The sequence below is a fragment of the Bos javanicus genome, chromosome 27 (genome assembly GCF_032452875.1).
Source record: "Bos javanicus breed banteng chromosome 27, ARS-OSU_banteng_1.0, whole genome shotgun sequence".
In the NCBI taxonomy this organism is placed as follows: domain Eukaryota; kingdom Metazoa; phylum Chordata; class Mammalia; order Artiodactyla; family Bovidae; genus Bos; species Bos javanicus.
In genome coordinates, this window is record NC_083894.1 from 36,110,466 (window position 1) to 36,180,881 (window position 70,416).

A 70,416-nucleotide genomic window follows, 5' to 3' on the forward strand; every position below is an offset into this window, starting at 1 on the left:
CAGGGCCACACAGGTGAGCTGTGAGCTTCTCATTGAAGCCCAAGGCAGTCTGATTCCTATCTCTTCCCAGAACAAGTCCTGGAGGCCCAGGGGGCGCGTTCAGGGCTCCACCCTAGTCCAGCCAGGGTGCTGAGAAATGGTGTCATCTCGCACAGGACAGGGCATCTGCTGAAGCTAGCTGGGAAGTACGTGCAGTGTGTGTGTGAGAGTGTGTATGTGTGTGTGTGTGAGTGTGCATGCACGTGTGTGGGGAGGGACGGATGAGGAGGAGCTCAACTGCCCGGGTTGGAAAATCTTGCCCCCTGAGAATTCTGCTCACTTTCACTTTGGGCGGAGCTGTTTTCCTCTTGTAATCCCCAGTGCAGTGAGCAGAGGGGGTGGAAAAAGCACCCCGGGAGACTTTCTTCCATGAAAGAGGCCACGAAAATGTGCAAGGAATTCAGAAATATGGGGCGGCTGCACCCGTAGCTTCCAACTCACGTCTTCCTGGGCTCTGGAAGCCCCCCTTTGTCCTAGAAACGCTCAGGAGAGATGGAACAGTAGTTTTTTTAAACTATTTTTAAATGTGGTAAATATACATACCAAAACTGACCATCTTTTTTTTTAAATTTTTTATAGAAGTATAGTTGATGTCCAACATTGCATTCATTTCTGCTGTCCAGCAATGTGACTCAGTTATACACATATATACATTCTTTTCCAAATCCTTTTCCATTAGAGTTTATTACAGGATACTGTATATAGTTCCCTATGCGATACCACCGGACTTTGTCGTTCATCCATCCTGTATATAACAGTTTGCGTCTGCAAATCCCAGACTCCCACCCTATCCCTCCCCTCCCCTCATCCTCCTTGGCAACCACCAGTCTATTCCCAAAGTTTACCATCTTAACTATTTTTAAGTGTAGAGTTCAGGCGGGTTGAGTACACTCACTTTGTTCCCTTTTCATCTGACAAACTTAAAACTCTGTACCTGTGAAACAACTCTCCACTTTCCTGGCCCCTGGCCCCCAGCAGCCACCATTCTGCTTTCTGTCTCTGTGAACTTGACTAATCTACAGATCTCCTCTAAATGGAATCACACGGCACTTGTTATTTTGTGGTTAGTTTGTGGCTCAGACAGTAAAGCATCTGCCTACAATGCAGGAGACCTGGGTTCCAACCCTGGGTTGGGAAGATCCCCTGGAGAAGGAAGTGGCAACCCACTCCAGTATTCGCGCCTGGAAAATTCCATGGACCAAGGAGCCTGGGGGGCTACAGTCCTGGGGTTGCAAAGAGTCGGACACAAGTGAATGACTCACACTCTGTTCCTCTGTTATTTCACTTCACATAATATCCTCAAGTTTCATTGATGTTGGAGCATGTGTCAGAATTTCCTTCCTTTTAAAGGCTGAAAATATTCCATTGTATGGATACACCATGCTTTGTTTATCCACTTATCTCCCTTTTGGCTTTTGTGGATAACGCTGCTGTGAGCATGAGTGCACCAATATCTGTTCAAGACCTTACCTTCTGCTCTTTTGAGTGTACACCCGCAAATGGAATTGCATGAATCACATGGCAATTTACTTTTCATTTTTTGAGAAACTGCCATATTATTTTCCACAACCACCACCCCCCCACCCCCGCTTGTAGTTTTGATTTGCATTTTCCTAATGATAATGGTGATGTTGAGAATCTTTGCATGTGCTTATTTGAATATCTCTTTGGAGAGAGAAATGACTATTCAATCCCTTGCACATTTCTTACTAAGGTTCTTTGTTTTGTTGTTGAGTTGTCAGAGTTCTGTATATACTCTAGGTCTTAACCTCTTACCCTGTGTATGATTTGCAAACTCTTCCATTCCATGGGCTGCCTTTTCACTCTGCTATGTCCTTTGGTGCACAGAAGTTTAAAATTTTGACGTAATCCAACTCATTCATTTTTCTCCCTTTGGTTTCCTATAAGAAGAGGATTTTAGCCAATTGCAATACCATGGCTCTTCTCAAGATGTCTTTCAGGGAGAGAACAAGATAATACCCTGTGCTGACATGTGTCCCAGATCTCAGAGCAGCCCCAACAAGCAGACGCGGACCAGGACAGGAGCGGACCTTCTCTTTCCGTTGTTTCCCACGTCAGAATTTGCATGAAGTTCTAAGATATCCTTCTTTTCTTTTTCTTTTTTGCAGACCTGTGTTAAACTTAGGAGTTTGGTTTTGGGCTTCTTTGTTTTGTTGTTGCTGGTTGGGTTTTGTTTTGATGCTGGGGTTTTTTGTTTTTTTTTTGTGTGTGTGCCTTATGAGTATGCATTTTCAAGTTGTACAGCATGAAATTCTAAAGAATTAACTTCACATGTAAGATCCAAAACAAGCCACTTACTTAGGAGAAAACATCCCAGGCTTTCTGGCTGGTTCAGATCTCTATTACTTGTATCATCAGATGGGATCCTTCTAAAAAATCAATAAAGGGTTCCCAGGGGAGTGAGCCAAATGCGGACATTTAATGGCTCTGAAAGATAAGCAGCTGAAAGCATCTTTGAAGAAAGAGCTCAGCGTGAATGTCCTGGCTCTGCGCTTTATGAGTCCTAACTCTGTTCGGTGTCAGTTGCTGGGTCCTCTGCCAAAGAAACACTGGAAAGCCAGCTTTCCCCTAATTTCCTTGGTATGTCAGCAACTGATGGACACTTTCTGTGAAGCCAGACCAACCTTTAATACATTCCAATCTACTGGCATGAATTCACCACTTTCCTCTCATAATGGAAAAAAAGCAAAGCTAGTTTAATAGAACTAGCTTCAAGCCAATGGTGCCCCAGGAGGTGAAGAAGCACTCCCTCTGAGTAACTCTCCTTTCTTCTGGGGGACCCCATATAGGGTCCCATCTGCTGATTCAGAAGTCCAGCTGTTCCACCCATTCTCTTTCTAAACCATGAACACAAGTTGCCCGAGTACTGGCAATACTGTGGAGGGGTTGACCCAGAACTACCATCATGCAGGTATCTTATGTATTATAACGTGTAATATAAGGTACAATGTATATTACATGAGCACACCTCACATGCCTACAAACATGCTAAAGGGTTTAAAAGACATTCCAGTAACAAGAGGGACTCATATGAGACAGGCTTGGCACTGCACAATTTAACACCCCATTATACATCAGGTATGGCAGACACTAGCAGAAGAGGGGTCTGTGAGGGGGGACCCGCCCCCAGGCCTGATAGTGTAACCACCTCACACACACAGACACCAACACCAGTGCAAGCACACACATCCCAACACCAACTCCTGCACACTCTGACACTACACACACACACACACACCCCATCCATACACACCCTGAAAAGAGATGTGTTCTCCACACACCAGCTCAGGGCTTATTATGTTCAAGTTCTTCCACTGAAGGAAATAAGAAGCAGACAAAAGCCCATGGCTTCCTAAAGAGGTTTGGTGGCCCGAGAAGGCACGCCTGGCTGATTTCATTTTGATCAAATTATTGTTGATTTATAATGTTGTGTTAGATTCTGCGAAGTTATTCAGTTATGTGCTGTGCTGTGCTTAGCTGCTCAGTCACGTCCGACTGTTTGCGACCCCATGAACTGCAATTCACCAGGCTCCTCTGTCCATGGGATTCTCCAGGCAAGAATACTGGAGCAGGTTGCCATGCCCTCCTCCAGGGGATTTTCCCGACCCAGGGATTGAACCAAGGTCTCCCTCATTGCATGCAGATTCTTTACCGTTGAGCCACTAGGGAAGTCCTGTACAGCAAAATGATTCAGTTATCCATACATACATTATTTTTTCCTATTACTTTCCACTATGATTTATTACAGTATGTTGAATGTAGTTCCCTGTGCTATACAGTAGAATCTGGTTGTTTATCTAGTCTGCATATACTTGTATCTGTTAATCTCAAACTCTTAATTTATCCCTCCCCTACCTCCTTACCCCTTCTGTAACCACAAGTTTGTTCTCTATGTCTGGGAGTCTGTTTCTGTTTTATAAACAAGTTCATTTGTATCATACTTTAGATTCCACTATAAATGATATCATACGGTATTTGTCTTTCTCTTTCTGACTTACTTCACTTAGTGTGATAATCTCTAGGTCTGTCCATGTTATTGCAAATGGCAATATTTCCTTCCTTCATGGTTGAGTAGTATTCCATTGTATGTATTATCACATTTTCTTTATTCACTCATTTGCTGATAGACATCTAGGTTGCTTCCATGTTCCAACTATTGTAAATAGCACTGCTATGAACACTGGGATACATGTGTCCTTTTGAATTAGAGTTTTCTCTGAATATATGTCCAGGAGTAGGATTGCTGGGTCATTTGTTAGTTCTATTTTTACTTTTTTAAGGAACCTTTATACTGTAATCCATAGTGGCTGCACCAATTTACATTCCCACCAAGTGTAGGAGGGTTCCTTTTTCTCCAAACCCTCTCCATCGGCTAAATTTATAATAAGTCATCATCTTTTTGCCTTATTCCACATATGTTGTATGTGTAACCCATAAGAAAATGCACTCTAAACTCCTGGAACGGTTGGGCTTCTTGGAGGAGTAAATCAGTGTCCGTGGGAAGTGGTCTCCGGAGTTTCAGATGAAGGAGGGAAGAGACAAGCATGAAATGTCCATCCCAGAGTTCTGAGTGTTCTTGTGGATAAGTGTTTATTCCTGTGAACAGATGCTGGCCTCTCTTTTCATGGACTCTGGCTTGTTTCCAGCATAGGTCAAGTTCAAATGTTTCGTGCTGCCTGGACAGTGACTGGGCCATAAGAAAATCCAGGTGGTTCTGATCAGGTCTGGAAACACAAGGCTTGTCCAATAGAGACCTGGTCAATTCCAAAAGGAGGAATTCTTTGCCTCTGATCCAAGTTTCATTCCTGATGGCACGCCGCTTCCCGATTCAAAGTCAAGACCTTCCATTCCTTCTTCCCACCTACCCTCCTCACAAAAGGTCATATGAAAAAAAAAAAAAAAATGGCTGGCTTTGAATAGAGGCCCTGAGGTTTGTACATCACCTATCCCTCGTAAATCAACATTTTAATGAGTTAAGTACACAGTAAGAAACACAGGCGTCACATTCCTCTGAAATACTTGGGGTGGGGGTGCATTTAGCTTAATCCCAAATCAGGAAATAAGCCAGGCCTTGGTCACGTCTCCTTGGTCCCCACGTTTGGCCCAGCATCTGGGACCCCAGGTGGGCAAGACAGAGCAGGAGCTCACAGCCCTACATCCTGTAGCTGGTGGGTGAGAGCCGCCTGACAGCCTGCCTGGGCGGGGGGCAGGGAGGGGGACACCCGGCTGCATAATCGATACCAACAATACCAACTACCAACAATACCAGCAGCACCCAGACGGCCTCCCTGGCAGGCGGGCAGGCAGAATAGGAGGCAAGCGATAACGAGAACAATGAAAGGGTCTGACATGGAAATTTCAGTAGGAAACAAGCAATTACATGAGAACAAACATTCCCAACGCCACTCACAATCATCCCAACACATCACAGTGATTACAGAAACAAGAACAACAAATTGAGACCCGGAGCTGTTTGCACTTTGAAAAAACCGTCCTCCTGGGATGGAGCTGTGACCCTCCCCGGGCACATGTGTGACTCTGTGTGTGTAGAGGGGGTGGGGCCGGGGTGCTTTTGAAACACATGAATTTCATTTGACTTGACTTCAAGCTGGATCTCTTTCCCCTGCAGCTGAAATCTCTCTCTCGAAAAAAATTACATTTCTATCTACCAGGCAGGGAGGAGACAGTGAGTCAGAAAAGAAGGAGGATTTCTCTGGGCCTGCTGTAGGTTCAGTGGAATCCTGATAGCAAATGTTCAGACCCAGAGAAGAATGATCCCCAAGGCAGAGCTGGGCTCTCTGGCTCAAGACTGGAGGTAGGATCACAGGGGAGGAGGGTCTAAGTTGCAATTATTGAATATTTTGCTAGAGGCCTGACAAAAGCCACCGCTGTCCTACTTTTCAAGATTCACAACACAGTGAAGCTAGTTCCTAGGGTTTTAAAGGTGAGTTCTTTCCTTCCAATGCATTAAAGGGAAGTAAAAGCAAGTGTTTGGGTCTTGCTGTCTACCTCAACTGTCCCTGTGTGTTCTCCATCGGGGGATGCCTTCATCATCCCTCTCCACCTCCACATCTTAAACAGCCTGCAGAGAGGCGGCATCTGAAAGGATGGAGGGAGCACGAGGGAGTTACGGGAGGGCACTGAGAGATTACATGTGGCAGGGGTCCGTGAGCCAATGGCAGAGCTGGGAAGCTCTAGGAAGCTAGGGGTGCCCCTGGCGGCTCAGACAGCAAAGAATCTGCCTGCAATGCTGAGACCTGGGTTCAATCCCTGGGTCAGGAAGATGCCCTGGAGCAGAGAATGGCTACCCACTCCAGTATTCTTGCCTGGAGAATTCCACGGACAGAGGAGCCTGGTGGGCTACAGTCAGTGGGGTCGCAAAGAGTCGGACTTAACTGAGCATCACAGGCTGGGGTTCAATTTTCCTCTAACCATCTCCAAGTTGCCTCTTTCTCCTCCACTTCCCCTTCTGCAGGGGCCTTGGGGGTCTCCCCCAAGCCTGGCCCAGCCCAGGGTCTGATTTGCTGTGCAGGGGCGGGGTCGGGGGGGGGGGACATACTGCTGCTAGATCTCACTGAGTAACCTGCCAGGATGGGCAGCCAGCGCTGGATTCCCAGTGGCCTCTGCTGCCATCCTTGGGAGGGAGTGATGACCCCCAAGGAATCCAGTTAATTCTGGGGAACCCACGCCTGGCTGTCTCTGGGCCACACTGTGAAATACACACTTGAGTTCTGGCATACGATGCCTTTATTCCTTCAGACAATGGGCTCAATCTTCTAAGCAAAGAGGCTAAATTACCCAGATCTGCACAAACTCTCTGGGGGACTCGAGGGCAAAAATGGAAACTGAGACCCTTAAACTACCTTCTACTCCCAATCTTTTCCCAGGTACAAAGAGTGATGGTGACGGTTGGTGTGAATTGTTAAAAGGTACAACAGAGGTGGGACTGTGTTCAAGATGGGGTATCCTCTTCTTTCTAATTCTCACCCTCTCTCTTTTTAAGGAAATCTAGTATGCAGTTCTCGGAGAAGGCAATGGCACCACACTCCAGTACTCTTGCCTGGAAAATCCCATGGATGGAGGAGCCTGGTAGGCTGCAGTCCATGGGGTCGAGAAGAGTCGGACACGACTGAGCGACTTCACTTTTACTTTTCACTTTCCTGCATTGGAGAAGGAAATGGCAACCCACTCCAGTGTTCTTGCCTGGAGAACCCCAGGGATGGGGGAGCCTGGTGGGCTGCCGTCTATGGGGTCCCACAGAGTCAGACATGACTGAAGTGACTTAGCAGCAGCAGTATGCCGTTCTGAGGTTTGATGACTTTATTTAAGTCCTGACTTCCAGGGAATCTCAGAGCAGCCTCCAGCCCAGGATTCCACCTGGCTGGCTGATGGACTGCTAGGCTCCTGGAGCGTGCTGTTTCAGAGCTCGGGACTCGGGAAATCCAGGGAAGAGAGATGGTAAAACCAGTCCTTGTAGCTCATGGATGCCTACAGCAGAGCTCTGCTGAAATGCCGGAGGGCAGGGCCATGAGATTTCAGAATCCTTCACCCCTGCCCCATCCACCAGCTCAGGTGATGGGAAGGTCATCCTAATTTAAACCACGTGGTGGGGTTTCAGCTGTGGAAAAATTGCTGGATCCTGTCTCCTACCTCCCACCTCCTCCTTCCCTCCCCTTAAACGCACACATGCAACTTTCCCTCCCTTTATTTAAGCAAACAACTTTCTCAGTGATTAAGTACAGCCTCCACTTATCTAAATAGTCCACAGATGTATAAAGACACAGGCGCTCTGGGCTTCTATTTGCAGCCTGTTCTGGTACCCATCTTCCCCAAACCTACAAAGAGCAGCCTTCCTGGGCCTTCACTGACAGAAATTCCTCACGCCTGGTCCCCCACTAAATCAGCCCTGTTGGGCAGGCTGGCCTCAATTTATCAAAGAGGTGGGATTTCCCCTCCAAACACTTCATCCCCCCACCTCCACCCCTCTTTTCGTGGCCTCTTCCATAACCTGAGCTTGAAGCTGCGCAGATGTGAGCATCCCAACATGGAAGGTTCCCGTTCTGTTCTCAAATCCTGATACTGTTGGGCAATGGAGGGGAACACCAGCTGGAGGTGAACTCCAAGGCCCCCGCACTGGGCCGGGCCTGGTGGGGGATGAGGAGTGGGGGAAGGTTGGTTAAAGAGCAGAGGCAGGATGGCTTATAGTTTGCTGAGCAATTTTTTTTTTTTAAAGGAAAGGACTTTGGGGGAAAAGAATCACCCCCTAGAAAGCTAAGACAAAAGTGAACTCTGAGTGGACGGAGAGAATGGGCTCGTAGCTTTGAGCTTCTAACTGCGACTCCTGCAGTTTTTCTTTCCATCCCAAAGTTTGGTTAATAGTTTGAGTCCTGACCCAAAAGATGGCATTAGTACCGCTGGAAGCCAGGACTCTGCTGAGCGGGCGGCCCTTCTCCGTGTAGCTTGGAGCCTCCCAGGACCAGCAGCGTCAGCTCCGCCCCTCACTCTGGAGCCAATCAGAAATGCAGAACTCCAACCGGCTTCATATCTGTCCAATCAGAACCTACATTTTAACGCAGTCTCCAGGTGATTCACATGCACAGTAGAGTTTTGAGAAGCCCTCTTGGAGAGCCTGATGTACCCGCAGTAAAGGAAAGAGTTAGGACTGAAACGACTTAGCAGCAGCAGCAGCAGCAGGTTCATCCCCTCCCTGATGTACCTCTTTTGATTAATACCTAATAAGAAAAGAACTTCAGACTGTGCCGAAGCAATCCGAAGCGTGTGAGTAGGAAAAAGGAGGGATGCCGTGTGCGTTCAGTCCCCTTGAACACTTTGCAACTGTAGCCTACTAGGCTCCTCTGTCCATGGAGTTTTCCAGGCAAGAATACTGGAGCGGGTTGCCGTTTCCTACTCCAGGGCATCTTCCTGACCCAGGGATTAAACTCCTGTCTCCTGCCTTTACCATTGCCCCACCTGGGAAGCCCTGTAGGTAGGGAAAGGAGATGCCACAATAACTGTCCACCTCTCAACCCCAAGCCACTTATGTCCTACAGGATGTTATGGAAAGAACGATCCCGTGGACTGCTGGCGTCTGGTAAACCTGGATCACGAGTTCAAAGCTGAGATCCTAAGGCCTCAGGGAAAACCTCCCGAATCTAAATTTCTGGGACTGGACAGCAGAAATCACACGTTAGCAAGCTCCCCTCGGTGACACACGCTAAGACTTAAGAATGAGTCTCCTTATTTCCTCTGAGTACTGTAGGATGGTTGGTACAGATTTCTCTTTCTCAGGAGAGAAACTGAATTGCTAGCACTTCTGGCTTCATCATTGCCTTAGATGACCCACCTACCTTGGATAACATGTTGATCCTTGATCTCTTTCAGCCCAAGTTGAAAAGCACCTGTATGATCCTTCAAGAGGTGTGAGTGCTATGCACCCTGAGGGCAAAGCTGCTCTTCTTGGTGTTAGAGCATCTTTTAGACATGAGGCTCAAGCAGTCCTGACCCTTATACACCCCAAACTCCAGGACAACACCAGCTGCTGAAGCTAGAATGCCTTTGTACACACACTTCACCATCTTTCTGGTGATCTGATTTTTAAATATTCACAAGAGCAATGAGAATGTATGGATCATAGTGGTGGGGTTCCACTGGGATGACATTGACACCCACACCCAGCTTAAGAGATTTTCTGTATCAGCCAGAGGGGAACAAAAAGGAAATGTCAGTCTTTTCCTTGGTCAGACTGGCGTACGTATGGGAAAATCTTTGCTACTAGAGCACAACTCAATGGAATTTTTTGAGTCTTCATACCAAGCCTTAAAGATGTGTCTCTGTGCTTAGGTGTGGCCTGGGGGTCACTTGGGAGAATTTGTTCACTTCTGGACAAAACTGCCAGTTGTCTGAGGTTTGGAAGTGCCTTGTTAACCAGGAAACAATTTGAAGTTATCACTGTCATTGCTCACAGAATACAAAGTCACACCAAAGAACTCCTTAGGCAAGAAACCTGTAGCCTAGAGGAGACAAGCTGGGCTTTGTCAAGTGCACCGCCTGGGTCCAGAGGGAGAACCCAGACCTTCTGATTCAGACCTCGTTCCCCCAGGACTGGGTCTGGTTCCAGCAACACCAGTGACCTGGAAGCCCCAAACTCTCTGAGAAAACTTAGCCATCTCCCATCTGAGCGTCTCATCTGTTAACAGGGAAGATATGGTTTCCTCTAAGGCTCACTCCAGATACCAAAGAGTTTTCAAATCTTAGTTGGAATTTTAACATCGAATTTCTGGAGGGGAAAGAGCATCTGAAACCAAAAACATAGAAAAGAAACTCAGGCAGGGTTGAAAAACACATTCTTGGAGAGCAAGTATTTAACCTTCTCTCTGATCTGGAGCACACAGCCGGGAGAAACTTCTGGAAGTGATTCAGGGGAGCAGGTGGTTGGTATACATGGGATGGGGTGCTGGTGCCTTGGGGCCCCCAGGTACTCTGCCATCCCACCATGCCCCATTACCGTTTGAAAAGTATTGAGTGGGGGCCAGAAAACATCCCTGGAAAAACTGAAGAGAAGGGATATGTGTGTGGCGGAGGAGGGCGGAGGGCAAACGGTGTGCCATCGCGGCGGGGAAGAAGTCACCATGCACGTTACCACTGATTAATTGAGTGATTTTAGTCAAGTGAATATTGATACATGGCAGGAAAAGCATGAAAATAAAATGAACACATATGGGAATTACTATTAACATAAGTGATAACATCAAAACATCTGGTAAAATGCAGTTTAAAAAAACACACACAAATGAAATGGAATGTAAAACATTTTCACAGTATTCAAAGCATTTATAAGAGATTTAGGTTCTATAAGAGGGGTGCTACACGGAGGAACTAGAGGAAATAGGAATCTCGTCTGTGTCCTATGTATCTGCTGGTGACAGGTCAGGGGACCAGCACGTTGTTCCAGGGGAACCTTTTCTAAAACAGAGCTCCTAAGCCCAAGACATCCACACACTTACGGCACAGCAACTGGGTACTTGGAGTCTGCTGAAAAAGACAGATTCTAGGTTTGCACAATGGTCTCTGTCATTTACAGACGAGATGCCTTAGGGAGCCCTTGGTGCTAATTCACAGCCACCCAAAGCCAAGGGTGACACAGGATGCTCTACAAATAAAATATTCTTGGAATTCTCACCTCACTTTCTGTCTTATTTTAGATTTAGCTGAGTTTTGCCCATGACCTCACTGGATTCCACCCAAGATGATGATGTTAAATCACCCTGATGATTTATGAAGACAATCGTTGCACTAGCAATGATTACCAAGTCACCTACATTGCTCTTCTGGAAAGGAGTGAGCAAGCCCACGAATCTCCAAGTTGGTTCCAGCATATCCTTTGTTGAGAAAAACAATGGTTTGTGATCCACTGCAGCTCTGGACCCAGAGCCTCCCTTCACCCTAAACTGGCTGACGGGTCACAGCCCAGGCTGTCCCATGTCCACAGGGAACCTCAGGCCTGGGGCTCTGTGGCCAGGGTAAAACCTGCAGCTGCAATTCACATTTCCAATGTATTCTGAACTCTCATCTGAAAACACCACTTCCTACCTGAGAATTCCCATTTAGAGTCTACCTATTCACTGATAACCTTTCTAGAGTAACCGCTGTGCCCCACGCGAAGCTTTCCTAAGGCCCCCACCCTGAAGAGGCCCTGTGACATGACACCCTCTGTCCAAACAAGCAGATACATAAGAACACTGAGCTTTTGGGTTAATTAATCAAAACTAAGACCCAGATCTAGGCTTTCATGAATTGCTCTGAATTTCAGTTGACAATAGGAAAGGAGGATATTTCTAATTCACTAATATATATATACACACATTTTTTTTTTAAATCATCCAAAATTACAGGCAAATCACATACAATCCCCAACACTTTATGATTAAAGGTCAGAGAGAATAAAAAAATGTATTAAACAATGGATCACTAATTGCCAGGGGTTCATTAGGTCAGGATAACCCTCAAGTAGGTAACAAGGTTGGCAGGCTGGTTTTCAGACTGTACTTTAGGAAGTTAACAGAAGGAGCCACGGGGTTGATGAGTCCAAGTTCCACTGCAGCATCAGATTCACCCAGAGGGACAATCACGAAAGTCCTCAAGGTGTTACAGAGAATTAAGAATCCAACGTGAGGAAGAAATTAACATTAATTTTTTTTTGGGGGGGGGAATTACTTCCTATACATTGAACAAGAGGAGTCAAGTTGCTTCCATGAATGGGTTTATGTACATCCCTTATTAACACAACGGCTGTGAGAATTATCTTAGGGCCCTCGGGGAAAAACCGCAGTTGCTTTGCTTTCTAAATTCCCTCCTTGGAATGGGGACCTTTGTAGCTTAACTTTCCCTCTGCAGAAATGAAAACAAAATATTTTGTTAAGTGCAGGAGGACAGGCAGCCAGGCTATTCTGACTGTCTCTGATCTCTAGGCAATCAAGTTCAAAGGAATCCATTCGTCACAAGAAAGATGGGAGTGGGGCACACTGTGAGTTTAAATTAGCGTGGTGTTGGGCCCAGGGTGACCCAGAACCCCTCAGGAAGGAGAACCACAGCTATGCTTAGGAGAATCCACCTCCCACAGAAAATACCCAGAAAGACAGCTGCTCAGCTAGAAAGTGACCTCAAAGGCATGCAGAGTCCCCCATCTTGCCACACCTTTCCAAATGCTCCATGGAGACTTTTTTAAACAAACAAACAAAAAAACCTTGAAGAGTCAGTGGGTCTGTTGGTTGCTTTAAAACAATGTGAAATAAACAAGGGAATTAGATCAACAAGCTCTTCACCCAATGACAGTTCGCCCTAGACTAGCAATTTGCTGGACTGTTCTAAATTTTCTTTTTTCTGTTTTTCTTCTTTAACTGTTTTTTTTTTTTTTGAAAACCACTAACAATTGCCTTCCCAGTCTATGAGTCACCACCTCTGTCACCCAAGGCAGGCCTGTGCTGCCCTCCACGTGTCAGGAGGCGAGATCATGGCAGGGTCTGATGGTAACCACCTCCAGGGCATCCGAGACAGGCTGGTCCGTCTCAAGGACCACACGGAGCGGGGGACCAGGCACTGCACTCCCTTGGGCTATTTCTCAAGCTCCCCCTCCCCGCACCGGTCACTCTCTGGAGCTGATCTTCATGGCGAGTGTGGTGGTGTGTTTGTTTCTGTCTGAACAATGGACAGAAAGAGAAAATTCCTCTGGAACGGAAAGCATTTTGCCAAGAGTTAGAATCTTCTAGTTCCAAAGGCACAGACTAGCTGGTAGGTCCATAAACGGTGTGCAGTGACACGGAGAGCGTGGCGGAAGCTGGCGCTGCTGCCCTCGCCAGCTCTGGCCGCCAGCCCCCTTCTGGGCCGGCAGCGTTGCCTTTTTTAGTGACTCTGTCGCCGGTGGACCCGGCAAGCCTGTATCTCCCTTTCCCCCCCGGGGATGTGCTGCTCCACGTGTGGGTCTTGAGAAGCTTCCTAATCTAAGTGGGTTTCTCACCTGGGCGTGCGGCTTTAAATATCGGCTCTACCTGTGGAGGGGCTGGAGCCTGGGGAAGGCAGGAGGGTCATGGATGCTGCAAAACAACTGGGTTACGCCGCCCTCCACCGCGAAGGAGCAAAGGGGGTGGAGGGGGAACCACCGGGGGTCCAGGGGCGTCCGCTCAGCCCTCACCCCTCCCCTCACCCCAGGCTCCCTCCCCAACCCGCCCCCACCTCCCAAGAATCACTTGAAGACCGACTGGAAAGTGGGACACTCGTGATTCTTCATCTTCTTCATGAAGGTCTTGAACTCCTTGTTTTTCTTGTCCCACTTGTGGATGGCGGTCAGCAGGTACTGGCTCTTGACCTTGCGGCCCATGATGAGGAAGTGGTGGCTGAGGTTGTCCAGCTGGTGGCAGGGGCAGTCGGCCCCGTTCTTCAGGTATAGGACCAGCTTCTTCAGCTCCTTCTTCTTGATGGGCCCCAGCTTCAGGGGCTTCTTCTTCTTGGGGACAATCTTCTTGTCGCCGTTTTCCTTTTTCACTTCTTTGATTTTCATCCTCAGGGCTAGAGGGGCGAGGGCAGGGAGGGGAAGAGGAGAGAGTTTTAGAACACGGCTTTTCAAAAAGCTAGTGGGGAGCTGCTGGATAGCACGGGGGGCTCAGCTCAGGGCTCTGAGATGACCTCCAGGGGTGGGATGGGGCTGGGGGGAGGGAGGTCCCAGAGGGAGGGGATACATGTACACATATAGCCGATTCACTTGGTCGTACAGCAGAAACTAACATGACATTGTAAAGCAATTATCCTCCAATTAAAAAAAAAAACACACACGGCTTTTTATCCGCAACCACAACCCACCTGGGGGCTGAAGAGCAGGAGAAATAAAAAGCAAAGAGCACCTCAAAGAGGGAGGCTGTATGTATCTATTCTACAGATAAGGACCAAGGTCTCAGGTGACCTTCACACACAGATTCTGCCCCTTATTTTTGGTGTATTTGATGGTATCTTAATAGTTGCCACAGGATGTCATGAGTGGCTTAAACAGATGTTCAAAACCAAATCATGTGTTTCTTTTTAAAAACTCTGGGACTCAGACGGTCATATAATGCTTCAAGAGAAGGGGACCCTCTAAACCAATCAAGGCCATATAATCTAATGGTTCAGACCTCAGCACTCAAAGGAAAAACTTACCCCAAGTTTGTTGTTTTGTTTTTTTTAGGAGCAAGTTATTGGTTTAGTTTTGTTTGTTTTTTTTAACATCCAAAGGACCTAAAATTCAGGCTCTGGAAATAACACAGACAAGACCTATGTGTGTGCTGACAGCAAGGGAAAGCTAACCGCATCAAACATCAGTGTCCGACTTCAGCATCAGGACTGTCGTCCCAACCACGGTGCCTCCAGGAAGTTCAGACGCAGGTACCACGGACAGGCTGTCCACCACTCATCAACCACTAGATGGCGCCACTAATGGGCTATCCTATCCACAGTGTAGACCCACAGAACCAAACTCGACCTGGACCTTTCAACCCACTGGAGAGAGTCCTGGTGGGGTCTGATGGATAAATCCAGGTGGCGGTTCCTCAGTTCCAACATGGTACCTGGCCTTCTTCCATTCTCAGCCTGGCTCCCTGCAGAGAGGGAAAGCCAATCCTTTGGCCAAGTCCACCTTCTCATCTTTCTGTCTCTATGGAGCCCAAGCCGACAGTGCTTGGGTGTTACCGTGTGGACAACACACTCCCGTGCTGGCTACACAGGGTTAACTGGGGAGGGTAAATTAGCGTGGAGACGTCCTGTAATTGGAAATGCACCAAGAACACGAACATCATCCCCATAACAATCAGCTCCTCTCAGAAACTGGCCGGCCAGGGATCGCCCCAAAGGAGCTGGAAAACATTTCTAGATCCTGGTCACCAGATGCTATGTCCATCCTCCAAACTCCTCTGAATTCCAAATCACCAAGCCCTCTCTTTTAAATAGCTCCAAGCTTCCACCCACACTCCATGAGGAAAGACTTGAATCTGAGCTACAGAACAGTAGCTAGTGATTAGGAAAGCATCTGGATGTCAGCAAGTGTGTTGAGTATTCTCCAGGCACCTCTTCCATGAAACCTAATAACTCCACACAGAAGGCGCAATTATTCCCCCCATTTAACAGATGAGAAAACTGAGGTGTCAGGGTTACCTTTACTTGCCCAGAGTCATTGATCCTAAACTTAAACTCATGGACTGACTGTCCACTTGTAATTACCGTGCTGTGCAGGCTGAATTCCAACATTCTTTATAATGAAGCTGACATTTCAAGCATTGATTAAATGGACCAAGAAAATAAGGGAAAACAGTTAGGGCTCTCTTCCCAGGTTCAGCCACATTTCAAAATGGCTTTTACTTAATGAAATGGTAAGAGTTCCTCCCGGTTGAAAGGAGCTATTCCAGCCAAGGTAACACTGCATGCGTGATGGCTTTATTATTTAATGTTTAGTTGAGTAAAAGCACATTCTTGGCCAACCCAAGAATTAGGAGGAGGGAGAAATCCTAGAACAAATCTTCAGGGGATGTGTCAAAGTCAGGAAATTAAATGTGCTCCCATCACCTTCCCTTACGGAAAGGGTTCTAGATCTCCAGCCTCTGGGCCCCATGTAACACCCCAGGCCCTCAGCCTGGATGAGACTTCAGTCCCAAGGGCAGCATAAGTTTTGGGGACTAGTCCAAGCAGCAGAGGGCTAGCTCTCACCCCGGAGGCTGGACAGACCTGCGTACACAGGATTGTGCTGAGCACAGTCTCCCAAGGAGCTCCTGGCTTTACCCTTCACCATCCCCCGCCGAACCAGTCACTGCCCAGCCCTTCTGATTCCACTTGACTCCCCTACCCACCCGGACCCTGAGGACGAGGCAGGAGGACCCGCAGGTGGGAGAGCATCAAATAGGAAGCAGCACAGATCACCGTCTGGGACCTCTGCCCGCTCACTCGTGTCCAACACTTTGCGATCCCGTGGACTGTATAGCCTACCAGGCTCCTCTGTTCATGGGGATTCTCCAGGCAAGAATACCACAGTGGGTAGCCTTTCCATCCTCCAGGGGGATCTTCCCAACCCAGGGACCAAACCCAGGTCCCCCGCATTGCAGGCGGATTCTTTACTGACTCAGCCATCAGGGAAGGCCAAGAATACTGGAGTGGGTAGCCTATCCTTTCTCCAGGGGATCTTCCTGAGGCAAGAATCACACCAGGGTCTCCTGCATTGCAGGCGGATTCTTTACCAGCTGAGCTACCAGGGAAGCCCCGATGTCTGCCCAAACAGGCCCACCCGGCTCGCTCCCCTGGTTGGTTTATAATCCTTGTACCTGGTGGGTCACCTAAGAAAAGACTTCACCTGTGTGAGTCAGTAGCTCACTGAACAAGAAAGTTCTCCTGGGGACGAGCCCAAGAGACTCCCTGCCAGGCTTGGCGAGTCCGGCTCCATTTCTGCCCACCCACTGCACTGCAAGGACCCACTGACCCGAGGAAAGCAACCAGGACTTCAGGGAGGCGAGGCGATGGGGACGCATGTCAGATGACCCTGGACTACTTCCCAAGGTCTAAAGCCACGATCCCAGTGTTGCTGTAGGAGTGATCAATGACATCACTGCAGGAGTCGGCGGGAGGGGGCGGGGGGGCAAGGAATGAGTGCATTTCCGGGGCCAGCTGGGCACCTCTTTATCTGCAGAGAAGCGAGCCATCATCTGGGGGAAAGAACCCCCAGGACAGTCACTCTCTATGTGGCTCCGACATCATGCACATCAACCATCGTTCTTACTGATGACAATCAAGACGAAGGACTCAGGGGGACAACCGAGGCCAGGCTCTGTAAGAAGAGACTTGGGACTCGAACCCACACCTGACCCCGAAGAGCACGCTGGTTCCCACTACACCATGACGGGGTTTCAAATGCTAGTGCTCCAGTGGAAACTATTTCCTTCTTTTGATTGTGTTGCTTTTAATCACAACTCAAATCAAAAAATTAATGTTCCTTTGCCATGACCGTGTCAAGGAATTTGGTTTACATAGGTGGGGAGAGGGGAGGGAGAGGCCAGTGATGGAAATGTGTTTTGCATTAGACTCTCCGCTTCTTGCTGTTTGGCTCACTTTCTTTTTTTGAGGTGGGAAAGAGGAGGCACATGTGGCCAGAAATTACTACCATCTTTTCCATCTTCCAGGGGTTTATTTTAGCGATGCAGATTACCAACGATGTTTGGATAGGTGATTAGCCGTCCCAGGTTGATTTCCCCCTGCCTTGTGGCTATGGGTGCAGCCCCCCACCATGCCACAACCGGGGGCTGCTGGGTTGGGGGCCAGGGGGTGGGGGACAGACCCTCACCCCTTCTCCTCCCCCTACCCTGCCTCCACGGCGGGTACAGCCTGGAGCCCCAGGGACTTCGCCCGTGGACTGTGTTTGCGTCACATACGGTGCTGGTGCGCAGGTAGAAGCCCGAGGATGGAGCGGCTGGGCTTACAGCTGGGGCACCGCTGGAGTCCCCGGTCCTGGGTTCAAACTGCGTTCCATGTTCAACCACAGAAGCTGGTTTCGAGCTCCCAGGGTCTGCATTTTCCATCTGCCCGCGGGCCCGGCAGGGTGACCATCCGGAAGGCTGTGCTGGGTGGTCCTGGGCTGCCAGCGACACCCACCCCCGGCACCACAGCCCCCACCCCGTCCCTGTGCTTCTCTGTCTCCTCCCAGGGCTGTCTCCCCTGGTGATGAGTCCACATCTGCCTCGGGCCCTTGATCTCAGCTTCCCTGAGCTAAAGCGAAACAAACAAAAACAAAACCCTTCTTTGGGTTTTTTTTTTTTTTTTAGCAACAACTTAATATCCTCGGACAGTAGAATAGGACTCCTGCCTCTCACCTTGCTGGTCACTGCCAGCAAGAATTCAGAGACCAGATACTATGAAAACCCTAAACTTAAGGTTACAATTAGGGCCCTCTTTCTCCACAGCCTTAAAATTAAATAACCCCTTCCAACAGGGAGCTCAGTGCGCGATGCTCTGTGATGACCTAGAGGGGTGGAATGGGCGTGGGGGGACGGGAGGGAGACTCGAGAAGGCGGGGTTATATGTGTACATACAGCTGATTCACGCTGTTGTACAGCCAAATCGAACACAACATTGGAAAGCAGTTATACTCCAATAAAAAAAAATTAAAAACAAACACAATCCCCTTCTATTCAGATAGACTTTGAAAGCTTCATTCCATGTGCAGTCACCAAAACCATATTTTTTTGCTCACAACTGATCCCCTCTCGGTAGCCTCCCCACAAGGCCTGGACATTTTCTGAGGCTGAAATGAGCAATGGAAGTTCATTACACTCATCCCAAACCCACACTGGCTTCAAAGCCGTCTCTTGCTCCTGACCTGCTTATGCTAATGAGGCCGCCATCCTTCCAATCACCCGGACAGGAAGCCTGGATGAGAGGCCACAGTTGGCCAAGGGCCAGGCATTTACAGGATCCACTGTGAGGAACTGCAGCAGGAATGCAAGAAAGGGCCCCGAGGAGGTAGGTGGGGAGGGGGCTGAGTCAGTCCCTAGCTTTATGACTCATCTGATCACTGATGATAATCATTGCAGTGAAGAGTGAAGTACAGAGAACAGGAGAGACGGAGGGACCTTCCCTGGGAAGTTCCTGCAAAGTCATTGGAAGCATGGATGGAAAACCAGGCAGCCCGGTGTCTCTTGGAGAAGGTGCTTTTCACATGGAAGCAACGCTCCTTGATCACCCGTGCTGCTCAGTTTAAAGATGAGTGTGGGACCGGAGCACTGGCCTTGGCAATGGCGGGGGTGCGTGGGGCTGGGTGCTGCTGATGACCTGTGGGAGCCAGAACCAGAGGGGTCGAGGGAGAATCCCAGAGAGCTTAAAACCAATGGGACGGAAAGACAGAAGGTTCTGCATCCTCAACCACCAAGCATCCGGAATGTTTGTGAGGCGTTACCCCTGGCCACTTCTTGCCAAACATCTTGCCAAAGATTGGGCATCCGATCATTTCCACTTCTCTAAAATTACAGTTTAAAAAAAGTTATAAACATATGCAAGAAAATAGTACAGAAACGAGGACATCACATCTAGTGTAACAGAAAGCAAATGGACGGTGGGTCCCGCCTTGACGAAGAGAAGTAGAAACCCAGCTGCTGACAGAGGGGGCTGAGAGCAAGAAAGCCACCGATTCACATGGCAGGACCCAGAAATGCCCGCGAGCTAGGGGCCACTGGGTGCTTCTGAATGGGGTTATGGAGACTCTATTAAATATAGGAATTGATAAGCCTGCATCGACGAACCCAGATCCACGAGCCGGGCCGTGAATCCAGATGACCACCCCTCACCCACTCCAGAAGCAGCCAAGAGGTTTATTCTGTACAGAAAGTTCTATCCAGACAGACTGGGCTTGGGTACGCCTGACACACAGGAAGATGGGGTGGAAAGGAACAGCAGCCCTGACGGCTAAGGGTTCAGTGAGAGGCTGCAGCGAAGAGTGAGACTCTGAGCGACAGCCCCAATCAGAGGATCACGGAGGGTTCTATCTGAAAAAACTAGCAACCCCAAAGAGAAGACCCACAGCTCCCTCCAATGAAATTCCAAAATGAGGCTCAAAACTCACAGGACACGCATACACACAGAGTTCCAACTTAGTGATTTACTCTTAAACTCAAAAGGATCAGCAGGCATTTAAAGGCAAGCCTCTAAATGTGAACAAGAGACTAAAACATACAAAACACACAGAAAAAAAAAAGAAATCAGAGATGACAGAAACATGGTAGGCTGCAGAAGAAACTTTTTTACAAAGATAACAGGATACTGTATTCACGAAATGAGAACAGAATTCTGTGGAGAGGAATGTTCAGAGAACCCGAAAAGTATTTGAAATTTCAAAAGGTAAGAGCAGAAATAAAGAATGAAATGCATGTGCTTTAAGATAAGGGTGGAAACATTTCCTGGAAAGCTGAACAAAATGACAAAGAGATGGAAACAAGAGAAAGAAAGATAAAAGAAAGGCTCAGTCCAGGAGGCCCAATGTCTGAATCAAGAAAACAAATAACAGAGAACCAAGAAAATACCAAAGAAATAATACAAGAAAAATTTCCAGGAAGGAAGAATACAAGCTCTCAGATTAAACAGTGCCCACATCAGGAAGATCCCCTGGAGGAAGGCATGGCAATCCACTCCAGTATTCTTGCCTGGAGAATCCCCATGGACAGAGGAGCCTGGTGGGCTACAGTCCGTAGGGTCACACAGAATCAGAAATGACTGAATCAACTTAGTACGCACGCATAGGTCAATGAATGGGTTTTCCCAAGAAGCTTAGCGGTAAAGAATCCACCTGCAAAGCAGGAAACTCAAGAGACATAAGTTCGATACCCTGGAGAAGGAAATGGCAACCTGCTCCAGTATTCTTGCCTGGAGAATCCCATGAACAGAGGAGCCTAGCGGCTACAGTCCCTTGGATCAAAAAGAGATAAGACTGAGTGACTGAGCACACACAGGTCAATGAATCATGACATCTAGAAACACCAGGGATAAAGAGAATATACAAGAATCCTCCAGAGAAAAAGACAGGATACATCTACTGCAAAGCGCCAGGCATCAGAATAGCACAGGATTCATCCACAGCAACACTAGAAGCGGAAAGACAATGGAGCCGTGCTTTTAAAATTCCCAAATTCAGGGAAGAAAAAATAGTTAGGATGTTTGGGATCAACAGGTACACACTGCTATACTTAAAATGGATAATCAACAAATATCTACTGTGTAGCACAGGGAACTCTGCCCAATGTTACATGGCAGCCTGGGTGGGAGGGAAGTTTGGGGGAGAATGGATACATGTATATGTACGGCAGAGTCCCTTTGCCATTTACCTGACGCTATCACAATATTGTTAATTGTCTATACTCCAATATAAAATAAATGGTTTTTAAAAAAATTCAGTACTGAGCCAAACTCAGTGGGGGTGAGGAGAAGAAAGACAACTTCAGACATTCAATGATATAAATAAAAAGTCTTCCGGATATCTCTTCTTGGGAAACTGCTCTAAAAATGCAGAATACAACCCAGGATCAGGAAACTAAAAGTCTAACGTAAGATAAAAGCAATGGAAGCCTTAGAATGGTTTTCCAGGACAACTGTGTGATGAGCTTAAGTCTCAACCAGTGCAGATAGAAACAAGAGGAAAGAAGGGCCAGGCAGATTGGATGAAAACCTGCAGGAACGTTTGGGGCTGAATTCATAAGGAACCAGGTAAATAAAATGAGGCAACTACCATCTCAGGGAAACAGTGCATAAGAAAGGAAATATAAATGCAGTACACACACGGCTCAACTCTTAATTATACTTACATAATTACAACAAATTAAACAGTGAATATCAATTTAACCAAAAATGTTAAATTGAAAAGAATGGGAAGAAGAGGGAATAGACTATAAGATAGACATTATCAATAACAGAAAATCAATAGTGTCTAAAAATTAAGAATTTGATTAAAAACTAAAAATTGTTTAAAAATGAAAATTAAGCAAAAGATAAATCTTTGTCTTCAATCGTAGAGCATCAATAAGTAATGTCTAAAAATTAAGTTAAAATTAAATATGGTTTGCAAATGAAACAACTGACAAAGGATTCATCTCCAAAATTTACAAGCAGCTCATGCAGCTGAATAACAAAAAAAAAACCAAACAACCCAAATCAAAAAGTGGGCGGAAGACCGAAAAAGATATTTCTTCAAATAAGACATACAGATGACCAACAAACACATGAAAAGATGCTAAACACTCATTATTAGAGAAATGCAAGTCAAAACCTCAATGAGGTATCACCTCATACCTGTCAGAATGGCCCTCATCAAAAAAATCTGCAAACAATAAATACTACAGAAGACGCGGGGAAGAGGGAACCCCCTTGCACTGTCGGTGGGAACGTACATGGATACAGCTACTATGGAGAACAGTATGGAGATTTCTTAAAAACCAGGAATAAAACTGCCATATGACCCAGCAATCCCACTCCTGGGCATATACCCTGAGAAAAACATAATTGAAAAAAACACATGTACCCCAATGTTTCCGCTATGTTGCTCAGTCATGTCTGACTCTTTGCGACCCCATGGACTGTAGGCCACCAGGATCCTCTGTCCACGGGATTCTCCAGGCTAGAATACTGGAGTGGGTAGCCATTCCCTCCTCCAGGGAATCCTCCCAACCCAGGGATTGAACCCGAGTCCCCTGGATTCTTTACCATCTGAGCCACCAGGAAAGCCCACTATTTACAATAACCAGGGCATGGAAGCAACCTAGATGTCCACAGACTGATGACTGGATAGGAAGTTGTACATACATTACAATGGAATATTACTCAGCCATAAAAGCAATGCAACTGAGTCAGTTCTAGTGAGGTGGATGAACCTAGAGCCTGTTATAGAGTGAAGAAAGTCAGAAACAGGAAAACAAATATAGCACACTAACACATGTATATGGAATCTAGAAGAACGGTACTGACGAACCTATTTGCAGGGAAGGAATAAAGGCGCAGACGTAGAGAACAGACTTTGGACACAGCAGGGGAGGAGAGGGTGGGACAGTGTGAGAGAGCAGCACTGAAACATATACATTACCATGTGTAAACAGACAGCCAATGGGAGGCTGCTGTATAACACAAGGAGCTCAAACCTGGTGCTCTGTGACCACCTGGCAGGGTGGGATGCAGTGGGAGGTTGGGGGGAAGTTCAAGAGGGAGGGGACATGTGTACTTATAGCTGATATCCGTTGTATGGTAGAAGCCAGCATAATACTGTAAAGCATTTATCCTCCAATTAAAAATAAATTAAAAAAAATTAAGTATGGTCTTTATTTACTCCATTTTGCTAACTATCAAAAAAAAAAAAACAACCAGCTAAAATAGCTGAAAATTACTTCCTCTGGGTTGTGGGAATCAGTGGTTGGAAGGCATTGGGCAGAGGCCTGCAGTTTTTTGTTAAAAGCCTTTTAATACTATTTGACATTTTAAATTGCATTTATTCTGAAGTAAAAAAACTTAGATTTAAAAAAAAAAGCTTGCTGTCTAGTAAAGAGCTGAAATGTATATAAAATGTCAATGAATCACAAAATGGGAGCTTTTAAAAGAAACACAAAGATTACAATTCCAGGCCCTTCAATCCCTATTCAACTAGAGCAGTTTAGCTTCACTCGGGGCTTCTCAGGAAGGGTTTTGTTTGAGTAGGAATTCTACTTTTTCCACCATTCATCTGAGAGGAGGAGGTAGCCTACAGGATTTGTCAACCGATCATTTTTCAGATAAAAAAAAAAAAAACCAGTTACGTTAGCATTTGGATTTACTTTGAACAGGACGGGATATTCAACCTGGTTCAGCTGAATTGCCTGCCCAAGGCTGAAGGTACTCACAAGCTCTGCTGGGAACCCTGTTCCCTGCATCTCAGTCAGACCTCGTTACTTGAGGTCACAGGGCCTCCCAGCAAGGAGGAGGACGGCGTGGGGGCCCTGCAGATTCTGGGGACCACTGGCAAAGCCATCAGATACACTGTCTCCAAGAGATGCTAATAAAAAACTCCTGGGCAAGTAACCCCTGACATCACCCGACTCCTAGTGACTTGCTCTCCTCAATTCCTTTCTCTGGCAGACAGGGCTGAAGTTCCCAAACAGACGCTCTGAGCAGCTGGGGTGGGGATGACAAGACCGACTAGCTCTTCCCCAGTGTCCTGTTCGTTCCCCGCCCCCAGGACCAGGAAGGGACCACAGTTCACATCCCCCATCCCACCCAGCCTCCCGGTGCGGGGAGAAAAAAAACCTGTTCAGAGAGAGGACCTCGCTGTGCAGTAAGACAGAGACGACCTGATTTTCTACATTCTGGGCCTTCACGAGTCTCTTGGGTGGGTAACCCTGAGGCAGCAAGTGCCATCCCCAAAGCCGACTGTGCAAATGAGGTTCGGTCACCCGCTGGGTAAGGGTGGGGCCCCGAGAAGCTGAGGCTCCTTCCAACCCTCAGCAGAGGGTCCGGGCTGCAGCAACGGGTCCAAATGAGTCCTGCTGAAAAAGCCCTGCAAAGGCTGCTCCACAGACCTCCGTTCCCAGCAGGGGCCAGGGTTTGCATCATTAATTCCTTGAGCAAAGCAAAGGGGCTTGTGCTTGGTCACAGTAACGCAGACTCTCTCCCCGACCACAAACCACACGTGGCAGATTTACATGCATCTCCTGACTACAGGACAGATGCTACAAAAAAAAGAAAGAAAAACCCAAAGAAAACAAACAAAAAAATTATTGAAAGCAGATTTTCTTTTTCTCTCATTTACAAAAAAAAACCAGCAGACGTAGAAAATGTTCCTGAGCAATTTATTTGGGGCAAATTATTTCACTGAAATTGTCCTGTTTTCTGGATCCCAGATACCTTGGGGAGTTGGTGGGGGGGAGTAAGTTAAGGCAGGAGAGTGGATTTCGGAACTTTATACCCTCAGCGCCGACACACTCACAAAGCCCTCACACACACAGCCGGGCGTGCAGCGTCCATGTCAGCCATCCAGAATCCCACTGCCTAATTGCTTGATTTCATGGATTGTGTTAAATCCCCACTGATTGAAGCTAATGGTGCAAAATGCAAGCCCCACTATGAGAGCAAAGGGCTGCCTGGCGTGGTTTTATTTGGGACAGCGTGTGCCCTGGCGGCCCAGGCAGCAGGGGCCCGGGCCCCTCGCCTTCCCAGGAGGACTGCGTCCCCAAGCAGGAGGCAGAGGAGAATAGGAGACTCGCTTAAATAAAGTCAATCATGAGGATTGATGGAATCTTGGCTCCAAGTTCGGGCCAACTGGCCAAGGCAAACAGTCCTCCTCCCAGAGGGGTCACTGGTTTTTCCTTCCCCTGCATTCCACCCCCCAGGGTTCGCCCACATGGCATGCTGGAGTGTGCAATGGTCTCTTGGACAGAAAAAGATGGGGACTGGGTTTCAGAAACAGGACAAGGAAAATGTGAGCCAGTCCAGACTCTGAAAGATGGTCCAGAGAGGGGTCCTCAGGATCTTCAGGGGGAGGGCTGGTTAAAATGCAGATTTCCCAGAAGCCCCCACAGCGGCACTGGGATGGGGCCCGAGAACCTGCAGTTCTAACCTGTTCCCAGGCGATGCTGATGTTGCTGGTCTTGGGACCACACTTGAGAACCACCGGTTCAAAGGGTGGGAGGGTGGGGATTGGGCGGGCTGTTTGGTCGATCACCTTGGTTATTCATACTGTTGCACTCTGAGGACTCTTTTTTGGATGGTGTCTGAACTTTCTGGAGGCCCAGGACAGCCCTCCAAACGCATTAAAGCTCAGGCTGAAGTCCGCATGGGCATGTCCAAGACCGGGCTGACCTCAAGCAAGCGGGTCTAGTGCCATTTTCAGAATCACTGAGGTCTCGGGGGCTGCTACCCTGCAGGAGTGGAATCTTGCAAAGTCAGGAAAACCAAGGCTTTGACAGCAAGAGGCAGCACATTTCAGAGGAAAGGACTCTAAGCCCAGAATCGGCCGACTCCAGCCTCTGGTTGGGACTCCATCACTAACCTCTGTATCAATCACTTCTCTGGGTCTTCATGGAGCCACTTGGACCAGTTCCTATCGATTTCCATTCCAGCACTGGCCATCTGTCTAAACCTTCACGTCTCCTTTCTCTGTCTTGAAATCCAGCATAGATCCTCCGAGGAAAAGAACCCTCCGTCTCGGGTGGGACGAGCTGCTCTAGCTTGCTCAGTGTCCGGGGACCCCGCTGACAGTGGTCACAGGTCAGCCCACAGGGAACACAATGGCTCAAGAGTCCAGCGATGGCTATGGCATGGTCTAAACTCAAGAGACAGCCCCAGCAGAGCATGTCCCAGCTTGGTGGCAGGCAGGGCTTCACAGAATCCCATCTCACGGATATGAGGAGAGGCCCTGACCCCTCAGCTGGGAGATCCCTGGATGGGCTATGACTTTCACCACTGAGAGCCCGTGAGAGGCATACCTCAGCCCTTCATCATTTTCCTAGCTGATCCCTCTGCAGGCAGAGGGTGTGCTCCAGGGAAAACTGCTTTTCCTAGGCATCCTTCCAGGCAAGCTCCAGGCCATCTTCTTCCAGAAGCCTCCCCGACCCGGTCCAGCCTTGACCTTCGCGCCCGCCCCCCACCGTCTGCACGGTGACCCAGCTCAGGTAGGCGTGGCCATGAGCGTGCCTTCCCGCACCCCGACGTGAGCTCACGCAGACCCATCCATCGACTAGGGGGTGCCCCACACGCCCCAGAGCTCGGCTAACACTGACGGGATACACCGATGAACCAAGATGTAAACAGCACAGGCTGTCCCGAAGGTCACAGCCTCACTGGTGAGACTGGTGTTAATCACAGAAACCCCGGCTTCAGCGGCAAAAACATCGACCAACAGATATACTCGGCAGGCCAGGCCCTGGTCTAAGCTCTTTCACACGTTAACTCGCCGAACCCTCAGCCCCCGCATGGGGCAGACGCTTCTGATCTTACTAACCGGGAGGGATCAGTGAAGGGGGATGACTTGAGAAGCTGGCCGAGGTCCCACGGGCCAATGGCAGAGCTGGGGTTTGATTCCTGGGAGTCCAACTCATAAATAATCTCAAGGGGAAACTAACTATGCCAGGAGGAGTGGGGCCTTGGCCGGCACCGTTCCCCACCTGAAGCACAGATGGTGCTCAGCTAAGGTCCAGGTGAACCAACCTTGTGTGCAGGCTGGGCAGGCGGCCACTGCATCTTGTGCGTGTGTGTGCACGTGCACATGCGCGCTTGGTCATTCAGTCACGTCCGACTCTTTGTGACCCTATGGACTGTAGCCTACCAGGTTCCTCTGTCCATGGGATTCTCCAGGCAAGATTACTGGAGTGGGTTGCCATGCCCTCCTCCAGGGGATCTTCCCAACCCAAGTACTGAATCATTATCTCTTATGTCTCCTGCATTGGCAGATGGATTCTTTACCTCTGAGCCACCTGGGAAATCATTTCTTACTTTGAGCAAATACAATGCTCACAGCCTACAGTTCATGACTCCTCCTGTGGGTGTTCAGAGGCTGCTTTCTGTCCTTTAAGAGGTGCTGCTGCCTCAGGAGCATAAGCAAGGCTCCACAGCGAGCCCACAAGACACTAAATTAAACATCAATCAACCCAGGGTGCATTCAACCAGATTTTCCATCCAAAAAAAATTTTTGATTCCCTGTCATCCCGTGAAATTTGCTGGGGTGTCCAGCAGGGGAAAGCCCAGGTCATGGGGTGGGGAGGCGAGAGCTCTACAATGGAGCCTACAAAACAGAACACTTCAGAGACAGAAAGAGACGCTGCGACAACAGGAATAAACTGGGATGGTCCTGGGCAAGGAGGATAAGTGGCCGCCCTAACAAAGAGGTAGCCCATGTGTGAAGGGGAGATGCACGTTTCACAGATGTGGCTGGAGTGGAGGCGGTGGGGACAGGCCTGGTGGGAAGGAAAGGATGGAGTCCCTTCTCCTTCTCCTGGCTCCCAGAGCTGCCAGGCAGGTGCAGAGGTGCAGCCACTGTGCAGAACAGCATGGAGGTTTCTCCAAAAACTAAAGACAGAACTACCATGACACACCACTCCCACTCCTGGGCATATATCCCTCCAAAACCCAAAAACACTAATTCAAAAAGATATGTGCCCACCCCCCTCCCAGGGTTCATAGAAGCATTGTTTATGATAGCCAAGACATGGAAGCAACCTAAATCTCCACCCATGGATGAATGGATAAAGGTGCTGTACATATATACAATGGAATATTACTCGGCCAAGAAAAAGAACGAGATTTTGCCATTTGTAGCAGCATGGATGGATGTGAAGGCCGTTACGCTAACTGAAGTAGGTCAGACAGAGGAAGACAAATACCATATGATATCACTTATACGTGATCCTTAAAGTCTAAAAAATGCAACTGGTGAACATAACAGAAAAAATAGAGCATACTCACAGATACAGGAACAAACTAGAGGTAACCAGTGGTGGGTGCATGATAAGCGTTGAGGAGTGGGTGTTATAAACAACTGGGGTAAGACAGGCTCAAGGATGTAGGTACAACACGGGGAATATAGCCAAGAATTTTTAGTAACTATAAGTTGTATAAAGCAATAGATAAAATATAGAGAGCTGGCCTCTTCTCCACTGTCGAGGGTCCCAGCTCCTGCCGAGCTCAGAGGGTGGGCACTCCCAGTGGCTGGTGGAATCAGCCCCGAGCTGGGTATAGACTGGCTCCTGCTTCCAGATCCTCTAATCCTTCACTGAGTCTCTCTTCTTTCTCTCCACCCACCGGGAGCCTCACACACAGGTAAGGGGGGCAGATCTGGGTCCTGAGAGCCTGGGGGGAACATGTGCGAGGGGAAAAGAGCAACAGGATGGGGAGCCCCACTCAGGGCTCCTTTCTGCGTCTCCAGGAAAGCCACTTCTTAAAAAGAGCATGCGTGCTAAGTCACGTCAGTCCTGTCCGGCTCTTTGCGACCCTGTGGACAGTAGCCCACCAGGCTTTTCTGTCCATGCGATTCTCCAGGCAAGATTACTGGAGTGGGTTGTCGTGCCCTCCTCCAGGGGATCTTTCCAACCCAGGGATCGAACCCCCATCTCCTGGGTCTCCTGCATCGCAGGCGGATTCTTTACCACTAGAGCCACTTAGGAAGCCCTTATCAAAGAGATTTTAAAAAAAATAAATAAATACATCATCACCAGACTTGCCTGTGGATGTGGAAACTGCTGCCCTCAGGGTCAAGTGGGCCCAGAGGGACCCCCGGCCAGGAGGGGTGGGTGCGGAGCACAGACTCCAGCAGGAGCCTTAATCGCACCTCTGACCTCCTAGACAGGGAGAGAATACATCTATGTTGTCTAACCGCCCCGGCGGTCAACGTCACCTCGGCCCTAGCAAAGTCTTACAAGCCGAACTCAAGCCTGCTGCAGACACAGCTAGAATCTCCCGCAGAGAGTACCCGCCACCTCTGGTGAGCAGGTGGACACCAGCAAGAAAAGGCTGGTATTGTCCGTACCCACAGGGCACCCTGGGTGGAGGCCCCAGTGTCCATCAGGAAGAAAATACAGGACACGTATCTCATCGGATAAGCGCAGCCCTTCTTCCTGGAAGTCAGACATCCTTCCACATGCCCAGGAACCTCTAGAAAGAGTAAGTGTCAGTCGGGCTCCGGGAATAAGAAGTGGCCAAGTCCACCCGGGTCCAGGGCCCCCTCCTCCAGCCCAGAGGTCTTCGTGGACCCGTTTCTACGATGGAGGGCAGGGTAAGATTTCCTTTGAAGAAAGGTTCTGCTTCATGGCATGGGTGTGTTTAAAGGACACAGAGCAGGCTCACAGAAGCACAGTCTGAGAGCAACGTGGGGTCAGAGAGGCCACCCGGCCAAGCTGTGTTCCAGAGATCAGTGAACAGGGGCTGAGAGGACCCTGGTCTCAACCGCCCACAGCTGATCGGGAGCTGGAACCCGGGCCCCCGCTGCCCTCTCCCCTCGATCCCCAATCACTGCCTCCAACACACACTCTGGCTCAGAAAGAGGACCCCAGCCCCACGGGCTCCTACCCCACGTGATCACGCAGGCCCGACCCCTCCTCTCCAAATGCAAGCAATCCTGCCCCTCCCAGAGGCCAGGACAAAATGTCCCAAGCCAGAAAACCGAGCTGCTAAACAAGTACAACCCCAGCTCTCTCTCTCTCAGATCTGGCACTTCCTGCAAGAAGCCGTGGCTGCAGTGAAGGAGGAGACCGGAGCAGAGGTCGCTCTGCCAGCCCCCCACCCCTTCAAGGAGAGCTTAGCCCCTCCCTCTGGCCCAGGACCACCCACCAGACAGAACAGCGGGCTGAGGCCTGGCACCCCATGTCTCCCCAGCCCAGGACACCCTTGCTGAGCAATCCTGGGGCCTGCCCGGGTGAGTCCCCAACCTGCCTTCCTCTGGGGGCCTTTTGGGGTGAGGCAGGGGCTTGAACAGAGGGAAGTGCTCCTATGCCTCCCCTCACTAGAGTGACCCCCCCCGAGAAATGGGCTGTTGGATCTCACACCCCTGATGACCACACCCAGGGGGATGCCAGCAACCCCAAAAGCCACTACATGAGTAGCTGCGTGTCAGTGTCTGTGTCAGAGTTTTGGGGTGTGGGCCCCCCTGGAATTTCCATACTCAGGGCTCCCTGGGAAGAACAGGCAGATTCTCAGCTCTGGCCGGGGCTCCACATGCTAAGGCCCCTGGGCCCAAGGAAGGAGCACAGTTTTCAGCTGGTCCAGACCAGATTCCACCCACCGACCCACTGGGAAAGGGGGCACTGGGATGGGATTCCACCCACCGACCCACTGGGGGAGGGGGGACTGGGATGGGGATGTGAACAGAAGCAGAGGAAAGTGCTGGTGCTCCTCGGGGTCTGATAATCAGAGCAAGGAAACCTGCCAGAAGACACATTAGGTCCATAACGAGAGAAGGCTGCAGGCGAAGAGCTGTCCGTCACCCGCAAACCCCTGTCAGCCACCACGCCGCCTGCTTCCAAAGCAGCCGGCCGGGCTCCACGGCCTCCCTGCTCTGCACACCCAGTTATACAACTGGAAAGGCCAAGCCCCGGGAAAGCTGTTCCCGGAGCAGGGGGTACCAAATGGTCCCGCCTGCAAGGAGCAAAGGGCAGGAGGGAGGCCCACCAGCACCTCCATTCAAGCCCCATCAGCCTCCTCCCTGGCAATCGGAGGACCAGTCCTAGGAGTCAGGCGCTCCAAGCCCTCTGGCCTTCATCACAAATACGCACATCTCCAGACGGCTTCAAGGCTCCATGGTGCCTACCGGGGTGCCCTCCTGAAGGGTCTATGTATGAGGTTGGACTCAAGGCTGGTACCCCAGGTTGCTGAGGGCCCTAGTGAGCTGGGAGCCCCAGCAGCTCCTCCACTGACCTCCAGAAAACCACGCGAAGTCCTCCTGAGAAGGAAGGTTCACCCCCACCCTCCCCAGCGAAGCCTGTCCACAGGAGCTCAGCCAGCAGGTGCCCCGAGGACCCCGGAGCCCTGGACTCCACAGGGCTGGAAGGGATCATAGGGTTGTGTCTCCTGCCTCCTGCCCAGTGCAGGCAAGAGGCCATCCAACCGGTCAACAGTGCATGGGGTGGGGACCCCACCACCTTGTGGGTCAAGATTTTGTTGCCTCAACAAGCCGGGTTCTATCTAAGCGACACAGCACATGACTCCCCTTGGCGGAGCAAGCAGGTCCCAGCTCTTAACCACCATCCCCCTGAGCCTTGTTCTGAGGGGCAAATGCAGCCTCGTCATTTTAAAGAGCATATAGGAAGATAATCTCCAGGACCCAAGGAAAGAGGGAAACACCCAACCTTGACCCCATGGCATCAAACAATGATCCCTGCAGCCTACGGGCGGACGTTTCACAACTCCTGCTTACGCACAACACCGGAAATCGGAAATCGGCTGCCACCGCCTAAGGGATGCTGAGCGCTCGCCCCGCTCGGCGGCATCAGCGCAGGAAACCAGCGCACAGGGCCTCCAGCATCCGGATCACGGTCTGTCACATCCCACGTCATCTCGCACAGAACGTTGGGGGTTTTAATAATTTCCTTTACTTATTTTGGGCTGGGCTGGGTCTTCGCTGCTGCTTGTTCTCCAGGTGCGGGGAGCCGGAACTACTGTCTAGTTGGGCTGCGCAGGCTTCCCTTGTTGCGGAGCTCGGGCTCCAGGGCACGCGGATTTTCGTCGTTGCCACATGGGGGGTCAGTAGTTGCAGTTTCCGGGCTCTAGAGCTCAGGCTTAGTAGTCGTGGCACACGGGCTTAGTTGCTCCGTGCCTTGTGGGATCCTCCCCGGGTCAGGGATCAAACCTGTATCTCCTGCACGGGCAGGCGGATTCTTTACCGCTGAGCCACCAGGGAAGCGCAGAAGGCTTTAGTTTTGTTTTACGGTTGAGTGGATATTTTGTCTCCAGCGGGGGCAAACTTGAGTCTCAGGGTGGTGAAGCGGCTGGCCCGAGCTGACACAGTAGGTAGGACCAGGCCTTGAACTCAGGTCCGTCCGATGCAGCAGGCCCTGCTTGTTCCTCCTGATGGACTGTTTTTCTCTGTCCCAGGGACTACACCAGTGCCCTTTACGACAATCCCTGCGAACCGCTGGAATCCGCCAAGGAAGTGGCTCTCGCCCAGAGAACCAGCAGTTCTAAATGGACTTGCTGCAAACACTGAAACCTAACAAAATCGGCCTGGCTAGCATCTGGAGGAATAAACAAAACACGGGGGACTGGACCGCAGAGACGGCTGTTGGGCGTGCCCGGAGGCCAGCTGCCCAGGAGTCCCTCACGGGCTCCAGAGTCTTCCCGGGTCCGGGGTAGGGGGAATCGTTGGCAGGTTATGGAAGGCGCCCCTCTGGAGATGGGGAGGGGGAAGAGGGGGAGAAGGCCTCTGATGTTCACCCGTGGAGGCTCAGCCCCTGGAGGGGTGGCTAGCACGCATGCTCGCCAGGCAGTCATACTGTGCACAGACCCACACATGCGTGTACAGCGCACGGCTACACCCACCCTCAGACCCGCCCACACAGACTCAAATGTGAGTCCACGCGCATACATCGTGCTCGCACCCCGTCCCAGGCTGCCCCTTGGTCCCGGGGCTGCAGCCCCTTGCCTCCCCGCTTGGGAGGCCCCAGACACCTGGGCCGATGCAGCCCCGCAGCCCTGCAGTTCCCAGCCGGCTTGCCCAGCGCCGTGTGTCCGCCGCTAAAGAGGCCTGCAGAGAAACAGGGTGTTTACGACGGCTCATAATGACCCCACGCTGCACTGCCCCGCGTGCGCGCCGACGGTGAACTCCAGCTCCTGCCCCGCTGTGCCCAGAGGTCTCCCGGGGTCCTGACCACAGCAGAGGGCCCTGCCCGGCTGCCCTGGCCGCATGCTGAGCTCATCTGAACAGCCCGATAGGGGTTCCTTCCAGTGGGTGGCCCGGCCCCGCCAGAGATGCACTGAGCCCTGAGGTTTGCATCACTGCTGTGGATGCTGGAGCTCCCCCTTCACCTTCCTCCTCCTCCTTTCTCCTCTTCTCCCTGCTCCCCACCCCAGGCCTTCACTTTAAAACGGGCTCCCCACACCCAGGACAGCCAACAAGACAAAAAGTTCCTTCCTTCCTCTCAGCATCCAAGGCCCCAAGCTGACCTTCCCTGACACCAGGCGTCTCATTTCTAGACACTCGCCCCCATACGCCTTACAAGCTGACCACAGAGGTTCACCATCCCTGGCACCCGGGTGACATCACGCCTCTGAGCCCTGGTCGAGGCAGAGGCCTCCCCTTGGAATATTCTTCCGACGTCCACTGTTTCAGCCTACCGAGCTTCGAGCAGCTCCTTGGAGGACAGTACACGGTGTCCTCTCTCTGGAGCCGCCCCCATCCCCCACCTCCTCCCCAGGAAGACCTGCTCCCTCCTCTGGGCGCCCGCAGCCCCAGGGCTTCCCTCCTACAGGGATCTCAGCATTGATGACAAGATCTGATGTTTGTCTCTTTTCTCCCCTCCGTCCCTTCTAGATGGTCAACCATCTGAAGGCAGGAACCACACCCCAGTCATCCTGCCCCACCACGCATCACCAGTCCTGAGTCTGCACCAGACACAGCCTCCATTCAATTCAATTTGCCTTAGACTAACTCGAGCACATGGCTGGTTCCATGACCCACTTCCCTCCTGAGGGCAGGAACGCCGCACCGACTGGCACAGAGGGGCTGGGTGCCAGGCCCCTGAGAGGCAGTATATGAGCCCCTTGGTGGAGCCCCCCACCCCCAAACGAAGCTCTGGCCTCAAGCTGGCTCCGAGAAGAAAGAGGGGGAGGTGTCCTGGTCCTCTTACGAGCTCATCTGGAGACACACCGCGCCCCCGCAACACTCCACCCCGCCCCTAGTTCACCTCCACATTCACCAGCTCCCACCAGCTCCACTGAGGCCTGAGAACACGGCCTGCTCACCTCCAAGAGGTAGTTCGTGTGGGTGTGCTAAGGACTGAATCTTTGCGACCCCATGACTGTAGCCCACCAGGCTCCTCTGTCCGTGGGATTCTCCAGGCAAGAGCACAGGAGTGGGTTGCCGTGCCCTCCTCCAGGAGATCTTCCCCACCCAGGGATCAAACCCTGGATGTTTGACCCTTTGATGTCTCTTACGCCTCCTGCATTGGCAGGGGTTCTTTACCACTAGTGCCGCCTGGGAAGCCCCAGGCCTCCTCACTGAGAATGCAACTTGAAAAGCTGCACACGAAAACATGGGTGGAGCTGCCCCCACTAAAAAGCACCTGTGTGCTGGCAAAAGCTACCTTCTGGCTGAGGTCTGACCATCCTTGCCAAGGGCAGAGCACCCGCAGGGAGGAGACAGCTGCTGTCTCTGGCTTTGACTGTCAGGGGACTCCCCTCCTCCCAGACTCTGGGAAGAAACGATAATAAACACTTGTGTTTCTGGATGTCTGCAGATCCCAAAGCCAGCAGAGGCAGGGAGGGTATCATCAGGGCCATGTCCTCAGCAGAAGCCCAACACTCATCTGTTGGATGACTTCCGTGCAAGAGTGCGTGCCTTCGGCGGATCGTTCGAGTTTTTAAAGGAAAACACGGGCGCACATCACACCCCTGTCTTTAAATGAACGCAAGCTAAGAGTAAAGGAAGGAGCTGTCGTCCTAGAGGCTGGGTGCTCACTGGCACCTGGCACATGGTGGGCATCTGAGCCTCCATTTTGAGCCTCCATCTCAGAACCGAGGCCAACCTGTGACTCTCCGGTCAGCCCCTCCTTGTCACGGAGGCGGCTGCACGTGGTCTGGAGGCTGCCCTCACAGGCTCAGCGGCGCACAGCAGACCACCTCACTCCCCAGGTCGGCGGGGCCTCTTGCCTCTGGCCCACGGCCGCGCTGGGTGGGTCACTCCTGTAACACACCTGCTCACTCCAAATCCTGCTCCCTCTGGGATCCCAGCACCCTTCCTGGGTGGGTGCTGGAAGGGACTGCCTTCTTCCTCACGCCTCAACTCAGCCCTTGAGCCCCCCTGAGTTTTGGCCAATGCGAGCCCTAACAGGATACTGAATCAGCTGCCAAAACACAGAAGACCTTCTCCACCCGTGATTTACCTGAATCAGGTTTTGTCAACTTACAAAATACTATTTGACACCATATGATATGACTTATATGTGGAATATAAAATATGACACAAATGAATTTATCTATGAAACAGAAACAGATTCCTGGACATAGAGAACAGACTTATCATTGCCAAGGGGGATGGAGGGTGGGGAGGGATGAATTGGGAGGCTGGGATGAGCAACTATTACATAGAGACTGGATAGACAACAAGGTCTTATTGTAGAATACAGAGAAGTGTATTCAATATCCTAGAATAAACCATAATGAAAAAGAATGTATATATATAACTGAATGACTTTGCTGTATAGTGAAAGCTAACACAACATTGTAAATTAGCTATATTTCAATAAAGTAACTTCTTTAAAAAAAATTTGTTCAAAAAAAAAAAATTTGTTCAGTCGCGTCCAGCTCTTTGTGACCCCCTGGACTGCAGCATACCAGGCTTCCCTGTCTTTCACCATCTCCCAGAGTTTGCTCAAACTAATGTCCATTGAGTCGGTGATGCCATCCAACCATCTCATCCTCTGTCACCCCCTGCTCCTCCTGCCTTCAATCTTTCCCAACCTCAGGGTCTTTTCCAATGAGTCAGCTCTTTGCATCAAGTGGTCAAAGTTTTAGAGATTCAGCTTCAGCATCCGTCAATCCTTCCAGTGAATATTCAGGGTTGATTTCTTCTAGGACTGACTGGTTTGATCTCCTTGCTGTCCAAGGGACTCTCAAGAGTCTTCTCCAACATCAGTTTGAAAGCATCAATTCTTCAGCACTCAGCCTTTTTTATGGTCCAACTCTCACATCTGTACATGACTACTGGAAAAACCATAGCTTTGACTAGATAGACCTTTGATGGCAAAGTGTTGTCTCTGCTTTTTAATATGCTGTCTAGTTTTGTCATAGCTTTTCTTCCAAGGAGCAAGCATCCTGGAAATTTTAAGTACTATTAATATTTGTTTTGTGTTTCCCTGGTGCTCAGACGGTAATCTGCCTGCAATGCAGGAGACCTGGGTCAGGAAGATCCCTTAGAGAAGGAAATGACAACCCGCTCCGGTATTCTTGCCTGGAGAATTCCATGGACAGAGGATCCTGATGGGCTGCAGTCCATAGGGTTGCACAAGAGTCAGACACAACTGAGTGACTAACCCTTTTCACTTTCAATATTTGTTTTGAGTCCTAACTCCTTTCCCACCGTCCTCTCCTGACATCAGGATGCCTTTCTTCACTGTCTGCTGTACTGCGCTGTGCTTAGTCGGTCAGTCACGTGTGACTCTTAGCGACCCCATGGACTGTAGCCCACCTGGCTCCTCTGTCCATGGGGATTCTCCAGGCAAGAATACCGGAGTGGGTTGCCATGCCCTTCCCTAGGGGATCTTCCTGACCCAGGGATCAAACCCAGGTCTCCTGCATGGCAGGTGGATGCTTTACCAGGTCTGAGCCACCAAGGACTGTCTGCAGTCATCTTCATTTCCTCCAGAGAAACACTCTGGATGTATCTAGCTCCCCTGTAGACCCTGCCCCTCCCATAGGCCTGCAAGTTAGAACCTGGCACCAAAGTGAGAAAACAGACAGACGGGCCTGGCCCTGGCCTATCTCATCCTCCAGGTCCTTGGATCTGCTGACCCGATAGGGTGCTGAGACCGTAGCAAGACACAGACACAAACCGAGGTCCGAGAGGACCCCGTGGAGCCTGCAGGAGGGGACTTGCTCCACAGAGGGGCATCCAGCAGCTGCTGAGGGTTTCAAATGCTTATTCCAGGTCCCGTGTCTAGCTCTGCAGCCACAGACACAGAAGTAGGGATTTCCTTCAGCCCTAACCCTAAGGGCTTTCCCAATGGCTCACTTCCCTGGTGGCTCAGAGGGTAAAGCGTCTGCCTGCAATACAGGAGACCCAGGTTCAACCCCTGGTTCGGGAAGATCCCCTGGAGAAGGAAATGGCAACTGGCTCCAGTATTCTTGCCTGGAGAATCCACTGGACTGAGGAGCCTTGTAGGCTACAGTCCACGGAGTCGCAAAGAGTCGGACGTGAATGAGCAACTTCACTTTCACTTTCTTTCACTTTCAGCCCTAAAGCCAGCTCCAGAAGCCAACTGGATTTGTGGTGGAAGACACACCAGTTGATGAACTCATTTTCCGAGGGCTCAGAGAGCACAGAGAACACATCTGAGGGACCCCTGGGAGGAAACGTCCCAGGGAAACCGCTCATAGAAGAGCTAAAGAAAACAGGAGAGAGAAAAATCCCTCTGGTAATCCCGCCTGAATGAGAGCAAGCCTGGTTTAGGGAAGCTGCTTCCTGATTTTTCCCCACTGCCAAAGTACTGTTTTGGAATCTCTCTCCAGCTCACACACATCCTTTCAGAATCTGTGGTGGATGATTCCCATTAATTCCTGCCCTGAAGAAATACTCCTTTATTCCCCTAAGTATCTGCAGGCCTGGAAGATTTCATTTCCCGCACAGCAATCCCTGAAGAGTTGTTGAAGCAGCCAGCCTCCCACACCCACAGCCCCTCCAAAGGTGAGGGGTGAAAGACCAATGCCATTTTCTCAAGACTCAGTCGTGAGCGCAGACCCCCATCCGAAAGCCCTTGCAGGTGAACAAACATCGTCTCTTCTCGGGTCCTTGCTTCTCCTCCCTGACCCACCAGGGAAATCAGGGTTGGCAGGATCCAGGACAGAGCCTGGGTCACAGGTGGTGCCCACAGACACTTTCCAACTCAGCCATGCCACGAGGACCCCGATCAAGACCAGGGTGATCCAAAACCTCCAGCCTCTGGGGCTGAGAACAAGCAGCTGATAACTCAGTCCCTCCCTGAAAGGTCACTATAAACATCGGCTCAGGAAGACCCACAAGGCCTGGCTTCCCCCTGCTCCACCATCCCCATTCATCCGTTCATTCCCTCCCTCGCTCAGACAGGTCCCAGGCACACACACCACCCTCACAGGGCTGGACCTGCCCCTTCCTTAATCCCAAATGAAGCCCCCCAACCCCCAAGGAGCACAGCCAGAGACCCCTGGGAAGCATCTCAGCCTTCTGAGACCCTACTTCTAGCTCAGCAGAATCCACCAGGCACCACCCCCGACCACCACGCCCCAGCTCCCAAATCCTTCAACACACCCAGCCTCCTGCCAGTTGGGTTCAACAGGTCTCTATTTGCAGGGAAGCCTAAACTGGCCACTTCTGGACGGGCTGTGAGTGCAAGGCAGGCGGGAGGGGCCGGAGGCTGGCCTGCTCCGAGCCAGGGAGGCCGCGGTGCCAGCGCTAAGTGGCACTCGAGCCCTGGGAGGCCCACGATGTGGGGGCAGCTCCGGCACACACGTGGACTCCGGCGGCCCCACCAGCCAGGCTGCAAGGCCAGGGCCTCCGGGCTGTGGCGAGAGTGACAGAGCCAGTGACAGGCCGGGCCTCGGACACCGCAGAGCTGTAGCTCAAATATTTATCATGTGCATCTGGCTTTCACACGGAATTTGCCAGTTACCAGTGTTTACCTTGGTAGAAATTCACGGGAAACCTTCGTCTGAACAGGCCCGGAGTTTATTTTACTGCCAGATAAACAACTTTCTTTGATAAATCATCCATGTGACAGTGTTCCTGAAAGACTAAACAAAGATTTCAAGTGCAATCTCTAGGCCTTTGAGCAGCCTTCCAAAGCTAATGCATGTTTAATTGGCTGCTCCAAGCAGGCTGGGGCAGGGCGAGGGCCTGACGTCTCTTTGGCCACTTGCTCTCCTTTGAAAAATAAATACGGATGGGAGCTTCTGGCTCATTTCTGCAAAACTGGAAGAAATTAGCCAATATTTAAATGCTCATTTGCTTCTGAATATGGCCTATGTTTTTGCTAACGGCTGTGTATTTCACAAGTATCACAACTGCTGGGGGCAAAAATGTGAAAAACTATGCAGAGACAGTGCTTGGGAAAAGTAGACACACCAAGGGCCGAAAGAGCTCCCTTAGACTCAATACATTATGAGCAGAAAAACCCTTATCAGGAATAAGATTTCTAAAAATCACCCCAGAACAAAAGAACAAAGTTCTGTGGGCGTGTCCTGGGATTAGCAAAAACTCATTCCAAGCTCCTTGTGCCCTGCGGTCATCATTGTCTGATGTCTTCAGTCTTACAGTGACTTTAGGGTGTCATTTAATTAAAGCCCGGACTGCCTAACTTCTAGTATGTATAAGGTTGCTTTTTGTTTGGTTTGTCTGGGTTTTGGTTTGGTTTTGGTTATGTGAACTTTAGCACCTTGAAGCCATGTCAAGCTTTTAAAAGTTCTCCTAAATGGGTTTTGTGCAAGGTCTCTCCGGTTTAATCCTCTACTAACCAGAAATCCATCAGGACATTCCATTCCATTTCCTAACACTTCGTGCCAAGCAAGCCGATTTTATTAGTGCTCCAGTCCTCCTACAGAGGCCAGTTTCCACCCTGAAATAATTCTTTCCAATAGGAAGAGATAATACTGGTCATGGCTGGAGCCACTGCCATGGTCCAGGAACTGAATCCACTTGACTGACCCAATTCCCTTCCCAACACAACCACACAGGAACCACCACCCACAGATGATGGAGACAGGCTCAGAGAGGCTAAGAGACTTCCTCGCGGTCACCCCGCATATAAAGGTGGGACTTCATCCCAGTCTGTCTGGCGCAAAGTCTATGTTCTTTCTCCTGGACGGCACGGCCCACCTCATGATAAAGAAACCAATGGATTACAGAGCCCCTTCCCTGTGTCAGGCACAGACATCGGTCCATTTATACGGGCAGACTCTGAAAGCGCCCAGTGTCCCTTCCCGGAAAGCTTCCTCTCCCATTCCCGGCAGAATGGGAACGCGATGGGCATGAGGGAACATGAAGGTAGATGGGTGTGGAATCCGAACCGGCTACCCAGCTAAGAGCTGCTGGGAATAAAAACGGCAAGGGATGCCAGGTGGAGTGGCCTTGGGCCATCTGATGAGTAACGCCTTTATCTGAGTCTTATTTCCCTCCATCTGTAAGCTGACAGCCCTGGAAGGGCTGGTCTCTGAGGTCCCATCCAGCCCATCAGATCTTCACAATGGCACAGGGGTACAGAGGAGGAGCAAGACAGCACCCGAGCAAATGGGTGGGCAGCCCGCCTCACCTCAGCTCATCCCTTACCCCCGCCTTCTGTACCCACCCCCAGAAGGCTCCAGGGAACACAGGTGAACTCGAGGGTAAACCCTTCCCTTGCCCCCCTACTTCTCCACGACTGTTTATATACACATCGAATGATAAGGAGGACACGATGCGAAGTGAAATAAGCCAGACCCGTAAAAGGACAAACAGTCAGGCTTCCACTTACATGCAGCACCTGAAATCGTCAAGAGTCCTAGAGACAGAACATAGAGTGGGGGGCTCCGAGACCTGGGGCGAGGCGGGGGCGGGGTGCGGTGGTCAGTGCCTGGGTACAGTTTCAGTTTGAGTTGAAGAAAAATATCCAAAGAGGGACGGTGCTGCCTGTACCACAGTGTGAACCCTTTTGATGCCACTGAACTAACTGTACACCCAAACATGATGAAAAGGGTGCATTTTATGTTATGTATATTTTATCACAATGCAGTTTTGTTTTTTAAGGAGAGCAAGGCAGTGGATTGGAGCCGCTCAACAGGAGAATCACGGGATGGAAGGTTGAAAACCACGTCCAGCGGCGCCCAAACCATGCAGTTTGGCAACTGACTGTCTCAAGAAATGACCTCGTTGGAGCTGCACTCATCACTGAAGAGGGGAAGCCGTCACATCCTGAACCAACAGTGCCCCCACCTACAGCACCAACCCAGCAGGATGCCAGCCACGGGAGAGCTAGCTGGAAACAGCGCTTGGTTCTGGAGAGGTTTCAACCCAGAGCCTGTGAGCTGCAGCCCCAGCTTCTCTGGTGAAGGGAGGCCTCGCCTGTTGGGGACAGAGGGCTGGGCTGGGTTGGGCTACTCTACTCTTGGCAGGACCACCAGGATGGACAGTCAGTGAGTCTGGCCGGTGTGGGGGCCCAGGCCTGGGTTCCGTACACCAGCTCATCTGCTCCTAAAAACCCATCCTGGGGTATCAGCTGCCACTTCGTGGGGAAACTGAGGCCTGGAGAGGTTCCGAGACTTCCCAGCATTACCAGGTGTATGAACTGGGGCAGAAGGAGAAATGAACTCAGCTCCCAGGGTGCCACCCCAACCTGTGGATCCTGGCTTTTGAGTCTCTAAGTTCAGTATACATCCTCAGGGTCGAACGTGCTAAAGAAAAGTGTTGCTATGGACTTCCGCCTCATCTAAGTATTTCCTGCCAGGAGACAATGAGATGTGCAGAAGGGGTGCGCACAGAGGGGAAAGTCGGCTCCTTTCCCAGCTTCTGCTCACAGCTCCTTGACATGGCTTCAGAGCGCAGAGTGGTACCCATCTGCCCAGGGACTGACGCCCCCAGTCAGGCCCCTAGCTCTCCACTCGGATCCATGGGTGAGCAGGGACTCACCATCACGACCCACCAGGCCCATTGAAGGGTGCTCGAAAAAAAAAAAAAGGGGTGCTCAAGGGTTCAGCCATGGTCTCTGCACAGAACAAGCCACCCCCTGAGTCCCTGGAGGACTCAGGATGGACCGCAGGCTGAGAGTTGCCTTGCCAGGGCACTTAAAGGGCTGACTCTGTGTTTCCTTGAACACGGAACGCCACACAACTCCTTCCAACTATTACCAGATCTGTGGACGGGTTGTGTATTTTAGAGACTTTCAGGGACAACGAAAACCAGTTGCTTTCAGCCCAACAACTCCACCCCGGGGTTACCTTGCCATCATCTGTGTGCTATTTAATTTTACTTCAACTGAGTAATGATAAATCAACTGAACTAGATTTTTGGATATTAGGGTTTTGTTTTGTTTTTGACATATACACTCAGTTACCCAAAACAGGGCATGTACTTTCCCTCAAACTTAATAAACAAATGCACATACTCGTTTGGAAAGGAGCTTTCTCCTTATATAAAAAAAAGGGGGGCCATAAACAACAAGGTCCTACCATGTAGCACATAAACCATAATGGAAAAGAATATGGAAAATATATATACATGTACATATAAAAGTGTATATAGTATACTTATGTATATAAAGTATATACAATATAGTTTATATATGAATCACTTTTCTGTAAAGGGGAAATTAACTGCTGCTGCTAAGTCACTTCAGTCGTGTCAGACTCTGTGCGACCCCATAGACGGCAGCCCACCAGGCTCCCCCGTCCCTGGGATTCTCCAGGCAAGAACACTGGAGTGGGTTGCCATTTCTTTCTCCAATGCATGAAAGTGAAAAAATAAAGTGAAGTCGCTCAGTCGTGTCCAACTCCTAGCGACCCCATGGACTGCAGCCTATCAGGCCCCTCCGTCCATGGGATTTGCCAGGCAAGAGTACTGGAGTGGGGTGCCATCGCCTTCTCCAGGGGAAATTAACACAACACTGTAAATCAGCTACACTTCTTTTTTTAAAAAAGAAGAAAACTGAAAAACAAAACCAACGCTCCGTTTTTTGCCTACAAGGTGCACTTACTGGCAGAACAATATCATTTGTCTATTCTCCAAGTTTCCATAAGAACTAGTAGAATCTAATAACAGCCAAAAACGAGGATAGACAACGGTTAGGTCAAGGAAAAAAAAAAGGCCACCCTGTACAATGAGTTGAAATGTAAGTCTAAATTATCCCAATTTGTATTCATCTGGGGATATTTTAATATTAAATAATTTTAACATTGTTTTGCTCACTTAAATACAGCCCAATCTTACGATTTAAAGGTACTTGTGCCCATTTAACAATTGTGAATGTTCAGGAAAGGCACTTTATGCACACTGTAGAAAATCTAGGATTTATACTCAGATGTGTACTTCCTCTCATAATATTTTTGGAGTTAAAAATTCTTATATTCATCTATCTTGGTGGATTTTCAGATGATGCATCCTAGAATCAAGTTGTAGTTACTTAACAGAAAATAAGCTGGAAATTAAACCACTTTAAAAAAAAAAAGGCCAGTTTCCATCTCCCAGTCATATCGTTTCATCCATTCATGAGTCCAACAAACTTTTATTTTATGCCTACCGTGGAACTGTGCAATCACCGATCTAAGTACACACAGGCCTTGTTTTGTTCATTCTAAGACACAGATTCTTTTCACATTTTAACACGAAGGATGTGTCCCCTGTAGGCAAGGCATCGCACAGGTGATGGATGGCGCATCCCGCTATCAATGGGTGTCTTACAGTAGGTAAAATATGGTACCAGAGACAGACCCTGCTCTCAAGCAGCTTACAGACGCTGCAGTTACCCTGCTGGCAGCTACATCTCCTCCTCTGCAGGAGGAAACCCAAGGTTTGGCTTGGAAAGGCTGAGCCTACTTTTTGCAAGTAATCAAACATTCCGAGGAAAACTTTGCACCTTCAAACAGTAACCCAGCCAAGACACCTTGAAAGCAGAATGAGGCAGAGTGAGAACAAATTGGTGAAGGTCCAGGAACCGCCGAGAATGTTCTTCTAGGAAATACTCCCAAATGCTAACGGTGAGAGCCTTTTTTTTTTCTTTCCTCTTTGACTCAGTTTAGTGTTGCAATGTACGGTTTTACTCTTTATGAGGAAACATATAAATGAAAAAAAAAAATGTTCAGAAGGCAAGAAAAATTTCTAGGGGGGGCCAAGAAATCTTTTTCCACAGCCAGAAAATACTGGACTAACAAAGCAGCCACCTGAAATCTCAGAGAAGAAGCCAGAACAAGAGGAAGCTGTGAACTATCTTAGCAGAAGTATACGATGCTTTCTGCCCATTTCGACCAGAAAAGCTTAAGGGTGTTTACGGATCCAGAAGCTCGAGAGAGTGGCCAGAGCGGGGATGGGGGTGGGGCGAGGGGGGCGGAGGGGAGGTCCTAGCCCCCCATCATAAATCAGACCCTCCTATCCCCTGGGATAAGCTGGGCTGAAGGAAAGATGGTTATGGGCGCTGAGTTGTTAACAGCAGGATTACTAAGTGTGGCAGCTCGCAAATAATATATTGACCCCGTCGAAGAGAAAACAGCGGCACCCTGTTGTCACGGAGCAGGAAAAGCAGAGCCAGAGCAAGCGGCGGGGGCCAGGCGTCCTGAATGGAGCCCAGCAGGCACCCTGGCCGCCAAGCTGAATTCAGAACCTCTTCCCCGGCTAACTTTGGGCTGTCACACATCTGGGACTTGATCCAGGCTGATCCAGCTGCATTCCTGAGCATCAGCCCACAGGTGTTTCTACTGAGGCTTTTCTCTGTTGGTAAGGTGGGGGGGAATGTACTCTTAACTGCAGAGGTACAGTGTAGGGGTGGAGAGAACCAGTGGGCAGGCAGAGCTGCCAGAGAGTTACAATCGCACCTCCCGGGGAGGTGGTAATAGGCCGGGTAAGGAGTCTAAGGATGACCGCTGGCAGGAGAGGGCTCGGGAGTGCTGACCCCGAAGGAATGGATCCCTTGTTCCCCGAGCTCCCAAAGAGCCTTCCAACAAGCTGATGTCTTCCCACCGGGGATGTCAAGGCCGTTTAATGCAAAGTTTGATCCCTCGAGTGGGGAGTAAAGCATTCTTTTTCTTCTCGGCTGTGTATCAGCTTGCCTCGCTGCATTTCTTTGTTTCCTAACTGAATCCCATCAGCGTGGCTGACTGCCTCCCTCACTTGAAATGAACTGAGCTAGGAAACAAGTTTCTCAACAAGGCTGCATTCTCCAGGGTGCTGAGAAGGGCAGAGCTGAACTCAGCCCCTGCAGAGAAAGAGAGAGAGAAAAATATCCTCTCTATTGCCTTATGAGAATACAATACACACACACACACACACACACACAAACCATAAAAGTCTCTCCTGCATCCAGATAGGGAAGCCTGGCATCCAGCCCCGACGCTGTTCATCTTAAGTGGGAAAGGCAGCGTGTCAGAAAGAGAACACCAGGGGAGCAGTTCAGATTCCTTCTTTGTGAAATAAGTGGACTTGATAGGATGACCCAGAGGACCCAGGAGAACTCCAAAGTTCTAGGCACTCAAGAAGGAAACCATCTTTGGGAGAAAGGAACACAGTCTGAAACTGCTAATCAGATTGGCCAAGCCCAGACTGGTTATTTAAGAGACACTCCTGGTGCCTGCACACTGCAGGGAGCAGGTGGCCAGCCGACCCAGCAGGGACCTACTGGCACCCACTGCGGCGTGGGGAGGATTCATCTCCCCAGGTGGGTTACCCCAGCCCCCTGAGACCCTTGCCCTTCACTCAAAGATCAGCTTTCACATTCACATTCTTTCCCAAGGTTTGCCTCTTCAGCCTACGCCTAGGGAATGACTCTAGATTAACGAGCTGCCACAAAGTCCCTCAACAAACTCAGGTTGGCGAGTTCCAGGGAATCAGAGCAGAAAGACAACCAATTCTCTTCCCAAAGCGCCAGAACATCCTTTGTCCTGCATCGCCAACAGCGCCCCTTTCAGGCGGCGAGTTATATGACTCCATGATTCTCTAGGAAATGACCAATTTCATGTGTGGTCAGAGTTAAAAATGAAATTTTTTAAAATTAAATCTTCAGCTATGCTAGGTCCGTGTTTGGGTACATGTAGTCTAGCATAGAGCTCTGAGCTCGAGAAATGCTGAATGACCAACTGGACGCATGAATCAGTGACCGGACACTGCCTCCTTCACACACTGGGTCCCGGGAGATGGGATCCCAGCGTCAAGCATCCGCTCATACACCACCTTTCAGAGATGGCTCTAATAGGATTCCCCGGATTTGCTGAAACATCAAGGAGTCAACTTCTCAGAGTGTGGTGATTTACACTATCAGAAGGGGGTCGGTGAAATCTAAATGCAGCAGCTGAGTATTATCCAACCCCTCCGCGCCATCCCCACCCACTCCCCCGCACCCCCCACCCACCCCCGCCCAAGGAAGGATGCTTTGGGATCACGGCCACATGCAAGCTGATTCTTCCTGTCCCTCCCCCCTACCCTTTGCAGCAAAAGGTTTCCGGTGAGGACTTCTGAGAGATTTTATTTATGGCCTTTTACTCAATGCCCAAATGCCTCTTTGGGAAGGAATCTTGCGCCATCTGTGGAAGGAAACCTTGTCACTCAGGCAGGTTAGGGCCATGCAGACCCGCCAGCCTCATAGGCATTGGGGTCCCCTTGATGGAGTAAGAATGTGAGCCTCAGGAAGCAAGTGTCACCCCAGTCGGGCAGAAGGAGGGTCATCAGAGTTTGCAAACACTGCTGCGGGTGCTCTCTTGCAATTTATTTGAAATTCATTTAAAATGGCAAACAGAAAAAAGGATGTGACTCAAATACAAGCAGCAGAAGGCAGGGCAGACAAACCTTCCTAGAGCTCGTCCACCAAGAACCAAAGAGGCAGGTAGAAATACTTAACGCAGAAATAGGGCATGAAAAACGTGTGCATTCTCAAGCAGCTCTCCGGGCCAACTCCTGCCTGCAGTCACAGTGACAAGTACCCTGAGACTACAAGTGTCACATGTACCCTTTCCTTCAGCTTTATGTGTGTGCACCTCTCCAATGGCACTTTGTCAGCGTAAGGCCCATTTATGTGCATTACTACACATGGTTAATGAAAACCCACGATAGGTAGCCCTGAATGGACATAAAGATTTCTTTTACCTATCATTTACACTTTTCCTGGGAGGAATTCTGTAAGAGATCCAGCCTCAGGGACACCATGGCTGGGATTGTGAGAACCTGTCCTTAGCAAAACAGCCCTGAGTATTAAGTCACGCAGTCGTGTCTGACTCTTTGTGACCCCATGGACTGTAACTCACCAGGCTCCTATGTCCATGGAATTCTCCAGGCAAGGATACTGGAGTGGGTTGCCATGCCCTCCTCCAGGGGATCTTCCCAACCCAGGGATCGAACCCAGGTCTCCTGCACTGCAGACACTCTACTGTCTGAGCCACCAGGGAAGCCCATTACGTGTTTCCTGGGAGGAATTCTGTAACAAATCCAGCCTCGGGGACACCATGGCTGGAATCGTGAGAACCTGTCCTTAGCAAAACAGCCCCGGCCGCCTCTATTTTATACGTCAGCTCCATACAAAATAGTGGCAGGCTGAAGGGAGCCGACCCTTCAAAAGGATGCAGTTCGTGTCTTCTTTTCCAGAGGACACACTTCCAAGGTGTCTGAGGCTCCGTCTTCTGAGGAGCAGAAGACAGGGACCACCCTTGAAAGGTCACCTGAGATCAGGCCCCGAGCCCACATCCAGCCCTCTTCCTGGGGCTGCAAATGTGGACCCAGAATTCCCTTTTAACCCAGAAAGATTTGGGAAGAAGGGAGGGAGATTCCCCCCACTGTGGGGATGTCATTTTCCTTGCCAGGAAGTTCCTGAGAGCCCCTGCCCCCAGGGCCCTAAAAACCAATGACCCCCCTCCCGGATCCTGGGCGGCATGGTGCTGACACCTAGGGGTGGATGGAAAAACAGCCATGCGGGAAGCCAGCCCAGCAGCCTGGTTTTTCCCCAGCTCGCCCCAAATCTGCCTCCCTCTACGCCCAGAGAAGGTCCCCCCAAACCCATCCAGTGATCCCACACACGGAAAGGCAGAAGCCAAGTTTGACTTTTCATAAAAAGAAGCCAGTTCCCCACCCTATCTAGTCTCCCATCAGCCTGAGAAAAGCAGCTGTCTGGGGAGGATGGAGGGAGAACACGTATCCCCAAAAGGAAGCTCCGAAAGGCTCTGCTCCAGGGATGCAGACCAGGAGGAGCCAGGGACGCCCAACCTCCCGGAGGCACCAGGGCTGCTTTCTTACCAAACTCGCTGGCACAGAGATGCTCAATGATGGCTTCAGACTTCAGCTCGTTGTCACATGGAGGACACACGGTCGTGCCTAGGAAAGGAAAGGGGAGGACAGGAGCTTAGTGATGCGGGGCAAAGATGCTGGAGGAGCTGCCCCCGGGGCAGACAGAGATCAGCCTCGGGACCAGGCTGGAAGGGGGTGACGGTCTTCTGGGATTTCTGAAAGGCAATCCCAGGAAAGACGAGTCCCGGAAACCCAGGCAGACATCGAGTTCCTTGAAAATTCAGGGACTAGAGCTACTGAAGAAGGAAATGGCAACCCACTCCAGTGTTCTTGCCTAGAGAATCCCAGGGACGGGGGAGCCTGGTGGGCTGTCGTCTATGGGGTCGCACAGAGTCGACACGACTTCACACGACTGAAGCGACTTAGCAGCAGCAGCAGAGCTACTGAATATAGTACAGCTATTCAGATCAACGTTATCTGGGGCTGAATGGGGCAGGTCCTGTGAATCGTGTCTTGAGGTGGTGGGTCCCTGGGAAAAGCTGACTTGTAACCAAACACTTCTACCAGAGTTTGTTTGTTTGTTTCCTGTTTTCTCCTCTCCCCTTGAAATACCTGCCTGATTCCTGCCCTGTTCATGTTCCCAAACTCCCCGATCCATGTGACCAGCTCTCCATGAGCCAAGAAAGAAAATCAGCCAAATTCACAAAGTCCAATCAAGGCTCTGAACGCCCCTGTCCAGAAGGGCTGCTGCAGCGAGATCCTGCAGGGCGGGGAGCAGGAGGAGCTGGGGGGGGGGGCTGGGGGGGCATCACCAGCCCTGCTGCCAAATGGAAGGACCGAGTGGGACAGGGAGACCCTCTGTTGGCGTTTTCACACCGTGAAGTACTTTGAAGAGGAGGTGTGTGTGCCGCAGGCATGGGGGGAACTGGAGGCGACTAGGCCCCAGGGGGAGGAGGCTTTGGAAGCCAGGGCCAGCGGATCCTCCCGGCCAAATGCTGCAGATGCTGGAGGGGCCCCTCCCCTGGTAAACGGCCTCCTGTGGAAGAGCTGGGAGAAAGCCACCCAGTGGAATCGCCAGAAGGGGAGGTGGCTTGTCACCGCCGCCACCACCACTATCCCACCGTCAGCATCAGCATCGCTTCCATCATCTATCAGACATCTTGGAGTTTTATCCAGGGTGTAGGAAAGCTTGGGCACATCTTAAGGAGCTTCCATCCAGCATAGCAGCAGAGGCCATGAGCTTTGGGAAAGTCACAAAGGGGGACGGTGTGCTGAGCACCTCCACTTCCATTAAGGCTCTTCTTCCTCCCCCTCCCTCTCTGTCTCCAAGGCAGCATCTCCTTCGCCTTGGAGCACTTCTGTGGTCCAGAGAAGTGGGCAGAGCCTCCCATGGCAGACAGGGAGTCAGCTAAAGCACCCCCGGGACACAGCTGGTCCCCAACGCCTGGGAGGGGGTGCCTGACCACGCCCCGCTTCCAGGCAGGGTCCCTGTGAGGCCCAGCAGAGGCCGTACGCTTTCGTCTTTGCTGGCAGACCCCTCTCCCACCTTGACGCTGGGCCCAGGGCCACGCGCTGTCCAGACTCCTTCGGCAGCAGAAACCACTGCTGCACTCCAAGCAGAAGACGGTAGGACCATCTTTGGACCCAGAGCCTGGAACTGTGCTTCTCAGCCGGAACTTAAGATCAGATTCCAGAGATCATGTTTCTGACAAAAGGGAAACGCTTTCCCGGAATTGTGCATTCTGATTCCGGCTTCCATGGGGAGAAAAATGGAAAGGAAGTCCCACCGTATATAGGAAGGACCGTGGTACCTGCCTGGGGAGTGTGGACTGTGCTGGGGGGCTTTCCTTGTTCGGGTTAAAAAATTTTTTAATGGAAGTTATCACAGGGCAAAGTTCAATGACTATAATCTGGCCAAACAAGCGGCAGGGCAGGACTATCCGAATGCAAACACGGGGTGCCCTCGGCTCACTCACACCACCTGGTCTGGACGCCCTGAGTTCCCCGACTTGACTGCAGCCCAGGGCTCTGCACACCACTGGGCATTGTTCTCAGTCCCATCGCCACGTCTGGCCCTCAGCGTCCCCCGGGGGGCAGGAGGTGGCTGGGATGAGCTCAGTGTATTTTCCCCAGCCCGCCTCAACTTTTCTCACAGCCAGCTCTGAAGGGCAATATTAATCTGTGGCCTCTCTGGACTGTGCCGGGGCAGGGGTTGCGGGGGTGGGGCGGGGGGGGGGGGGCAGCAGGCAGCCTGAGCACAAAAAATCAAACCCACCCAGTCATCCATCAGAGAGGCAGGACGAAATGGCTGTTTTTAGATGCATTTAAAATGTTTCAAGTGAAAGAAGCAAAAACCAAAAGGTGTTGTGTTTCATCAATATTTAAGGGTAAGAGGAGTGCAACACTGGAATCAGAAACACGTAGGTTTTGTTTTTAATCAATGCACACGCATGCACACAGTACACACACACACACACACACACAGCAGGTCTTCCCTGGCCAGCTCCTCAATACAGGGAGGGACCCTAAGGAAGAATGAGGCACCGTGGCCTCTGCAAAATCTGTGCCTGAAAGTCAGGCTGACTGAACGCACAACATGCCTAAACAACAACAAAATAAAACTAAAAGTATGTGCTGGCTCACGGAGCTTGAATCAGTAAAACCTGGCAGCGAGGAGGAATGACAGTGTATCGGCCTGAGAGTGCATGGGTCTAACGCAGTGCAAGATTGAGAAATAACTTTTCTGGGAAAAAAAAAAAAAAGTGCCTCTCCCGTAATCAATGCTGAAGCAGCTTGAGCCTTGGCTTCTTGGGGGTGCAGGGGAGCCTCCTTTGACTCATCTCATTAACAAGTTGATCTTAAATGATGTGTGGCCCCAAAGGCCGGCCCCAGTACCCTAAACAGTACTTGCCCCCGTATGTGAACAGAAGCCAGCCAGCCGGCATTCGGAGACATGTCACTGCTTTGAAAATCCCATTTTAATTTTACAGAATAAAAAAAAATAAAGAATAAAAGTTGGGCATGTGGACTTGGTCGCCTCCAAAAGTACCAGTTCTTATTCTGGAGGCACGAACCATAAGGGATGAGGACCAGGAGTCTGGTCTCTCCCCCCCGGCCTGTGTGCACACACACACATCCCTCCCACTTCCAGGCTCAGCTGACAGCAGGGGACACGCAACCCCAGGGGACGCCTTTTGGGGGTTCCTCCCACTGAGGGGGCTGCAGTCCCAGGTAGGAGCAGTGCCTCCTGTAGAACCTGTCACCAGAAACACGGTGGGGAGAACCAGGTCCCAAGTTCCACCCCAGACTGGTCCCTTCACTGCTGTGTGGCTGGTCCAGAGTGGGCTACCTGAGCACTTCTGGGATGGAGAGGGGAGGGGAGATGGTGCAAAGGGGAGACTTTGGGAGGGGGCCAAGGGGGCAGCAGCCAAGGAGTAAATGGCTCCAAGAAGACAGCATGGATTTTGGTCTCCCTTCCCTCAACCACCCCTGCCTCTGGGTGGCGGGGTGGGGGGAGGGGGGTGGGTGTCGAGCCAAAAGGATTCTTGTCCGTGCATAACGAGGCACCCCAGCCAGTCCCCCCACCTGCCAGTCCCCCTCGGAAGGTTTCTGTCGCCGCTTGTACCAGATAGGAGCAGTTGGGGGTGGGCTCTGCCCCAGCAGAGCTGGCTGAGGTCTCTGGGGGTAGGGTTGGGCTTCTCTCCCAGGAGGGGAGAAGGAAAATCCCATGGGTTCTATCCAGACAGAACACCAAGGGCTTAGTCTGCTCCAGGTACCAGCAGCATCTCCCTTGAAGGTGAACCCTGTGCAGACCTCCAGAAAGGGCGAGCATGGGGCCCAGACCTCGGGCTGTTGCCCCCTCCACCCACCGAGCCCATCTCCACATCCCCCACTCTGGGCTTATCTCCGCCCTCCCTGAAATAAGCAAAGGCATTCAAATTTCAGGGTGCCCTTCCCCGGACTACCCCACCCTCACTCTGGGGAGCCTGCCCCACAGGAGACATTCCTCCTCCGGCATCACTTGGAGATAAGCTGAGTCAGCAAGCAACAGGTTTGTTTTTTTTCCACCCCCGCCCCCCCACACACACCTTAAGCCCTTTCCTCCAAAAGCCCTAGAGACGCCGGCCCTGTGCTGGGTGCCCTGGGCACACGGCTCCCCACCTCTGATCACTGGCAGCTCTTTGAGCCTCAACTCTGCTTCCGAAGAAGTCGGGGTTGAATTCATTCCTCTCAAAGTCAGGCGAGGCTGCTGGGGTGTTGATTTATTGGAGATTTTCTTTTCTTTTTTTTTTTTGGCTTGTTAACTTGTTTTGCTCTGTCTTGTGGCCTGGGGGTGGGGGGTGGCGGGGTGACGTGCCTTCTTCCCCCATCAAGAGCTGCCCTTTAAGAGGGAGGGGGTTCTGAGAACAACCTCCTGCCCTTCTCCGGGGCTGTTAGGAAAGTCTTCAATTTGCGGTCCCGCTCCCCAAGGAGAGCGGAACAATGAGCTAATGACAATTTTATCTTCCTAATTACCTGAGGATTTGTGTGAATGAGAGAAGCAGGGGGTATGCAAGAATGGGGACAAGTCTTTCCAACCACCCCCCTCCCTCAAGTCTCCCGAAGCTGTTACCTGAAAGGAGGAAACAGCCTTGCACTTTCTAAACTTTTTTTCTCGGCTTCTTTTGCACCAGTCCGGGAGCTACTTGGCTGAATGACTAGCTAAGAAAAGCGATTAAAAAAAAAATCCTCCTCGAACCTAAGAATATAAACAAAGCTGCACCTTAGCATTTGCTCGGCCCTCCAGAGCTTCCCAGATTTAGAGTTTGGGTTGTGTTTCCCGCCCCCAGCCCCGGGGGCATCTCGTCTACGGGGTTCAAAGCTCCGATGGGGACTCGGTTCCCTCCCAGGGGAGAAAAGCGCTCTCCTGGGACCCTGAGCTAAAGCTTTGTTTCCTGGAAACTGGATTCCCAGGGCAGCGGCTCCACGACCCGCAGCGGGTGCGCGCGCGGGGCTGCCCAGCCGGGCACCACCTCGGACGTCTCGAGGCCGTCGGGCAGGGCCGAGGGCACGTCCCCCAGGCCCGGGGCGCAGCCCGGGGGACCCTCGCCTCACCTTGGGGCTTGGAGGCCTCGGTGGCGTTGGGCGGGGTCATGGCGATGCAGACGTCGCCCTCGGGAAACTTGTCGCACTTGAGCATCTCGGGCCAGTAGAAGCCGAAGAATTGCATGACCGGCTCGCACGAGTCGCGCACGGCCTCGCAGAGCCAGCGGCACGGGTAGATGGGCCGGTCCAGGCAGACGGGAGCGAAGAGCGAGCACAGGAAGACCTGGGTGCCGATGTGGCAGTTCTTGTTGAGCAGGGGCACCCAGCTGCTGGCCTGCTGCTTCACCTCGGCCATGGTCTCGTGCTCCAGCAGGTTGGGCAGCACCATCCTCTTGTAGCCCACGTTGTGGCACAGCCGCAGGTCTGCCGGGATGTCCACGCACTGCGGTGGCTTGGTGTAGAAGCGCCCGCTCTGGTAGGCGCCGATGTCCGACTGGAAGCTCACGTAGTCGTACTCGCTGGCCGAGCCCGCGGCCAGGAGCCCGGCGGCCAGCGCCAGCAGCGCGCCCGCCGCGGCCCAGCGCCCGCCGCCCATGCTCGGCGCCCCGGCCCCCGCGACGCGGGGCGTCCTCGGTGGTCTCCCCGCGCGCGTCCCGCCGCGAACTTGCAGGACCCCACCCGCCCCACGGCTCCGGGGACAAAAGGCGCCGTCCGCACCCGCGCCCAACTGGGTGGCCGCGCGCTCCTGCCCGGCGCTGGCGGGGCAGCCCAGGAGAGCTGCGCGGGGAGGCGAGCGCGCGGCCCGAGTGCGGCCCAGGCGCCCGAGGCGGCGGGACCCGAGTGCCCGGCGCTCCCGCGGCCGAGCCCTCCGAGCCGCGCCGGCCAATCAGCGCCGGCCGCCGGGAGCGCTCCGGGCCCGCCCGTCAGTCACCCGCGCCGCCGGCCAATCGGCTCGCGGGCGGGAGGGCTCGGCTCCCCAGAACTCAGCGCAGGTCAACACCCCTTAAAAACAAAACCAAAAAAATAAATAAAAGAAGGAAGAAGGGAGGGAAAACGAGGAAAAGACAAAAAAGAAAGAAAGAAAAAAGGAAGAGAGAGAGGGGATAGAGAGAAGCGTGCGGAAGATAAAAAGGATGCGCAACGCTGCAGCTAGCTTGAGTCAGATCTCAGGAAAGCAAGGACGCTTAACAGTACTTGCAAGTCCATGAGCTAATCAAGACTTCTTTTTTTTTTTTTGTCACTTCTCCCTAACTTAACGCAGCAGCAGACTGCTTTCTCGTTGTTGTTCTCTGTGGCTGCAGTACGGAAAGCGGCCGTTGCCGACGGACCGGGGCTCAGGAAGGCTGTAGCGAGGGAGGTCTGCCTTTCCATCCCCGGCCGGTGGGGCTCGGCTCCCGCGAAGACCCGGGGAAGGTGGAGTCCGGCTGTTTGCTGGCTTTAAAAGGCAGCTGCGTTTCCAGGTGAGACAACCAGATGATGGCCCTCCTACAGTCCCGAGGCAGTGTGGAAGGGAAGGGTGCGCACAAAGGTGTTGATTTGGGGAGGACAGTTGGGGTTTTTTTTTTGTTTTGGTTTTTTGGGGTTTTTTTGTTGTTGTTGTTGTTGTTTTTAAGAAAAAGAAGAAGAGAAAAAAGAGCCCCGCTCAAGGCCCAGCCCGACAGCACGTCTGTGTGTGCACGCATATGCACATTGACATGTTTGTGGTCTAGAAAGCCAAAACATTAAAAACACATGTGCACTTATCAGCGTGGCTTGTGTAAATATCAAGTCCATCACTCAGGCACACATGCTACACTCAGAGCCGGCCCAGGAACCTCAAGTCAAAAACCAAGGGTTCCTGTTCAGACAGAGGCGAGAGAAAAGTCCCAGCAGAAACAGCCCATTCTTCCCATCCAGCCCACTCCCCACACCCCCCCTCCACCACCCCAGAACAGAGGGTGGTCCCCCTGCCACCCTCCGCCTCAGAGTCCCTGGGGATTCTTTGTAATGAGGCCCAAGCTCCAGAGAGCTAGTAGTGTGACCACGACCAACTCCAGGGACAGGCAAGAGTAACAGCTGTCCCTGAGGTTGGCTGGGTCTCCACACTGCTTGTGTCCCAAAATTTGGGGTGGAGAGGGGGCGCAGAGAAGGCTACAGATCACATCTGAGTGGCGTGGCACTACTCCAGGTGGCAAATGGGCCACAGAGCCCAGAGCTGAAGGCAGACACCAGAGGAGGCGCTGCCTTGCTGGGGGAAGCTGACTTTGGACCCTGCAGACCAAATTTCTTGATGGACAGATTCCAAGTCAAACGACTGGAGTTTTTCCATGAAGAGAGGCTCTTAAAGCAGTCCTGCGCCTAAAGATACAGTGATGCCCCTGTGCACCCAGGGAGCTGTGCCGCTGGTCAACTTCTCCATCACCTCTAAGCTGATGAAAGGTGCGCTAAAGCAAGGGGGCGATGCGGAGGGAAAGAGATGGGGGAGAGCAAGGCTCCTTCGGGTGGCAAAGGGTTAATCCCTAAACAATTGGGAATGCTCAGCCCAGAAGCTGGGGAAGACATTCCTCACAGACAGAGAAGAGACCACAGGAAACCAGGCAACTGTGTCTCAATTCAAGGGGCAGTTAGAGAAAAATGCAGTTTGGTAGGGGTCCTTTTCTCTCCTCGAGGCAGGCCCTCGGTCCCCAGGCAAATGTGTCTGTTTACTCACTCCCTGCAAAGAGTTGTGTTAGCAGATAACATCCTGTCAGCTCTGCATGCAGGCTTCGCCCTGCCCTCACTCATGTCTGGACCGTTTCCCCAGATGGTGGAAGGGCCTGTCTGTCCCATATGAAAATTCGGGAAATTAGTTCAGGGGACTGCTCCTCCACCAGTCCTTGGGGGTCTCGAGGCAGCAGTAAATGTCACAGTTCCATTCATGGGAGGGCCTAGCCTAGGTCTGGTTTTTTCCGATTGATCACCCCCAATCGGTCTCAGTGAGAGGGCTTTTGAGGCACCCAGGGACATCACTGTCCCAAGAAATACAGGGGGTATGAGAGCAACTAAGCCGCCAGAATCTTAAACTCAGTGCATTTCTGGCTCCTCCCAAATCCCAGCTGGAAAGGCAGGGCTAAAGTCTCAGTCCCACTGGCAGACTTGAACCCACACCGAGGCTAGGCTTCTACGGTCTGCAGTGCTTAGAGTCTTCCATGGACGTCCCTGGTGGTTCAGAATCTGCCTTCAATGTGGGAGACCTTGGTTCCATCCCTGGGTTGGGAAGATCCCCTGGAGGAGGGCATGGCAGCCCACTCCAGTATTCTGGCCTGGAGAATCCCCATGGACAGAGGAGCCTGGCAGGCTGCAGTCCATGGGGTTGCAAAGAGTCAGACATGACTGAGCGACTAAGCACTGCACAGGATTCTGGAGAATGACTGCCAGCCCCAGTCAGTTCTCATACTGTAAGACAGCACCAGGCAGTCCTAAACACTCCGTATTTTAGAGGTGAATACAGTTGTTGGGGTTTTGCGAGGGGCGGGGGAGGGGGAGTTGTCCTTTATCATTCTGTCAAAATTTTGCACTTCAAAGCCCAGTCTCCCTTCCCCTAGGCAAGAATTTGTGTGTGTGTGTGTGTGTGTAGAGGAGAAAGTTCTAGAGCAAAGATTCTTTAAACACGTTATTGACATGACAGAGATCTCAGAAACCAGGGGTCTCCAGAATGGGATCAGGAACCAGGAGACACACCTTTCCTTCTTGAATGAACAAAAATATACCTTCACATTTGTGTTTTTCATTTCAAAAAAGTTCTTATTTTTCCCACCCTACCAGATGCCTGTACAAGAACATCAGAAGTACGTCCCCTGTTGCCTCAAGTCCCCAGCTGAAGGAGGCATTCTTCAGCCTCCTCGTTGCCCGAAGCCGACGGTCAGGCCAAGCAGGATCACTGTGGGGCCTCCCAGCACCTACACCCAGAGATCCTCCCTGCCCTTTGCCAGAAAAACAGCAGTTGGGACCTCCCTGGTGATCCGGTGGTTAAGACTTCCCGCTTCAACTGTAGGGGGCGAGGGTTCAATCCTGGTCCCTGGTCTGGGAACTAAGATTCCATGCTACATGTTACAGCCAAAAAAAAAAGAGAAGAAAAACAAGAAGGTGGGGAAACCTTCCCAGCAGGTTTTGTTCTTTATATATATATATTTTTTTTTAATTTTATGTATTTATTTATTTGTGTCAGGTCTTCTAGTTGTGGCACACAGGCTTCGTTGCCCGGCAGCACATGGGATCTTAGTTCCCTGACTGGGAATCGAACCTGTGTCCCCTGCATTGCAAGGCAGATTCTTAACCACACACTCCCCAGAACTACACTCGGCGTCCTCTCAGTCAGCCAGGAGTGGGACACCAGGGCGGAGGAGAGGGTGTCCTGCCTGTGGCTGGGCGCTGATGGGTCTGTGGCCATGTGGAGAAAAGCATCCTGACCCAGAGTCAAGAAACACAGGGTGTGGCTCCAGTTCTGCTTCTTGTGGCTGGGCGACTTGCACTCAACTCCCTGGGCGGAGTGCTCATCTGTAAATCGCAGCAGTTAATGCCTGCCCTGCTCCCTCAGGAGGTACCATCTGTGCATTCTCAGTGTCCAGTGTCACTGAGGTTCACAGTTAGGCTTCTAAGGTCTGCAACGTTTAAAGAAGCATTCCACGGACTTCCCTGCTAAGCCAGTGGTTCAGACTCAGCTTCCAACGCAGGAGGGGCGTGGGATCCAATGCACCTGGTCAGGTGCCTAAGATCCCACGTGCCTCGTGGCCAATAAGCACATAAATAAAGTAGCATTCCACACAAGACAACATCAGGCACAGTAATGTTCTCGCTTGGATAAGCATCTTTTCCACTCTGCCTCCATGGAGGTACAAATGCCCTGTGCTTCCCAAGTCCCTCTGACTCAAGAACTGGCCTGACTTGCTGTCTGGGGCTTGGGACTGTCTGGGAAGAACCATAAACACTTGGAGTTAAAGGCACAGCCCCATCTCCTCCCAGGCAAATATCCCTCTGCATCTTTCTTTTTATTCACTTTCTATTGTCCTAAGAACACGTAACATGAGAGCTGCCCTCCAGATGCATTCTTTTATTTATTTATATATTTGGCTGTGTGCATGCTGAGTTGCGTCCAACTCTTTGCGACCCCTTGGACTGTACCCACCCCTCTCCCCCAAGCTCCTCTGTCTATGGAATTTTCCAGGCAAGAATACTGGAGCGGGTTGCCATTTCTTTCTCCAGGGGATCTTTCCGGCCCAGGGATCGAACTCATGTCTCCTGCATTGTCAGGCGGATTCTTTACCACTGAGTCACCACTGGGTCTTAACTGTGGCATGCAGGATCTTCAGGCTTCGTTGTGGCTTGAAAATTCTTAGTTGCACGATGCAGGATCTAGCTCCCTGAGCTGGGATCGAACCAGAGCCCCCTGCATTGGGAGCTCAAAGTCTTAGCCCCTGGACCACCAGGGAAGTCCCTCCAAATGCATTCTTACGCATCCAGGACAGGACTGGCGAACCTCTGCACCACACTTGATGGGGCTGGCTGAGCCCCAAGCTGCCACCACTGGCTCCTTTTGCTTCTTGGGGACACAGCCACTAGGCTCAGGCAACGTCAGTAGAATGTCCTTCCTTTCCTGAAGGGAAACTGTGTTCCTGTAATTTCTGCTCCCCAGGCCACCCTAGCTGCAGTGGACCTGCCCTGAACCTCAAGGTCACAGTCACACACTCCCTGCCCCACCACTCAGACAGACCTACCCTCTCACTCTCCAGACGAGTCCTTGTCAAACTGGGCTTGGCCCTTTGTATTCATGTAACTACCTTATTTAGTGGCTCAGACGGTAAAGCGTCTGTCTGCAACGCAGGAGACCGGGGTTCGATCCCTGGGTTGGGAAGATCCCCTAGAGAAGAAAATGGCAGCCCACTCCGGTACCCTTGCCTGGAAAATCCCATGGACCACGGAGCCTGGTAGGCTACCGTCCGTGGGGTTGCAAAGAGTCGGACACGACTGAACGACTTCACTTCACTTCACTTCACCTAATTTATAAATATATACATTGTAGAATTTCTACACTGTCTTCCAGAAAAGAGGGGGGATTAAGACACATGTTTTTTAAGTTCAAAAATTAATCTATTTAATTTACTGCATTAATAGAACAAATGAGATGATCATAGGATCGTCCAGATAAATGAAGGAAGAAAAACTAACAAAATTCAGAATATACCACAATTTACAAAAAAAAAAAAAAACTGAATACACAGAATATGAATTCTTCTCTGCATATATATATATTTCAATAAAAAGTTAAATACATAAAACAGTCTGCTGCTGCTGCTGTTGCTGCTGAGTTGCATCAGTCGTGTCTGACTCTGTGTGACCCCATAGACGGCAGCCCACCAGGCTCCCCCGTCCCTGGGATTCTCCAGGCAAGAACACTGGAGTGGGTTGCCATTTCCTTCTCCAATGCATGGAAGTGAAAAGTGAAAGTGAAGTCGCTCAGTCGGGTCCGACTCTTCGAGACCCCATGGACTGCAGCCCACCAGGCTCCTCCGTCCATGGGATTTCCCAGGAAAAAGCACTGGAGTGCGCTGCCATTGCCTTCTCCCATAAAACAGTCTAGGGCAGCCTAAATAACTCAAGAGCTCTAAGCTAAAAGTTCTTCTAAAGCTTTAAGTATGAGTATCTAGTGAATACCCATATTTTTAACTTAACATTAAAAAAATCTCTAATGGGTTGTTTCTCTGATTAAAACCCTCATAGACTTTTTGACTGTCCACAGGAAAAAGCCCAGAATTCAGAACAAATCAAGATCTTGTCCTCCAATGTCCTTCCAGTAACCCACCTCTACCCTCCAGATCACACATGTCATTTTGTCAGTAATACCCTCCACCTTTGTACAAAGTCCAACTCATAGACTTCCCAGATTTAACAAATGAAGATATAGGATGCCTGGTAAAATTTGAATTTCAGATGAACAAGTTTTTTTTTAGTATAAGTATGTCCCAAATATTGCATAGGATATACTAATACTACACCTCATTCCTGTTTATGTGGAATTTAAATTGAACTGGACATCCTGTATTTTACGTGGCAAACCCACCTGTTCATCCCTCCAGCACTGCCTCCTTCCAGCAGCCTTGCCTGATTCCCCTCTCGGCCCATCACCTTCCTTCTCCACCCCTAGTGGGATTAACTTCCTCTTCTCTGCCCCCCAGAGCATCTGTGTACACTTCATTACCACACTCTTGGTTTATAACTGCTTGCTTTCGGGGGTCTTCTACGTGACCGGGAACTCTTGGAGAGCCAGGATCTTGTCTTATTTTGTCTCACTTATCCTTATAACCTTAGCATCCGGCATGGTGCCAGGCATACAGTAAGTGCTCAGAAAGTCTCTGCAGCCCCAGTAAATGCATAAATATGTAGTAGAAGGAGGCAGATATGGGAAGGATCCAGGCTAAGAGAGGTATATCCTCAAACATCAATTTTGCACTGTTTCCTGAGAACTAAGGCAATAAGTCAGCATGAATAACTCACACAGTTCTCTTTGACTGCAGAGGAACTGATCCTCAGCACTTTATACTGTGAACAGAGTGTTCAAACAGTGATTCCTAAAGGAAATCAGTCCTGAATATTCATTGGAAGGACTATGCTGAAGCTGAAGCCCCAGTACTTTGGCCACCTAATGTGAAGAGCCAACTCATTAGAAAAGACCCTGATGCTGGCAAAGATTGAAGGCAGGAGGAGAAGAGGAAGACAGAGAATGAGATAATTGGATGGCATCACCGACTCAAGGACATGAGTTTGAGCAAATTCCAGGAGATAGTGAAGGACAGGGAAGCCTGGTGTGCTGCAGTCCGTGGGGTCACAAAGAGTGGGACACGACTGAGTGAATAAACAACAGCAAACAGCGTGGGGCTTTTGTAAGACGTGTTGTAAGAGGTACTGATGTACTGTCTTCTTACAGCTCGGGAGGTCAGAGCCTCCCTGGGCTACAGTCAAGCTGTTGGCAGGGCTGTGTTTCTTCTGGAAACTCTGGGACTTTTTCTGTCTTTTCCAGCTTCCTATGCTGCCCTCATTCCTTGGCTCCTGGCCCCCTCCTCCATCTTCAGAGCCAACAGTGGCAGGTTGGGCCTTCCCCCTGCATCCCTCTAACCCTCAGAGGGAACCTTGTGGGCAGAAGCCCATCCAACTCACCTCTCCCAGGGGGCCTGCACCAAGTAGGCTGCTCAGTAGCCAGTGGACATGGGCTGTGGGGGAGTTGGTGAATGCCCTGGACGATTCCTGGAGAAGAAGAACTGAACTCCCTGTAAATCCTGTGTGGACCCTGACCCCCAAATGCTAATACAAGCCTGTTAAAAACTCGGCATCTAGAACCCAAAAGGCCTGGGATCCTGGGAGCCCTCTGACAGCGCCTAAGAGAGGAAGAGGGTCAAGAGAAGCTGGAAGAGGCTTGGCAGCGGTGAGACCCGGTGCCAGGTCGTGGCTCTGAGCTCCGGGCTCTGCTTGGCCATCACAGAGTAGGGAAAGTGAATCCTTAGGAATCCCTCCCCTCTGGCGATCCCAGCAGAGAAAGTGAAATGGCACAGGCTTCCATCATAGGGACCCATAAATCTGCTGAGACGGCTTCCCGAGGCGGGATGGGCGGCCAGCGGGGAGTGTGAGGAGGAACCCCGCGCCCTTCCCTTCTCAGGGGTTTGATATAAACGAGGCACCGGGAGAGAATGGGTGCGTGTCCATCAGGTACTGTGACCACGCTTGTGCTTTGAAGGCACCCACCCCCTGATTTCCATCTGCAGCTGGCGGTCCCCTCTCCCAGTCTCCCTCTGCCTGAGGAATGCATCCGGTCTTAGAGGCGGTCCTCACCTGAGCTCAGGCGCTCTTCCCCACCCATCCCCCATCCCCAGTAGTGAGTGCACCTCTGCAGGCTTTCCTAGGTCTCACTCCACCTGCATTATCCCCTTTGGGCCTCACAAAAGCCTCTGAGCAGGTGGAGCAATTCGTTATTCCCCTTGAACAGAAGACCCAGAGGCTCAGAGTGGTGGGACCCTTACTGGCAGTCCAGCCATTACTGCGCTCGGTGCTGGACAGACTCAAGTCAGGAAAGCCCATCTTGGATTCCAATCCTGTTGACTCGGCTTAATTGCCTATGTGAAATGCCCGTCTCTGGGGAGAGAAACCCAGAGAGCATTTGCTGGCATTGACATCTTATCGTGCGTTCATTTATCAAGTTCTTCCCAGAGACCAGCTAGAAGGAAGCAATGGTCTTGAAAGAGGGCGGGATGGTGAGATGGGTCTGAAGCAGGGGCAAGTGCAGGAGGTCCCTTCCTGAGGGTCCTGGGGATGGGGAGCAGAGTGCCTGAATTCAGGTGAGCGTGACCTCTAAGACGGGATGCGTTATCCAGGCAGAGGGAGACTGGGAGAGGGGCCCCCAGCTGCGGGTGGAGATCGGAGGGTGGTTGGCTTCAGAGCGCCAGGACGGTCACCACACCTGACGGACACCCACCCATCGTCTCCCCACAGGACAGCAGGAAGGAGTTGCAGACGCCTGCGGTGGTCAGAGGTGGGGTGTGGGGACTGCTGCCAGGAAAAGGGACTCGGGGGTCCTGGGTTGCCAAGGGGACTATAACGCTCTGAGCCTGCAGCTGCAATGAAACACGTGCAGCCGACCTTCCGTCATGTGGGTGCCCAGAAGTAAAGCTCCAGGAGAGAAAAGACTGCAAACCATGCAAAGAGGGAGAGCTCGCTACACCGGGGAGAGAAAGAGAGGGCTAGACCAGAGCTGGTCCATGATGTAAGGCAGAAGACCTGTCCACAGTCCTCTCCAGGGCCTGAACATCTTGAGAGTTACAAGGTTGCATGGTCTTCCCAGGGGGAATATTAAAAATATTTAAAAACCAGTATGGCACGACCAATCAGGTCGTATGCCAGGTAGGAAGCTCCTATGGAGTCGTGCAGGTGTGCCGCTGCATCCCAGCACCACGCAGTTCCCATGGAGGAGCAAGAGGATGCGCCGTTCCCAGAATGCACCACACTGCCCCTGCAGGCCCACTGACCTCCCAGCCGGTACCCAAGATTCAGCTTCCCATTTTTTCATGTCTGGCCACTCTCCAGGCTCTCCCTGCAAGACCAGGGTGGTCCCCTGTCTGCCCTTGTGTACCACAGCTATCCAGGCAGCCCTCCTCAAACGCTCTTTGCTTGTCTGCATGTCTGGAGCTCCTCCAGAAGTTCCTTGAAGCCAGAAGCTGTATCCTTTTCATCCTTGCATTTTCCATACTTAGCCCCCTGCCTGCCATGTCATAACATGGGATCCCTGAGTGAGACAGGTCCTATGACCCAGCTCTGTGCAGTCAGAAGTTAAGTGGAACACCCTGGAAAGCATTTTAAAACAGACAGCCTTAGGGAATTCCCTGGCGGATTGGCAGCTGGGACTCCTTGATTCCTCTGCTAAGGATCCAGTTTCAGTCCCTACTCAGAAATTAAGATCTCACAAGCTGCACAGCAAGTTAAAAAAAAAAAAAAGCTGCCTTAGAAGGCAAGCAGCTTGACCTTCTCTCCACTCTTCTGCTGGCCTGGAATTCAGATGTGATGCCAAGAGGTACAGCAGCCATCTTGCAACCATGAGGACCACAAGCATGCAGATAAAGGCTCACATACTAGAATGTAGGAACAGAAAGATGGGAGGAACCTGGATTATAAGTAGTGACTTCAGTGGCTTACCCCAGAATTCCGTTGGGCCAGACCTGCAGTGTCTGCTTCACTTGTTGAAATTCAAAGTCATTCTGGTTTTCTCTTTCAAACAGCTAGAAACAAACCAAAGTGACCCAAGTCTCTGATTTAGAAATTCTCACAGCAGACAGGAAAAGGGAGGCCTGAACATTCTAATTTTTACTGCCTCCTGGGATATTACTATTCATAGTCTGGTCCCCAGACCAGCAGCATCAGTAGCTTCTGGGATCTTGTCAGAAATGCAGAATCTCAGGCCCCATCCCAGACATATTCAATCAGAATTTGCATTTTAACAAGAATCTTACATGCATGTTATGCATATTTAAGATTGAGAAGTACCATCCTAAGAAACTCTTCTTTCTTTTGTTTCAATGCCTATAGCTGCAAAAGAATCCTCTATCTAGGTGTCAGTGCATTTGTCATGCATAAGCACCCTCATTGCTCTGTATTCCTTGGTTAGCAATCCACTGGAAGGGGCTTATGGACCCCTACTTATCAGAAGAGGAGACTGAGTCACAGAGAAGCTTACCAACCACTTCAAGGATAGAGCATTCAGACAGACCTTTAGCAATGAATCCAAGTTCACAAGGCAGAAGGGTGAACAGGAGACTCTCTTTTCTTAAGGAAACAGCTCAGGGCTACTACAAGGCAAAGTGCAGGCAGCACAGAAGGGCTGGCCTTTGGTCCCTCCAAGGCTGACCGCACCAGCCAGGAGCAAAGAGACCGCACTTTCTCCCCCACTCACTGCAGAATAAGCAGTTGTGTATCTGGAGACTTCTGTAATCTTCCAGCAGGTTCAGAGTCTATATTATTTAGTATCTGTCCCTAGATAAGCCTGCCCTTTTATGGATCCTTTTAACATTTACAGCATTACAAGAAAGCCATAATCCCCAGCCCTCAGGAAAGCACAGCGTGTCCATCTGACCCCTTTGTTTTCGACTTTCAACTGCAGTCTATTAACCAAACTGCTGAATACACGGTATAAGCTCCATCAGTAACAACTTCCCAAGTAGAACCTCTCAGCCTTGGAGTGCTTTCCCAGTTCTGCATGAGCTTCTTGGGTGAGAAGTTTAACAGCCATTTTCATCCGTAAATATGTAACCAACCACTTCCTGAGGCGTCACGTAGTCCTTACCGCCATCACTTGCGTCTTCTTTTACGGCCATCATCATTGGCACCTTGACCGGAGGATAAACTATCCTTTCTGGAAGATGACACGCTCTGCACCCTGCATGATTTTAACGCAGCTTTGGGGGTTCTATTTCTGGCTCCACTGCAAGGAAGGTGCTGCCTCGTAATCAGTGGGGATTTCAGACTGAGGGTTGATTCCATCCTCCATTTTCTCCTGACACAAGCTTTGTCTGAGCTGGGTCCTGTGGGGAAGCAGGCATCTAAGATGTGTCCCCAGACCCTTACGAGTGTAGAGATGCGAAAGAAAGACCCGTCAGAGATGACTCAGGGGGCTGGTGTAGGCAGAGCAAGGTTGGAGAGAGGGGCTCACCCCCACTGTGGCGTTCAGCATGCAGAGACCCCGTATTCAATCTCAGACCCATCCTTCTATCGTCTAGGAATCGCTCTCTCCGCCCCCCCACATCATTCTGTCCATTCCCTTAACTTGCTAACTAACAAGGAGGCTCTCAGCCTTCTGATACTGCCCCCAAAGGTTGGGTAGTTGTTGTCACAAGAGTTAAGTGCAGTTGTAACAGATTAAAGGGGGTGGCTGGCAGGAAGAAGCAGGGCATCCTGAAGTCCAAAGGAATCACACTTCCACACCTCTGTCATGCTGGAAAGTCCTGCACCAGCGGGCCACACCAGGCCTTCCCTCCCTCCTGCCCTGGCTGAGGTCCCCTCTAGCCCTCCAAGGTGAGGGGAAGCCCCGGATGGAGGTCCAGTTTTGCAAAAACACAGGGAACCAGACATAGTCTGCCAAGACTACTCACAAAACCGCTTCTCTGCGCCCAAAGGGCGCATATGATGAATGTGTCCGCCCAGGCGCCCTGTCGCCAGGCCCTCTCCCCTTATCTCTCACACATCATATTTCTCTCGGTTCGGGCATAACTGACCCTGGAACCAGAGATCTGCAGGCAGCTCCAAACAAATCCCGTGACCCTTCTTGTCCTCGGAGATGGAATGTTCTTGATGGGGAATGGATTGCAGGGGAAAGGGGCTGCTTGATTGGTGGCTGTGCCCTGCAGAGCGGTGGGCGGAGGGGGTGGGGGTGAGGAAGGCAGGGCTGGACCCACCAGCGCGATGCTCCTGGTTGCACCGAAGCTCCCCACTTTCCACTCCATCCCTGGCTCTCGGACTGGGCTCCTGGCTGCTCTCAAGACCCTTTCTTTCCTCTGAGGGGCTTCCAGATGGAGTGCCTCCCCCACCTGATTTTCTGGGACTCTCCCTGGGAGGTGAGGCACCCCCAACCCCCAAAGGCTGGCTCCATAGCTCCAGCACTGAGGGCGGGGGCGTCTGTGGAATGCAGCCCCCTCCCCACGCTCAGAGGCCGCGCAGGGCACAATAGAATACATTAGTCCCGCAGCCTTTTCAGCTCTGCCTCTTTACGAACAATGGCGGCAACTGAGCTGATTTTTGCCAAATGACTGGCTTTAGTCCATTCGGAGCAGAATGGAGGCCGCCAGACAAAGTCCATATTCAGGGCTTCCGAAGGGGGTGGCTAATGGGCACGGGGGCACCAGCCCGGGCTACTTCCTGGGCCCCACACTCCAAGCGTCCCAGCACCCAGAAAAGAGCCGGGAGGCAGACACCATCTGGTCAGGGCCAGCTGCCCCTGAGATTAGCGACCGTGCGCTGCCCTGGACGCAGGCAAGGCAGGTTCTGTGTTTAATTTGCGAGGCCTGGTACCAGTGGTTAACCCCAGAACAACCTTTCGTGTTGGGAGTTTTATTTAGGAAAAACCAGCTCGGCTTCTGGGAGGAAACAGTGCTGTAATAACATCAGCCATCAGCTCTGTGATGGGAAGAGTCTGGTTTCCCTGCCTGAGCAAACCAGGGGACCTATTTCTTGTCCTCTCTGAGCCTCAGGGCCTTAATTTGGGAGGAAGTCGGCAACCCACTCCAGCATTCCTGCCTGGAGAATTCCATGGACAGAGGAGCCTGGCAGGCTACAGTCCATGGGGTTGCAAAGAGTTGGACTCAACTGAGCGACTAACACACAGACACACACACAGAGACACACACACACACACACACACACACAGCCTACACAAGCTCTAGGCCATTTCAAACCTTGACATTTTATGTAGAAAGAAAATTCTGGCCATACGTCCTTTCCTTTACATCTCATACTGCATTAGAAACTCCCCAAACACCAGGAAACTCAAGAGCCCAGTACAAGTGTTAGTGATGATTATAACCTTTGGCAAAGACCAGTGTGAAACGAGCAAAGCCATCACCAAAAATATGGCTGTTCGGATGCGATTTTTTGTCGTTCCTGTAACGACTGTGTCAAGCTGGAGAGACAAGAGTACCCCCCGTTGGCAGAGAAGCAGGTGCTACGTCGCCCCCACCGACCTGGACTTCTCCCAGCTGGTTCTCTTCTCTGCCATGGATGTGCTGTGATTCCCCCCCTGGAGAGAGACAGCTTTTAGCTCTTCTCTTTGCATTTTCCTTCTTTACTATTGCATAATCAATATGGCAAACACAAGAATTCTGCCTAGATTTTTTGTGTACCTAAGAAAGTCATCCCAAGCACCCAGCTATTGAACATGAGGCATCTCAGATGGGAATGCTCTCTTGTCAGTGATGTCACCTGCTCAGGGAGGTCTTTTCTATTTCAAAATGTACCTGGCCTTTCTACCAAAACCAACCACTTGGCCTGTTTTTTTGTTGTTTTTCTTTTTTCCTGTTTGATTTTCCTACCCACCTCTTGTGATCTTCTAACACCCACATATTTTTCTAATTTATTTTATTGTCTGTCTCGCTTTATACCGCCACCACCGCTTCTCAAAGGCAGAGATTTATATCAGTTTTGTTCACAACTGCATCCCATAGAACGGTGCCTTGGTGCCTAGAAAGCACTCAATACAGAAACACTTGCTGTTTGATGAATGAACTAATGATGAATGAATGTGGAGAATATAGGATACAAACATACATGTAGTATGATGCAAATTTTGCAGAAAGAATAGAAGGAAGAGAAAGAAGGAAGTGATACAAAATACTGTGCATAAAATAGAGAAGCAGCAAAGATTTACTGTAGAGCCCAGGAAATAATGGATAATAATATGAAGAAAAAGGAATCACTTGCTGTATATCTGAAACTAACATAATACTGTAAGTCAACTATAACTCAACTTGGGCTTACCAGGTGGCATTAGCAATAGTGGTAAAAAACTCACTTGCCAATGCAGAAGACATAAGAGACACAGGTTTGATCCCTGGGTCTGGAAGATCCCCTGGAGGAGGGCATGGCAACCCATTCCAGTATTCTTGCCTGGAGAATCCCATGGACAGAGAAGCCTGGTGGGCTACAGTCCACAGGGTCGCAGAGAGTCAGACATGACAGAAGCGGCTTAGCATGCACACATGCATGCTTCAATTTAAAAAAAGAAAGGAGAGGGACTTCCCTGGTGGTCCAGTGGTTAAGACTCCATGCTTCCAATGCAAGGGGCCCAGGTTGGATTCCTGGTTGAGGAACTAAGATCCCGCATGCCACGTAGACAAAAAAATAAGTAAAATAAAACATTAAAAAAATATATATACAATAAGTAAAACAAAAATGAAAGGCGGGAAAGAAGGAAGGAAGGAAAGAAGGGAAAAGATAACTAAATATTTGAAAATAGGAACACTGAAGTGTTCGCAGCCTCTGGTTTTGGGAATCACAGGTGGTTTAAACTTTACTCTTTCGGCTTTTTTTTCATTTTCTAAAATGTCTACAATGGCCATAAGTCACTTTGGCGGGGAAAGGGTAAGAGAATAAATATTACTGCTAAAGAAAAGAGGTTGGGTAAAGAGAACACCATACCATTTTTCTCAGCAAAAAGAACACGGTGAGTCTCTAATATTAGCCCCAGTGACATAGGTTCTTAAAAATCCTGCCTCATTTGAAGCATCAGGTAATTATTGCAAAAGCCTTCGTGTGGGAGGGGGTGAGTGATGGCTCACATTTTCTGGATAACTGCCCTCATTGTCCAGTTCACACTGCCTATAGAATCATATCTGCATTTCCAGACCACACAGAAGCGAAGCTTGGAGTGAGAGCTTGCTCGCCGTCAATCCGTCAACAGGCATTTAATGAGCTCCTACTACATGCAAGGCTCTTGCTGTGCCTCGTTGCTCACTCTTGGGTATGTGGCCTCCTCACTGCCCCCTGAGACCTCCACCACCCCCATCTGCTCTCCTTGGGCTGCCTGCCCTCCCGGGGCACCCCAGGTCCAGTCTGGTCGTCTGTCCGTTGCATCCTGCATCCCTTAAGGAAGAGACACTGAGCTTGGTCCACCTGCTCCAACTCTGAGCAAGGGGTGGGGGAGCAGTGGTCCCTGGTGATGCCTCTGAGCTGCCTCCCAGCAAACTTGCCTGGGTCCCTTCCATCCCCCTGGACATTGCTTGATGACACTCCCACGGGAAGGGGCTGAGAGGGGAGCCGTGGAAGGTCATATGTCTATCATGTCAGGGGAGAGCTTGGCGGCCACCTTTCTCAGTGGCAGGAATTCGTCCTGTAATAACTTGCCACACGAAACAACACCTCTCCCGCTTGGACTGGACTGTGTCCCAGGATGGGGAGGCCAGTGAGAACCCTGTCCCTGTGCACCGCAAGGAGGGCCCGCGTTTCCTGCAGAGCCCTGGGGGTGTTGGCTCTCAGGAAATGCTGGACCGGAGAGGTGTCACCCACCAAGAGCAGGGAGGCAGAGAGCTCGGGGCTGGAACCCCCCAGGAGCGTGTCTGGGCCTGTGGCGGGATCCAGCGAGGCAGCAGGGATTTCCTGCCAAGCTAATGAGGGTGCTGGCAGCGTGCAGCCATCACTGGCAGGCAACGTTAGCTCTAATTGGGATCCAGCCCTGCCTCCTCTGGAGGGCGGCAGTGCCTGGGAGCAGGGCCCTCCACCTCAGAAACTTCCTGCCCCGCCTCTGGACCCCTGGGAGGGCACACGCCCCGGGCGCCCTGCAGCGTGTCCCCCCACCTCCCCAACTATCCCTCTTCCCTCCCCTTCCCCCACATTGAGATGCCTTCCATAGCCCACACAGGACACCTGGACCTAGCTAGATGTGGCCAGCTTGTCTGAGGACTGGTCAGCCCGCTGGAGAAGAAACCAGTGTGTCCAAGGGCCGGCCACCCCACTGG

General features: G+C 51.0%; 1 protein-coding gene across 1 annotated transcript; it reads right to left on the reverse strand.

The window, feature by feature from the left end:
- Positions 1-10,702: 10,702 nt before the first annotated feature.
- Positions 10,703-54,235, reverse strand: SFRP1 (secreted frizzled related protein 1). Its single transcript, XM_061404561.1, has 3 exons — positions 53,492-54,235; positions 48,407-48,484; positions 10,703-14,121 (listed from the first exon to the last, which is right to left on the reverse strand). Exons 1-3 carry the CDS (start codon positions 54,015-54,017, stop codon positions 13,799-13,801), a joined length of 927 nt encoding a protein of 308 aa, XP_061260545.1. The 5' UTR covers positions 54,018-54,235; the 3' UTR covers positions 10,703-13,798.
- Positions 54,236-70,416: the final 16,181 nt, after the last annotated feature.

Coding starts and splice junctions, on each gene's coding strand:
- SFRP1 (XM_061404561.1), bottom strand. CDS start 54,017: ATGGGCGGCGGGCGCTGGGCCGCGGCGGGCGCGCTGCTGGCGCTGGCC. Junction 48,485..53,491: donor CGAGGCCTCCAAGCCCCAAG/GTGAGGCGAGGG, acceptor TTCCTTTCCTAG/GCACGACCGTGTGTCCTCCA. Junction 14,122..48,406: donor TCTCTGTGCCAGCGAGTTTG/GTAAGAAAGCAG, acceptor TCGCCCCTCTAG/CCCTGAGGATGAAAATCAAA.